Source organism: Podarcis tiliguerta, assembly GCF_965153285.1.
Source record: "Podarcis tiliguerta genome assembly, chromosome: 1".
In the NCBI taxonomy this organism is placed as follows: Eukaryota; Metazoa; Chordata; class Lepidosauria; order Squamata; family Lacertidae; genus Podarcis; species Podarcis tiliguerta.
In genome coordinates this window covers 35,270,535-35,340,730 of record NC_139534.1, presented here as the reverse complement: position 1 = coordinate 35,340,730, position 70,196 = coordinate 35,270,535, and the positions used below count along the sequence as shown (strand labels likewise).

Here is a 70,196-nt window from a genome sequence, read left to right as displayed (position 1 = left end):
AGTCTTCTCCGATAAAGAAAACAATGCCCGACCTGAAGAATTTGGAGGAAATGATTCAGCAGAGGAAACACAGCCCAGAATAACTAAGGAGATAGTACAAGAATATTTGGCTAGTTTAGATGTATTCAAGTCTCCAGGGCCAGATGAACTGCATCCAAGAGTATTAAAAGAACTGGCAGATGTGATCTCAGAACCACTGGCAGTCATCTTTGAGAATTCCTGGAGAACAGGCGAAGTCCCGGCAGACTGGAGGAGGGCAAATGTTGTCCCTATTTTCAAAAAGGGGAAAAGAGAGGACCCAAATAATTACCGCCCAGTCAGTCTAACATCAATACCAGGGAAGATTCTGGAGCAGATCATTAAGCAAACAATCTGTGAGCACCTCGAAAGGAATGCTGTGATCACCAATAGTCAGCATGGATTTCTGAAAAATAAGTCATGTCAGACTAACCTGATCTCATTTTTTGACAGAATTACAAGCCTGGTAGATGAAGGGAACGCAGTGGATGTAGTCTACCTTGATTTCAGCAAGGCATTTGACAAGGTGCCCCATGATATTCTTGTAAAGAAGCTGGTAAAATGCGGTCTTGACTATGCTACCACTCAGTGGATTTGTAACTGGCTGACTGACCGGACCCAAAGGGTGCTCATCAATGGTTCCTCTTCATCCTGGAGAAGAGTGACTAGTGGGGTGCCACAGGGTTCTGTCTTGGGCCCGGTCTTATTCAACATCTTTATCAACGACTTGGATGATGGACTCAAGGGCATCCTGATCAAATTTGCAGATGACACCAAACTGGGAGGGGTGGCTAACACCCCAGAAGACAGGATCACACTTCAAAACGACCTTGACAGATTAGAGAACTGGGCCAAAACAAACAAGATGAATTTTAACAGGGAGAAATGTAAAGTATTGCACTTGGGCAAAAAAAATGAGAGGCACAAATACAAGATGGGTGACACCTGGCTTGAGAGCAGTACATGTGAAAAGGATCTAGGAGTCTTGGTTGACCACAAACTTAACATGAGCCAACAGTGTGACGCGGCAGCTAAAAAAGCCAATGCAATTCTGGGCTGCATCAATAGGAGTATAGCATCTAGATCAAGGGAAGTTATAGTGCCACTGTATTCTGCTCTGGTCAGACCTCACCTGGAGTACTGTGTCCAGTTCTGGGCACCACAGTTCAAGAAGGACACTGACAAACTAGAACGTGTACAGAGGAGGGCAACCAAAATGGTCAAAGGCCTGGAAACAATGCCTTATGAGGATCGGCTAAGGGAGCTGGGCATGTTTAGCCTGGAGAAGAGGAGGTTAAGGGGAGATATGATAGCCATGTTCAAATATATAAAAGGATGTCACATAGAGGAGGGAGAAAGGTTGTTTTCTGCTGCTCCAGAGAAGCGGACACGGAGCAATGGATCCAAACTACAAGAAAGAAGATTCCACCTAAACATTAGGAAGAACTTCCTGACAGTAAGAGCTGTTCGACAGTGGAATTTGCTGCCAAGGAGTGTGGTGGAGTCTCCTTCTTTGGAGGTCTTTAAGCAGAGGCTTGACAACCATATGTCAGGAGTGCTCTGATGGTGTTTCCTGCTTGGCAGGGGGTTGGACTCGATGACCCTTGTGGTCTCTTCCAACTCTATGATTCTATGATTCTATGATTCTAACCGATCAGGCTGCTCAGAGACATTATTTCCAGTTTTCACAAATTCCAGAAGTACAATTCATGCAACTTGGTTGAAAAGTATGGAAGGCATTTGGGAGCAGAGATTGCTGATTTCAGTTGTTGTTGTTTAGTTGTTTAGTCGTAACCGACTCTTCGTGACCCCATGGACCAGAGCATGCCAGGCATTAGACATGCCCAATTCGTGGGAAAAAACTTTTCAGTTCTATTGTGGTTACTGGATTTGGGTGAAAAAGAAAAGAAAAAGAAAGCAAGCTCTAATGTGTGCTATGTAAATCAGTAACTAAAAAAAGCGAAACACGCACCCATGTTTTTGAGATGCTAAGATAAATTTTAATTATGCTAATACCGCCCTTCATAGATTGCAATCACTTTGCACGGGGGGGGGGGGGAATCACACACTCTGTAACGTTTAAAAAGCACAGGAACATAAGCATCTGCCTTGCATTGAGTCAAACCACCAGTCCCATCTTCCACAGTATGGTCTACATTGACTGGCACTGGTTTTCCAGGGTCTCAGTTGTACCTGGTGGTGCCCAGAATTGGGACCATCTGCACACAGAACAGATGCTGTTCCACCAAACTACATGAATGTACCAGCTGCATAATGAATATGCCCAGCTGATGTTAGTGCTGGTTTTGACTTATAAAGCCTTAAATGGTTCAGGAAGGACCGCTTTTACCCATATGAACCTGTGCTCATCACCTGTGGCTTTTCTTCATGTGCTTCCTCCATGAGAAGTCTGGAGGGTGGCAACACGAGAACAGGCCGTTTCACAATTTCCATTTGTGGAATGCTCTCGTCAGGAAGGCTTGCCTGGTGTCATCATTAGATATCTTTAGGCACCAGGCAAAACTTTCTTCTATAACAAGGCCTTTGGTCTTTAAGTATCTGTGGGCTTTTAGAAGTGGGGTGTTTTAAATGTATTTCTCTTTCCTCTTGGCTTTGACGTATCCACATGCGGTTTATTGTCTTTTCTTTTCCCCTCCCCCCTTTTTTTCTTTTAAGCCACTTTGGGTTGGGTTTATCTGGGCAAGATAAAGCAAATGACAAATTTAATTTTAAAACAAGACAAAACAATGGAATCTCTCCCTCCTTACCTCCTTCATGATGCCCCTCACATCCTTACCTCACATGAGGCCCCTACTCTACATTGAGGGACCAGAATCTGGGGTGGGAAGAGAGAAAGCAGAAATCCCATTACACAAGTGAGTTTCCTCTGCACAAGCAGACAGAAATCACTGGATGTTGCCCTTACATTCCAGCTTTCAGCAGATTTTCTCATTGCGACGTGAAATAGTATTTAAACAGTCAGCCAAAAAATGCACTGTGAAGTAGACTTCAGCAATCCCCAGCCCCTCTGTTACAGTTGAGCTCTATGGTTTGGAGTTACTGCCTTCATGAGTCACATAACACTGAGGAAATTTCATTCTGTTAATCCTGTTAGCCGCTCTCCCTAAGCATTCACAGTGATTAAACCCTTACGTGCATGAAACTAGATGGTAGAATTTTAAATCATTCTCAAACTATTTTTAAAAAAGGGTAAACTCTGAGAGAGAGAGAGATAAATGTTTGCACAGAAAGCAATCACATTATTTAAGTTAACATAGGAGACATGATTTGAAATAAAGGCTAGAAAACATTAAAATCCTTGAGTATTCCATAGAAAACTAAGCATAACCAGGACTACACAGGACACATGTAACACAGCAGCCCCTTTTTTAAATGACAGAAATACTCCAAAAAGAAGGTTTTTTTCTGGTGACATTAAAGAGTTTTTTGGTCAGTCATAGTTTTGGGAATATGCGAGGAATGATCTCTTCAGGCCAACTCCCTTCTGATTCACTAGTGTTCAAGCATAGTTTAGATGTATTGTAAAACTTGTTATAAACTTCTCTCTCTCTCTTATCTAACTCAATCCATAAAACAGGAAGGAAGTTAGGGAAATTGTATGCTTATTTCTGGCTGCTCTTTAAAATCCAAAAAAAGCAGAGGATTTTTTTAAAAAAAACATATGCAGCAAAGGATTTTCAGGGTGTTGGGCACATGTCCTCACCAATGTTCCCTTATCTTTGCTTGGGTAGAATTTCCTCTGGAGCCATATGTCTGTTTCCTTTGGTTAGACAGGAAACATTGGGGTTACAAATGTGCTAGCTAGCCAAAGTATATTGACCATTCACATATCAGGCCGAGATCTAGACTAGAATGTAATCTCTATTGTCACCCTGAAAGAAAGGATGATGGCCATGGGAAAGGGAGTGCTGAATTCCAAGGCTGATGTCCAGCTTGAAAGGGATGGAAGTCATTAGTTGATTAATTAGGAACATAGGCAGCCAGTGTGGTGTAGTGGTTAAGAGCGGTAGACTCGTAATCTGGGGAACCGGGTTCGATTCCCCGCTCCTCCACATGCAGCTGCTGGGTGACCTTGGGCCAGTCACACTTCTCTGAAGTCTCTCAGTCCCACTCACCTCACAGTGTTTGTTGTGGGGGAGGAAGGGAATGTTAGCCGCTTTGAGACTCCTTCGGGTAGTGATAAAGCAGGATATCAAATCCAAACTACTCCTCCTCCTCCTCTTCTTCTTCTTCTACTGAGTCAGACCATTGGCTTATCTGGTTCAGTATTGTCTATACTAGCAATGTGAGGAATTAAACCAGGGACTTTCTGCATGTAAAACAGATGCTCTGCTACTAAATGACAGCTTCACCACTAGATTTGACACAGAATCATATAACTGTAGAGTCGGAAGGGGCCTTGAGGATCATCTAGCTCAACCCCCCTGCGAAGCAGGAATATGCAGCTGTCCCATAGGGGGATCAAACCTGCAACCTTGGTGTTATCAGCACCACGCTCTAACCACTGAGCTAGGTCTTTCTCTGGGAAACAGCAGTGGCAGCTTGAAAGGTGATGAACTTGGAAGAAATATCAATGTTAAATTTATCTTTCAGTCCTCAGATTGGATCTTATGCAACCCTTGTAAAGGGACCCTAATAACTTGGGTAGCAATCTGATGAAGCAGCCAAGGTAGACTAATCTCAAAATGATTATATCAGTTGAACACAGGGCTTGTTATTCTTCGCCTCGTCGTTTCTGGCAGCTAGTCGGTGTGAGCTTTCCTCCCCGCCCTCCTCCTTTTTACAGAGTAGTCTTGAATTTCCACCAGGATCAGCCTGCTATAATTGTGGTTTTGTTTGCTACAAAAATTGCAAATGCAACAAGAGCCTTGTGGCAAGGCTGGAAAAGTCACCCAGGTATAAATATGCTTTGAGCCTTAATCTCATTCCACCACAGGTGTAGCGCATACTTTAACAAGATTAACTTAAAGCGCCATCGCCATGTGGATCTGTAAAGATGAAAACCTTTGCCCTGATGGGCAAATGCAGATATATTTTTAATCAAACTCCTGGGAGGCTGCAAATCACTAGCAGCATATAAAATGAGAATTCAACAAAGGGAAAGGCTCGCTTCAGTGAAATGACTCCATCCTTATTACTTATGTAATGTAATCAACTCATGTTACCGGGCTGTTACAAGCATTCCAATCTATTTTAGGGTACTATAACTCAAAACTCATAAAACAACTATTCAGAATGAGTGTAAGCTTGCTTGCTGACTAAATACTCCCTATTCATTCTGCTCCAATAATGAGCTCACTTGTGATAGATTAGGCCATTTAGGAGATGTTGACTCGGCTATGCTACAGATGCTGCACTGAAATGGGCTTATGCAGGAAGTCTCAAACCTTGTCATAGCAAGCCTCTCGCAATCAAGGCACAAGCTGGTTGAGCTCTCTCCCGTACAGCTAAGGGAAAACAAGCTTGACTTGGGTAGTAGTGCTTATTGTTATCCTAGGCACAATGCCAAGCATCTCAGTGGAAAAGAAACAGAGCATGGCACGGTTTAAGGACTCTACGGGAAGCACTCCAGGGAACCAAAACAAATATCCTGCAAATAATAGGGGGTCAATTCACTGGGTTTTCAGAGCTAGCAATTAGTGCAAGGGAGAATGCATGGTGTTGCTTGGGCTATTGACTGGGGCACTTGAAAGGTGTGTGCATGGGTTGTAAGCAAGTGTCAAGATGTACCCAAAATTTGCATTGCTAGTCGAGGAAATTTGCACCATGACTAGCAGCTGTTCCTATTTGCATAAGATGGTACACCTTGCACCTTCAGAATCCTGTCTTAAAATGGATCAACCATTTTACTTACAGCCTGTTTGAGAACAGAGGCAAACACATAAGGAGTATTTAAACTTCTTCTTCTTCGGCGATCACACAGGAAGGTAGATTATACGATCTGTTAAAACATTTCCCCATTCTTCAAACTTTACTATGATAATCCATTGCTCCTTTGCAGCTGAATCGCTAACAACATAATTATGGCAATTGTGGCTGCTCAGAACAAATGACATTTAATTCTTAATGTACTTTAGGGGAAGCCAATGTGATGATGCCCTCCAGATGTCATTGGACTCTAACTTCCATCAGCCTCAGCCAGACTAGCCAGTGATCAGGGATGATGGGAGATGTTATCGAGCAAACATCTGGAGAGCACCGCATTGGCTGCTCCTGGTGTAGTTGAACTTGCCACCATTGCAGCACTGCTGACCTCTTGCACTCTTATAAACCCAGAGTGCAAGCACTGCATTTCTGCTCCCAGGTAACTTGGCCAGATCATTCTCTCCACCTCACAGACCTTTTGATACACTGGATGTGAATTCAATCTACATTCTGTATTACCATCTACATTACATCAGTTGAAAATAAAACAGAAGATTGCAGAAAGCACATTTGAAAAGAGACATATCAGCATTCCCAAAGTCACAACAAAGAGAAAAACTGCTGATGTGTGGATCTTCCCAGGCCAATTAAGGTTATTCTCCCCTTGTAAAAGTGCCTTCATCTCCCACCATGCAGAGAGGAACCTCAGCCAGGTAAGCAAGGAACCACTCTGAAAATTGTTATTTGAAAAACTCATGAATCTTTAGAGAAAAGTGTTAGTGATTTGGCATTATGGGGCCTGGTGTTAAAAGGGGCCTTGAGACATCAATGGACACCCAAATACAAAAAAAATAATTTGAATTTTGCTACTTGGTAAGAGAAGCATTTACATTCTTTTCAGTCTGGTCAGTTTATGGTTGAGCTTATTATTATGCTGTGCAGACATCCACTGTGCTTTGGTTTACTAAAATTCAGCTGCTAGAGCAGGGAAACTTATTTCAGACCAAGGGCCATTCCCCCTTCTGGGCAACCTTTTGAGGGCCACATGCCAGTGGTGGGGCAGCAAATGTAAATTTTGTCTTTCTAAAGGAGGCTAGTTTCTACACAAGCTCGCATGCCCTTCCTAGCCTGATGTGCTATGTCAAGAATAAGCATTATTAGATGTGTTATAGGAACACATGAAAACCCACCACTATCTATAGCGTTACTGATCTGTAGAGATATTACGCTTGGACTTTACTGAAGCTAATAAACATCCTCCACCCTATTTGCCATCACATTAGCTCTGCTGTGTGTTTAAGAGCTAAACGCACATACTTCTTCAGCAGCTCTGCTGTCAGCCAGCCTCAGGCCATACCAACTTCTTGTGGAATCTTTGACAGATATCATAACACTACCAAACAAAGCTTGGCCAAGTCAGTGCAAACGGTAAGACATTTTCTTGAGTAGGGGATGAATGGGAGGGGAGAAAGAAAATAAACACTGATGAAGTACGATGTATATGCAGCATATAAATTATTAGATTTTCTTGGAGATTGCTGACATACTTGAAAGGTACCTGTAAACATTATGCATGAGAATTGCTTCTCTCTCTCTCTCTCTCTCTCTCTCTCTCTCTCTCTGTGTGTGTGTGTGTTGTCGTCACACACAGCAGCAATACTACCAGAGGCATGGAATGCCTTTCACTCAATGAAAATCAGGACATTTTCAACCTAGCAGGGCTATGAATTTTTAATCCCATTTTCAGAATTTATAGCAACGAAACTCTGGAGCCCTACAGGGAAGCAAGTCCAAATGCATGTTGCTGTCTCCGAGCCACAGGTAATCTGGAGAAGTCGAACTGATTTCAAAGAAGATTGTTTGAAATAATTTGCAAACTGGGTTGGTGCAGTATGAAAAGGAATGCCAGCTTGAACTGCCGTGATAGGGGATGAATGGGAAACATGCTAATGGCTGTTGCAATTACTTGCTTGGAAGAGTTGCCCACAACAGCACTTTTTCTTTAGTACTGTGTAAAATATACTAGGCATGTCAAATGTACCCTGCTCATGGAACAATTGGGAGGCACAGTTTTTCCGCTCCTAGCAAATAATCAACAACACCTAAAAAATGGAGGTACTTCAGCTGGGAGACACCACAGGACCAGGGCTAAAATGCAGTCCCCCATGTTTCTGATCCTCCATAGGTCACATAGCCCCTCATGAGACTACACCCCACTTCACTCTTCTTGAGTACCTTTGCCTGGCTAGGACATGTCACTGAACCTCTTTCGGATTGGATGGCGGAGGTGTGTGTGTGTGAGAGTGTGTGTGTGTGTGTGTGTGTGTGTGTGTGTAAACCTCACCCTAACATGGCAGGAATGTAACCTAATCTACATTGCTCCAGCCATTTTTGGCTCTTGCCCTGTCCATCACTAGCAGGACAGAACCCAGCACAGGAGGAAACAAAATAGCTAACCTTTCCTCTTCTGCTTTGCTGGCAATTGGAACAAAAGCACAAACAGCCAGGCTTATTATTGTTTGCTGGTTGACCCAGCTATTCTAAAACCACAGGATGTGATTTGCATAGCAAAACATGCCAAAGTCTATTTTGTTCTACAGCATCTTATCAGTGAGAACCTGCTACCACCACCAGAATGAACTGTGTTGGGGGAAAGGGTTAGAAGGAAGTTTCTACCTTCTTTCAAGGATCTTCTGAAAACTGCACTGTTTCAACAGGACTTTACAATATGATTTCCTCCCTTTAAACCAACCAGTATCTACTAATGTTTGACTGGTGCTTTTATGAGAGAGAAAGAGATTTTGTATGCTGTAAGGGGCTTTGTTCTATTTTAGGTTAAAATTTTCAAACCACAACAAAAAACCCTGCCTGTGTGGGCACATGCACCCTACAGATTCACAAAGACAAAGCGTTTTCACATATGTCTTCCAATATGTGCATCTTTACCAGAGTTGTAGCTTTGTGTTACCATATAGCATAGTGCACTAAAATATCTCCCCTCCCCTCACTTGTTAAGCAGAGATTGGATGGCTATCTGTCATGGATGCTTTAGCTGAGATTCCTGCATTGGAGGGGGTTGGACTAGATGACCCATGGGGTCCCTTCCAATTCTACGATTGTATGATTCTACCTCAGAACTACTCTTAAGCTGAACCTCCAGCCTGGAAGATCTTCTGGCCTTTTCTGTGAAGGCAGACCACAACAGCTACCACCTCTCTGCTGCCCTCTGCCCCAGAGGTGCTTCCATTTCTCTGGTATTGTAGACACTAACTGATAGAGCCATATTTCTTTTCATTGCCTACTGCGGGCAGTCAGCAGGGAACCTCCTTTGGACTGTAGAAACTTCTTTTCAAATAGACATATGCTTTATGTCCCTCTTCGACAGTGTTTAGAATGATGTCAACATCCCCAATGTTAACATTTCGTTGTAAGTTTGGAAAGGGAGGAGGTAGCAAAAGAGAGTCCAGTGACATTTTTTATTCCCAACAGTTAGAAACTGAACTCCACAAGTAATACGATCGTGCTTATAGAACATTGTCCACCAGTAAATCTGTGGAGTTTGTTAAAAAATTTTTTTCCCAAATGTCAATGTCTGGCTTTAGCCATCTCCCGACACTCCTAGATCTTGTCTGAAACCATAGACTATGCCTGACAGGAGAAAAGACTATTAATTAGATGGTTGAGTAACACACAAAAAGCTTGTATATCATGTTTCTCCTGCTCAAGGAAAAACATGAACAAAACGCCTTACCACTGATGACTACTAATTTTTGAATATCAAGTTAGGTTGTTTGATAAGCTTCACACAGGGGTGGTCCTGCCTTTAGGGAAAGTGAAATAACCTGCCTCAGTCAGCAGATATTGAAGGACAGCAGTGATAGTGCCCTGACTGTCCCTTCCTAAGTCTCCCATCTATTCCCCTCTGTTGGAGGGCAGGTCTGTGTATGCTACACCCCATTTCTAAACTAGTTCGCTACCTCAGGCAGAGAAGAGGACACTGCCCCAGCACTACAAATGGCTCTTGTTAGACCCATAGCATTATTTTCCATCACAAAAGGAAATAATAATAATAATAATTTATTATTTATACCGAGCCCATCTTTGGGCGGCCTTCAACAAAATACTAAAATACAATAGTCCATCAAACATTCCCTAAACAGGGCTGCCTTCAGTCTGGTAGTTGTTTTTCTCTTTCACATCTGGTGGGAGGGCATTCCACAGGGCGGGTGCCACTACCGAGAAGGCCCTCTGCCTGGTTCCCTATAACTTGGCTTCTTGCGGTGAGGGAACTGCCAGAAGGCCCTCGGAGCTAGACCTCAGTATCAGGGCAGAATGATGGGAGTGGAGACGCTCCTTCAGGTATACTGGACAAAGGCCGTTTAGGACTTTAAAAGGGGCACATTGGTGTGTTTTAATTCTGTATTGCCACCAGGAGGCTTTTCTCATATTTATAGTAGGCTGAGGTTTTTTCTTTTTTGCTGCCCATCCCCATTTCTTTTCAGTGATAAATCTGTGTTTAGTGTGGCCTGTGTGTAGCATTTAATGAACAGCTAACAAAAGCCTAATAATATTAATGACCAACTTTCATTAGCTGTTGTTCAGCAAGTATTCTGGCTGAATGTTACACAAGAATGAGTGATCAGCTAAGTGCACTTGAAATAAATATGAAACAAGGTGTGCAGAAAGCTCAAATTCCCCCCGAGTCAAAAACTGTATTAGCTGTTCGCCGAGGTAGAAAAACAACACACCATGATTATTTGTTGCCTCTTTACAAGCGAAGCTCGCTGAAGAGAGACAGCGGCCACAGAGAATACCAATGCAGTATGTGTCTGACATATTAAAAGTAGACATCCATTCCTTTTTAGATGGGTCAGTTTTAGAACACTATTCTTCATAATAAAGTGGTACGAACGAGGCACTGAAAGAATTGCTTGTTCCTACACTGTTTACATGGTCAAAATACAACAGCAATTTGTTCAGGAGCACCTAGATTTATAGCACTGGTGAAACGAAGATTTGGTCGGTGCCTTGAGGGGTGACCCATATAAGCTTCTATGAGCTTTCTAAAGGAAGACGAGGATAGAACTATATTCAAAGTGGCACTAAGGAGAACATTCTGTTAGTGGACTTCTGCTTGCAAGATGGAACATTCTCACACTCTCCTCCCCTTGTGTGCTGCCTAGTCCCTCTGGAGCAATGAAGAAGGGAGCGGGAATCTTATTGATTCCACAAGGCTGATCCTGATAAGAAACTGGACCATGAAGCCAAAAAGATTCCTCAGCCTTGTGCTGGCACTGATCATTGAGCTAGTGCAACTGTTCCAAGTTGAATACTTTGTACTTTTTCAACTTGGCCATTTGAGCCTCCTCTTATTTTTAGAACTGGAAATCTCAGAGAAAGCTGAATATAGTATAGGCGACACGGCCTAGTCTACAGGGCTAAGAATGGCATTTATAGATGGGAGTTTGTCTTTTGACACATGTCAAGAGGCCCCTTTAACCATGCACAGTCCCACAGCAGAGTTCGAGCAAGAGAGAGGAAAACCACTCTCAGACCTTCTATCACCCGGCGGTGAGATTTCAATCTGGTTCTCTAGTTATCCAGGCAATGCACTTTCTTTAGAGAAGCTGAATTGGAGAGAAATCCAGGCATGCCATTTGTATGCAGGGTTGCTCACACAGAACTATGGCAACTGAGAATGCCCACGTAACGAGTGACTTCTTTTGGGCTGAATTATACTGACAAATTCTTCATATGAACAGTTACAATTGGGTACCTGTAGGAATCTGTTTCCTAGTGTTAACTAGGTCCTTGAGTTAATTGTTGAAGTGGGTCAATTCATGTTATCTAATTGCATCAACCCCGAAGAAACACCACCTGCATTATTTCTTGATGTCTCCCTCCCCCCATGAAACATGCTAGAAACTATTTCCAACTTTGAAAATACGACTACTTAATTTTTCTATTCTACAGCTTTCTACCTTATAAAGGATTTTGTGTGTTTTGCAATGCACGGCTTATTTCTGAGTTTTAAAGAAATCTTCCTTTTTTTGCTCATCATGGCTCTGCATAAACTGCAGAAATGAGTGTATGATAAAGTTTCAATCTTAACAATACAAATGAAATCTGGAAGTATTTCGCTCTTACCACTTTAAGACTTAAATCATACTGATTTTTTTCTGCTTCAAAATTGTCCATGGAGTTGTGTTGAGAATTACAGGGCAGTTATGGGAATACTGGTTGGTCCTAATGAAGCTATTATTTGACTGACCCCAGGAACACCTAGCATGCTTTCTTACACAATATCAAGGTATTGCTTAAAATTAATACAGTTCATTTAACAACTACTTATACGATTCCGAATTGCAGCAATTAGTTTTGGCTGACTCTGCAGAAGACTCTGAAGAATTGCAGAGTAATTAGAATCTACAATGACTGCTTTTGAGGACTTACCTGTCTTGGGCCGGCTGCTCAGCACTGTCTAAAATTACCAGTCTGCTCACTCAAAGTTTATTAACTACAATTTCTCCTCAATTACTTCCAGAGGGCAAAAGGCCTGAAATGAAGATGGCAGGGAAAGACTAGAGACTCTCCCCTTGAATGTGCATCTTTGACCTTTTAGGTGTTTTGAGGGCTGCTTTCCTCGTGACAATAGCGAACAGTCAACAGAATCCTTCATCTTAACACTTATGAGGCCATACCGACTGCATAGATCTTTTTTCATGCTCCCTTGAACTACACAGATGGAAAACACTAGACTACCTGACAACCGTCAGCATGCGATGTAAAACAATAATATGCAAAGGTAGCTTTAAAAAAATGATTTTACACGCAAGAATACGGGTAGATGATATACTACATTAAAAAAACTGTACATCCGTGTTTTTCCTTTTTTTATTTCTATACCACCCTATACCCGAAGGTTCCAATGCTTTCAAATAACCATTTTCAAACTGTTTCCCCCCCCCCCCCAATGATGAGCGAATACGGAAAACAATCACTTTCAGATTTTTTAAAAATGTATTTCTTCCATACCAGTAAGAAAGTGCACTAAGGTGATTCACTTAAGACTGAACATTTAAATTTCTATTATCCCACTAAGATCACTCTATAACATGATAGTGCAGGAGGAAGTGATTTCAAAGCTGCTCTTCCTCCACGATTTGCCTCACAACTATAGTTAAGCTTGGTTAATCCACTATTAGGCCTAAATTTTTAGAGGGGGTTTGAACTAGTTCATGATGGGCCTTGGTATCCCAAACCTGAGCTAGTTTCAGAATACCCCAGTTTCGACCGTCACTATCATCATTATCCCTGGAGATTTATATACTATTTTTCATATTATTTATATATTTTTAGAACAGTCATTTCAATTGTGAATGTTTTAATATGCATTTTAATTGTGTGCAATTGGTTTTATACTTGTAAATGGCTTAGAAGCCATTTTGGCAATTAAGTCGTGTACTAATTAATAAATAATAGCTACTACTCTTCATTTCCAGCCTCTAATTAAAACCTTACAACTCTTCATGTTCACCATCTAATTAAACTTTGCACCAATACTATATTATTAGCAGAAAAGGACCCAAGGTTTAGAGATAAGCCTAAGGCCTGCCAGGAACTTCACAGCTGCGGTGAGATGTGAATCATGGAACTTCCTGGCTGAGCAGCAAAATTATTCTAGGAAAGAGAACACACAAGGATCCTAGTCCACAGCGGAATGAAGAGGAAGTACACAGGTTTAACCACATTTACTCATAATAAGCCAACAAGACCAAAATTGACTTAACTATTTTGTTAATAAACTGCTGATGCAAAGAAAGTATTTAGAATTCCTAAAACATGGTGTCAAATAATGAGATCTTTGGAACTAACCCATAAAACATAGTAGACAAAGTACAAAACCACATGCAGAATTTTCTCAGACGAGATGTTTGTATCTCATTTTGTATTTTTTTAAAAAAGATACATTGTGATGCAGATTTGTGAAATATGAATTCTGCACCTGTGAGGTTTTCCACATTTTCTCCCCCACCCTCTTTTGGAAAACCAGTGAAATTAACTTATTTCCAGTCACTTGAATTCAGCACAAAGATCTTGGCAGCAGGGTGTGTTTATCACCTTAACACAGAGAGCACACTGCTCAGCTGTAGCTCATATTAGGGCGGTCTTGAAGCCATAATGTTTTCCTCTAAGAGACAAGGAGACTGTGCTCATATAGAAGATTTCTAGCATATTTTCTTCCAGTATCATCGCTGCATAAATTATAAATAAAGTGTCAGCACTAATAACGAGCACTTTCACACATTGCTCCTTGGAGCATTTATTTCAGTGCAAAAAATAAATAAATGTGTGTACATATTTCCAATTGTGCCTAAATTCACAGTTGCTAAAACTTCCAATACCCCAGCCTGAAAAAATCCATTCTGAAGTGGCGAGCAGAGAAATAAATGCAAGTTAACATTTTACTTGAGCATTTTCTCCTTAACAAATTGCTTGTGCCCCAAATCGCACTGGGGCACAGTCTCTGCTGCCTCTCACACCAACTTGTTATGTTCCAGCTACTGCTGCCACTGGTGCTGAGTCTTTAAAATTCTGGGAAATCCCTCGTGTCACAGATTTTTTGGGGAAGAGAGGAATCGGCCCTCAACTGAGCTGGTTATGCTGCTTCTCATGCCAGTGTTGTTTCAGAATTGGTGGGCTTCTGCTAGTGATGTCCTGCTGCTTTTCTCAATACGGCGCCACAAAGTAAGGTGGTAGCTTAAGAGACCAGGCTGCCTTTATTCTTACTGAACTCATTCTTCACACAACAGCCGCCCAACAAAATGGGAAGTTTGGACTGATCACTAAGAAAGCTGAGGCCTGGCTTATACCTGCAGCAGGATGAGGCGACAGAAGAATGTATAACATCCGGTACAATTTCTTAATTCACGCCCGTGAAATAAAATTGCTCACAAGTAAGAAGCATATCAGGGAGGCAGGCTTAGTCCACCCCACTACTGTTTTCTATTTGCTGCAAAGTTGTTTTGTTTTTACACAGGAAAGCATTCAAGTGGCAATTTCTTCACCTGTACTCTTAATGTGGTACAATTCATTAAAACATTTTAACACCACCCTTCAATTTAAAATGTCCAGGGGTGAGCCGCTGAACTGGATCCAGGGCTGCCTCTATTAACTCTCTTCCAGGGGTCAAATAAATCTGTAAGTCACTAAGAATCCCCCTCCTCAAGGTTGTGTGAATGGAGGTGAGTGTTTCTCTGTAAAACTGAAACAACCTTCCTTTGGAAGCCTACCTTCCAAAGGTGGTATGACCAGGCGGGTTAGGAAACTTAAAACAAACTTACCTAGTGATGCAACTAGCCAGAAGTGAAATAAAAGGTTCTTAGATTCATTACAAATCAGAAGAACCCAGGCCACCCCTCTCTATCATCCTTTTGGCAAAATGTGATTTTGTAGGCAGGGCAGTGCTATTTCGTATTATGTCCCACAGTGTGCACACCACCCCTTCTAAACTGTTGACACAAAAATGAAATTAAGAAATATTCCAGGCTGATAAGAAAAAACTCATTCTGCTATATCATTCTACTACTTGCGCAAACCAGACTTTACACAATGGGAGCACAGGGCCACATATAGCACCTTTAGCCACTGTAAACAGAGGGGGGGGGGGGGGACAAAAATTACAGCCGGCATTCAACTAACCTCAAATGTGCAGAAGGGGTTCCACTTGCAGTGTGACTTTCCTCTCCTCTGGCTCCCCTGCATGCACCTCTAATGCCTTCTCCAAGTTGGCTCTGGAGGGTTGAGGGAACTTCTAGAACACAGGGGAGACTTCCTGCTGCTCATCAGGCAATGGCTTTTCCCACCTGTCTTGCCCCACCCTCCAGCCCTAGAAGTCTTTCCCAGACCATGATTTTGAGAACAGCAGCAGCTGGGAAGAGTTCAGGAACAGACAGATTCTAAGTTGTGTGCCCTTGTTTCTCAATTTGATCCTTTAATTTGGTTTGTGGTATTTTATGCATTGTGATTTGCCATTGTTTTTCTTGATTATAGTTTAGTGATTCTTTATTATAATGGTAAGTGTAAACCATTTAATTATCATTTGCTGGTATTTAACTTGACTGTTTACTATTAAATTCTGGTGGATTCTTGAATATTGCTGTCTGATGGAAGTTGTTTATTTTAAAGTTACAGGGACTTCTTTGTATTGTATCAGATTGTTATTACATGCGTTATCTTTGCTGTCTGTTTTGTTGTTTCTTCAGCTTGTAAACCCCCTCGTGTATAGTAATATAGAAAGAGGCAGTGTAACAAATTAAAAATGAAGTAAAATATTTAGTGGGTGAGCAGATGGGAGGAAAGCCAGGCTGGGCAAGTAGAAGTCATTGTGCAAGTGGAAGTCATTCTGCACATGCAAGCAGTTAGCTGAGGACTGTCCTACAATAGAACCACTGTAACTGTGGATTTTGATGAAAGCCACCTGGAAAACAATTTCTTTAATCAGCAGCGTTGGCACAACAGTAGGTATCCAGAGAAAGAATACTAACCAGAGAAACTTATGATGATAGGCGATGTTTTAACAGGATCTGATGACTTGGCCTATAGTTCATTCACATTTTTGTATTGCATGTATTCAAGGAAATAAAACAGCCTACTGCAATGTCTCAGCCAATATTCACAGAAACAAAATTGACAAGAATTCAACCCATACTTGCATTCAAACCAGATCCATGAAAATATGACACTGATTTCTTTTCTTGATCTTTTGGCAGTAATGAGATCTAGAAAGGGTCTTCAGTGCAGAAACAGTTTTGATTTACACTGATTTAATTCCTTTGACTACCATTCTTTAATTCATATTGTTGTGGCTAGCTTAGAGAGGAGGCCTGTTAGAAAGTCAGGCACACTTAGGCGTACTAGCTTCAAGCAAATCCAATCACAACTTTTAAAAACCGAGTTGGGATATATTTTGGAATATTGGGTTGCATCCAGACCTGGCATTCCATGAATGGAAGAGATCTTTCTGTTCATGGAACTGAGTGAGATCCAGGAGGATCCACAAACAGGATGAGATGTGAGCAGAGGCTTTCTTTCTATGATTTCTCCTTCCCTCTGCTCTCCCAAATGGGCACTTTGCATGCTGTTCTGGAAGGTCCCCAAACCTCCTGCAGCAAATTTTCAAAGCATGGCGGATTCAGACAAGGCAGGGAAATTGGAAAAAAATCACCTCTTCCCTCAGAGGAATATCCAGGTTGCATGAGGTACAAGCCATTATGCTTTCTGAAAATCATGAAGTAGGCCACAAAATCTCCTGCTTGAAGTATATTCCAAATAAAACATGAAAAACAGAAATAAGACAATACTGGTTCTTGCATAAAAGAATGACTGATATTATTTTCCTTTAATGGGATCTAACCGAACAAGTGGACTATCCCTGCCTCAAAAATGTTTCTTTTCAAAAATATAAAAAATGAAGATGTGAAATGAACATTGTTCATTTTCCAATCAATTTGCAACCTATGTCAAACAGACATTTATAAAATATATTGCAAGTAAATTAAAACTGACTTCACCAGAATGAAAATGGGAAATGTTACAAAAGTGCTGAGGATTTGTGTTCCAGTGTAAGATTACTGTGGATGTTTCACTTTATTGAAAGTTTGGAAAAGTAATACTTTAGAATATCATACGCTATATATACACACATCTCTCAAGTAAAATGTTGGATTACCTTATAAATCGTGTATAGAGACTACATATCCGATGAAGACTAAAATAAATAACAGATCTTTTACTCTCTAGAAATTAGTGTAATTTATCGCTTGATATGTCCCAACAGTGTTTATTGGCCAATTCTTAAGCCTAAAGATGCGGTTAATTGCCACTCAGTTTCTTCATGATAGGGCTGTCAGGTGAAGCATTAGTGAAAATACTTCCGACTACCACGTGTGTTCCCCAGAGATTATGACGAATAACTTTACAGCAGCCAAGGTCCTCCACATAAAATCCTAAATGGCGGTAGCGTTCATCAGTTTCAAAAAGGGTGTTGTTTGTATACGGGCCAAAAAACTGCAAAGAAAGCACAACAAAACACGGTGTACGTTTATAGTAAGATTCCTGAATATATTTCAACATAATAGATCAAAGTAGTTTTAAGTCTAACCTTAAATGCATTTAAATGTCATGGCAGAAAATGTACAACTGCTGGTTTTGCATTGACATTTCTATAGAGGGATAACTATACTGATTATTATATCCCATGGCAACTAGAAATTCTGGAGCCCACAGATCCAGCCCTCAAAGTGACACTGTTACCAGGAAAGTGCACTTCTAATTCCTTGGATTTTATGAATCAATAGCCTGGTCCCTGTGGCGCAATGGTTTAGTGTTGTCTAGCTGCTAACCGGAAGGTTGATGGTTCAAGCCCACACAGGAACAGCTGTGAGCAGGATTCCCTTCCAATATTTATATGATTCTATATACTGCAATAGCAGATTCTAGCAGTGCCCATGCAAAGACAGTAAAGATTCACCAACGAAAGTTGGGTAAAAAACTATGTACACATTTAGTAGGAGAATATAACAGTCTTAAAGGTAGAGGTAAAGGGACCCCTGACAGTTAAGTCCAGTTGCGAATGACTCTGGGGTTGCGGCGCTCATCTTGCTTTACAGGCCAGGGAGCTGGTGTTTGTCCACTCTGCAGACAGTTTTTCTGGGTCATGTGGCCAGCATGACTAAGACGCTTCTGGCACAATGGAACACCGAAACCAGAGCAGCGCATGGAAACACTGTTTACCTTCCCACCGGAGCGGTACCTATTTATCTACTTGCACTTTTTGTCTTGCTTTTGAACTGCTAGGTTGGCAGGAGCTGGGAGCGAGCAATGGGAGCTCAACCCATCATGGGGATTCGAACTGCTGACCTTTTGATCAGCAAGCCCAAGGCTCAGTGGTTTAGACCGCAGCGCCACCTGCATCCCTATAACAGGTCTTGGTGCTTTGCTATTCCATACCGACTAGCTTTTCAAATAATTTGGATCTGGGACATTTCTAAGGGCCCTGATGTGGGACAAATTTTTTTTAACAATCAGAAATAATACTGATATGTTTGTGCATGAAAGAATTGTCAAAGGAATGTCTCAAATACCTACAATCCATGACACACCACTATCCTGGTCTGAAAGAACTAGGTTCTTTTTTAATAGTGTAAAAGGGGGGGGGGGGGAGGTGAGAGACAGAGTGGTGTAGTGATTCCAGTGCTAAACTAGGACTAGTGTGACCCGGGTTCAAATTGCCACTCAGCCGTGAAGCTCACTGGGTGACCATGAGCCTATAATTCTCTCAGCCTATCCTAAGATTGTTGTAAGAATAAACTCGGGGCTGGGGAGAACTATGTGAACTGCTTTGAGCTCCTTGGAGGAGAAAATAGATGTAATAACTAAAACAAATAAAAACAGTCTTGCGTTCTTTTGTTTAACTGCCACTTAAGGTGCCAGCTATGACAACGGTTTCTATGATATAGCCGAGAATTGAGAAAGACTGTCACGGACATTCTAGGAACGATTTTAGATAGCCTTTAAAATGGTTTCAAGTGGAACGAGCAGAAACTCAAGTAGGAATCGTCATATTCCCTTTTCCCCCCTTGTCTGAGACACACGGTGCTCAGCCTCCCTCTTCTTGCTGTGCTTTGGTAGAAATACTTACTGCCAATCCTGAAGTTGGATCAATGAAATCTGCCCAATAGCCTTCGGCACACAAAGCATAGCAAATTTCCTTGGCACCACTGATAAACTAAGAAGAGAGGAAATAAAAGACGCTAAGCACACTTTTAAGGCTAATGTATATTCCATTTCCCCAGCAAACAAATGTGAAATTGAACACAGTACTGTTATTCAACTCTGTCAACCGAGACTAAGAGGATTAAAATTAATAACCTATATTGAGATACGATGGTCACATGGAACCTAGAAGAAATTCTTTGTGATGGTCAGTGAAGCATTAATAGTTCTGCACAGGCAGGAAAATATAACTGATTGCTCGGGTTGGTTGCAGTGTTGCCATACCTGCAAATACAAAAAAATCCAACAAATCCATACCTCACCTATTGCCCACTTTTATGCATGCTCCTTTTGCCTTAGGTTTGTTTCCTTGTCTCAACTTCCTGTATCTTGATCAGTAAAGCACTTTTTGCAGTTCTCTAATCCACAATGGCAACTCTGCCCAAAACCTATGCCAAGAAAATTATCGTCCAAACACAAAGCACAGATGCTCAAAACTCCTGCTAACCTCTAAATACATGGTGCTAATTTAGAAAGAAACAGAATCTAAAAAGGAGCTACACGAGAGTGTGGGATGAAACTGTGCACACAGATGGAACGCTCTTTTATTTTTGCCAGAATAGACTCTATTGTCAAAGAAAGTGACACTTCTTAATTTAAAAATTCAGGAGAAGCGTGCCCCTTCAACAAAAGGAATTGCGGAGGTTCTCACCAAAAGCACTCAAATATCCTTTGCACTATGGCAAAAGATACTACATTTAACATATCCAATGGAAAAGCTAACTGTGGTTTGGTAGGCTGCCCCTGTATGGGAAACATCACTTGAAACTGATTTTGCTAGTTTGCATTCCATTTGTTCAACACTTTGACACCTAAAACTATATAGTGAAGAAGCCAGGCGAACCTCCCCGGGGAGAGCATTCCACAAATGGGGAGCCACTACAGAAAAGGCCTGTTCTCAGGTTGCCACCCTCCGGACCTCTCGAGGCACACAATGTTGTACAGCTGCATCCCCTCATTTATTTGAAATTGATAAATACACACATTTCTTTCTCAAAGCATTTAAGCCAGATATCTGGACCCTTTATCATAACGGCTTACTCAGATTCTGAATAATCTTTAAACAGAACAAATTTACATTCAGTGTGGACCTATTTTTCCAATTTGTCAAAGGTCTACGTATCTGTTCATTTCAATTTCAGATTAAGCCAACGGAACCCCAGTAAACAGTCTAAGCATGTTTATGCACTGGACTCTTTTGATCCTGGTGAATGACAATCTCACAGTAGCCACTCACCAAACAGATGTTAATTAAGACAACTTGAGTCTTCAATACAATAACACCTTCATTTGCCTGCCACTAACTCTCATTACTTTACTCCAAGTCTCTCATGTTAAGTTAAGTTCTCCTGAGATTGTCTACAATGCAAACAAACAGTCCATTCTATTGTGAATTTGCTGTTAGTAACCTTTAGGCCAGAAGGTTACGTCTACCATCCCAGCACCCTTGTGTTCAATATATTGGAATTGACAGGAAGGTGGACAAGGAAGGAGGAGGACAATTAAAATATAATTAGACCAGATTACAATGCCAAGGCCCAACAGACCATGACTAACACAGAGACACTGACACGCTAAAATGAGAGCTTTATTCTGTGTGCAGCTTTCATGGTGATGACTGAACACTGCACTCTCCTTCCTAACCCCTTGAAAACCTTTAGAACCCATATAAACGCTTATTTGCCATTGTGAAACTTTCTCAAATGGAGTTAAAGGAACTGCAGTGTGGCTGGTGTTAACTAGAAACTGGTCTCAGATATATTAGCCAAAAAATCAAGCTGAAATAAAAGAAGCTGGCATTTTTAGGTTATTTTTTAAAGCACTATTAAAGTACAGAACATTTTCAGAGAATAACATATGGGAAAAAATTCAGCAGCAGCAAAACACTGACATTTGTAGGGATACAACTATTGATTCCAAAGCCAAGCAAAAACGTACATTTAAGAAAGGATGACCCCTAGTGGCAATTCTGCATATAATCACTTGGGCAAACAAAAGTGTCTGATTTATTTACTGCAATTATTAACAGATGTGGTATAAAAGGTTCAACTTAGTAAACTAAATGTAAAACATTACAGCATGTAGCTAGTGAGTATGCATAAAATATATTTAAAGTTACTATTTTTTAAAGTCAGGTAGACCGTGTTGGTCTGACGCAGTCGAAATAAATTAAAAAATTAAAAAATTGTTCAGTAGCACCTTAGAGACCAAATAAGTTTGTTCTGGGTAGAAGATTCCGTGTGCATGCACACTTCTTCAGATACACAGATACACTTCAGATATGTATATCTGAAGAAGTGTGAGTGCACATGAAAGCTTATACCCAGAACAAACTTAGTTGGTCTCCTTGCGACAGGGTGAGCTCCTGTTGCTCGGTCCCTGCTCCTGCCAACTTAGCAGTTCGAAAGCACGTCAAGTGCAAGTAGATATGTAAATAGGTACCACTCCAGCGGGAAGGTAAACGGCGTTTCCGTGTGCTGCTCTGGTTTGCCAGAAGCAGCTTAGTCATGCTGGTCATATGATCCGGAAAAACTGTCTGCGAACAAATGCTGGCTCCCTTGGCCTATAGAGCGAGATGAGCACGCAACCCCAGAGTCGTCCACGACTGGACCTAACGGTCAGGGGTACCTTTACCTTTACTAAGGTGCTACTGGACAATTTTTTTATTTATTTTTTAAAGGAAAAATCAAGATGGGCATTAAATGTTAAGGACCAAGCATTAGTCGTGTATATCCAAATTCTTTCTAAGGGAGCTTCATTAACACTGGGTCACAAAATATTGGGTCACAACCGATAATGGTCACCCACTCTTAGGGCAGACTCCACATTCCTAAAGCATGATATCAAGCATTGAATCCAATACAACACACAAACGCACATGGTCTTGCCTCCAATGAGAACAGTATCATAATTTACTGCCGAAAGCTTATGAGACTTACATTTTCTATCAGATTTTCTCGCTCATTTTCCACCTCTTCACTCCATGCAGTCATATCATTTATTGTCTTCTGTGTTACTGTTAGGACTGTGAGGTTATTGGAAGTTCCTTCTGGAAACATTGACTCAAAATCTACGAAGGAAGGAAGAAGTCAATGAAACTTAACTGCACAATCTTAGCCAGGCCTACCCGAGAGCAAGTGAATTCAGGTAAACAGGATTAGGACTGCAGCCTTAGGTGATTGTTACAGTTCTTTTGCTCCACCAGCAGTGGTGCCATGGAGGAATCGAGCTGCTCACCTGAGCTCCACCTGGCTGATTCACTGCAGCAAACCAGGACAGAAAGAGGGAGGGACAATGTAGCATGGTGTCAATGTGCCAGGAAAGAGTGCCAGATCGCACCGTGCCAATCTCACCCTTCCCTCTTTCCATTCTGGTATGCTGCAGTGACTCAGTCAAGAAGATGAGAAGCACAGCCCCACCTCTCCGTCACCGGCTACCCTCCATCAACCCCATTTGTAAGTATGGGGAATTGCCACAGTGCTCTTCAACAGCTTGCACACACAATGGAGACGCATTTACTACAGAAAGGATGACTGTCAGGTTCCCAGGCTAAAGGTTTTGCTCATCTGGAAAAGCCCACTGTTGCTTGCTTTTTTTTTTTTTTAGAATAAAGACAAAAAGAGGGTTAATTTATGCAACCGAAAAGAAAACACTGTGACGCTCCAGAAAAAAAAAGAAGGGGAAAAAAGGGTCAAGGTATAAAGTCTACTGAGATAATGAAAATTTTGAAAAGGAGGATGAGGGCAGCAGCACCCCTACCTTTGCGCAACAGCTCTGGACAGGCTTGTATTGCACATTCTACCTTAGTGGTTTCAAAGTAGGCCTTGGCATTACTAACTTCTTGTTTATGAGGAGGATTACTGTTCTGAAAACAAAAACAACAACAGGTAATTGTTCAGAGCTACGTACAACAGTAACGGCAGCAGTGTTATTTGATATTTAACTTTGCCCCAGCTCTTATTCTTAAAATTAGCAAAAAGTTGTACCCTCTACGACTGGGCGATACCTGGTTTTCAACACTGTGCTATATCACCAGCTAAACACAGACAGATATACCGATACATCACAATGTCTGAAATAAGGATGAAGCTATGCAGAAGAGGCATTGGCTGGCTTCACGGTTTCCCCCACATTGTGCTTTTTAGCATAGCACACGATCACACACCATGATTCGCAATATAATGCCAAGTCAAAAATTATGAAGCCAATATCACGATACAGATTTCAAGCCAGTTTTGGGCCAAATATCACCCAGTTCTAGTATCCTCAAGCTTCTGCACAGCTGAAGTACAATTCTATTCCAGACAATTCTATTCCAGGGCACCACTCAAAAAATACTATGATAGCCCACCTGTAACACAGGGGTGGGTGCTCATTTCAAAATCAGGAGAGAAAGACCATGTGCCTGCTTCTTTGCTAGGCAGGCCAGTTACTTTGGAGCTATGTTTTCCACCTGAGTTCTTACCTGGAACTCGTTGACGTACTGAGCCATCACAAATTCATGCCTTTCGCTTGCCAGGGGCTCCACTAAGATGTCAGGCAGTTTTTTGTGCGCTTGTGTTGCCTTCTGAATCCCTGCACCGTTCAGGTGACAGTCAAAGCCTATGTTCCCCGGGAGCTGAAATCGTTGGTCTTGCGGACCAAAGGGTCCCATCGCCTCATCGGGCCACACAGTTCTTGGACCTGCCAAAAGTTAAGAGTTAAGTCGTTTAAACACACACATACAATTGCACTGTGTTATAAAACACAAACGTTTTTTGCACGCCGCTCAGTAAGCTAGTAACTTAAGTTCAAGCAGAAAACGGGAAAACTAAGTTCCATTGAACTTCATGATACTTAATTCCAAGTATGTTATGGCCAGAGGAACCATAAGATACAGATGATTTGAAAGACATATTGTGTGTGGTATCCAACTAACACACCCTCTGAAAGGCAAGAATTTCCACTTGTGCAACAGAACTCCCCACAGCTCCCCCCCAAACCTGTTCTAGAGCTCTGGAGCAGATGTGGGGAGGGTGTGGAGTGCACACAGGGGAGGAGGGGAGAAAGTCCACTGGACAAGCAAAAAGCCTTGTGCTGATGAGACGCGTTAGATGGATACAGCTATATGATTTCCCCCACAATACAGCTAATTTTAGATGTAAACACAGGTGAAACAAATTCTTGGAATGTTTCTTACATATGTCTGGGGGTGCAGCAGCAACAGAAGGCTCGTCTGAGCCAGAAGACCCTGCTGTGGAAAAGGCCTTGGGAGTTACAACCCTTCTAACCAAAGAATAAAATCCCGGAAGGTACGTCACCAGTCTAGCTCTGTTACAAAGTACCTAAAGGGGACACAAAGAGAACTGAATGTAGCATATATTGCACATCAAAACAACAAGTCAGTATGCAGAGACGCATTCCGTAGGGGTGGAGGAATCTTATTAGCTGAATTTTGCATCCCGACCTTCTATATTACCAATGTACTACGCTTTCTTTGGGTGTGGCTAAAAAATTTAAAGTTTAGTATGAAAAATTCCGCGTGCTGGAATTTTTGCACACCGTTTGCCATAGGGATAAAATGCTGCATTAAGTAAATGGCACTTTTTATCTAGCAAAAGAAAAAAGAAAAGCGCCACAATACATACATGGAATGTGTTCAAACATCTGATAAGCAAAGCGTATTAAAAGAAAAAACACACGTGAGTAGGTTCTTTCTTCCAGCAAGGGTAGTTAAGAAGAGCAGACAAGTTAGTTCTTCTGGTTTATCAGGAGATGGTACATTTCCCACTGCAAAGCTGGCAAGCCACTTAGGGTAAGGCAACCATACTACTTGGCCATTCTGTATGCATTTAGTCCCAGACCCATGCAACTGTAGTGAGCTCACACCTAAGCTCAAAACTCTCATGACAACAAAACCAGGGGAAATCTTACAACACACGAACCGCAGGGAAAATGGCTTCAATTTCTCTTCCTGAATCTGAAAACAGCCCGAATCAACAGGGCTCAGATGTGCGATATCATCTTGGTGTAGTTTTATTCTGAAGCTTAGCGACAACAAATGCCAACATTATTAACTACTGCACCACTGATTAATTTGGCTGACACCGTGCTCAAGTGCTTGTCTTGCAATCCCAACCTCCCAGGTCTAACCTTTTGAAAAGTATTGCAAGATTATTAAGAGCTCACATTCCTCTTCAGCGGAATATATATATATATATATATATTTACAGTTCCACCATTCCGTTTAGAAATGCATCTGCAGCCAATGTGGGTTGGCATTTGTTTTGTTTTTTTAAATAAAAAGCCTGGCTAGATATTGCATCAAAATCCAGAACGCTTTAGAAAGGAATCTAAAAGGTAAGGTGCTAAACAGGGAATGAAAACTCAATGATTTCTAAATTTGAAAGGTTGTTTTTTACAGGTTAGCTTCAAAAATGGTTATTTTTTTAATTTGAAGGTACACAATCTTTACACTAAGTTTTACAATTCTTATGATACATGCATCCTTTCCTAAAATAATGTAATAAATATAGCAGTTTTATGTTACCTATGGCGTACTGCCCACAGCAACGTATGTTTCTGTGACCCACTGGCCCCAGTGACCCAGTACTAGACTGCTACAATACCTAATCCCACATCCTAGCAAAAAGCAACCCTCTTCTTTGCACCGGATGCAACGCGCACAGTGCTAATGTAAGGACAATAGTTGCAGCTATGGTTGCGTAGACACAACATGAAGTAATGCAATCTGAAATCACACTATGCATATGTTTTTTCAACACTGAGCCTTTCTCGGTTTTCGGCTCATTCGCAGCTCTTTGCACTGCATTAGTGGCCACTGTCAAGAATCCCATGTTCTGAAAGCAGTTGGTCCAGTGGCAGCACAGAAAAAGGGGCAAGTAAGAAAAGGATCATATCTAGACAAACCAAATCAAAAGAAGGAAGGCAATGGGAAGGCAGTAACAGAAAAGGGCAAAACAATCTCAAGGATGCACAAATATGATGATTTGTATTGGCCCAATGTGTTTCAAAGGATATTTCTTCTGCAGGGACGCTGCATATCACTAGTATACTGCCAAAGCTTCATGTGGCTGTTATGGGAGTTGTTTCGTTCTGGTATACTTACGTTTCTCTTTTAAATGTGTTGTAAGTTTTCTGAACACCTTTGGGTAACAGGCAACAACAACAACAAGCACACCATTCTGTTCTCTAGTGTTATGGAGCACACTAAAGAACACAGAGGTGTGCATTTTAAGTGTCCTTAAGAAGTATATTTGGAAAGATGTTTAGCCAATAAAACATTTCAGTTTTGTGCATGGTAGAGATTCTATCTCACCCTATTTCCACAAATCTGAAGCCCTTAAGGAAGGTCCATTCATGGTTTTTATAGGCATGTCAGTTTATATGATGAAAAACAGTAATTCCAATTCAAACTTGAATGGTGCAACATTTCATACAGTTGTAAATGTTCAGGCTTAAATGTGTTATTGCACCAAGCCTAAGTTTTGAACCCAGAATATGAGCTTTCAAAAATGCATTAATGCTGTTATTATTATTATTATTCAAAATGCATATGCTCTGCCTGTCTCATTATATCGGTAAGCTATCTGAGCCAACAGAAGTGTACAATAAGGAAATCTGTATAACTGATTTAAGATCACACTGGCTACACTCCTGCATATGTTCCTTTTCCTTTTTGTTCCATGTATTTTAGACTGTAGGCCTGCAGGAACCGTCTTATCTTTTAATCCCTGAACAACCTGTAGAAAACTGTAGGCGTTTCATACGTGATAAATAAATTGTTGTTAAATCTAACAGAAATAAATCAAATGTAACCAACTTAATTCTTAGTCCACAAGCCTACATACACTTTGGGAATGAATCTTGTTGAACTCGGTAGGACTGACTTCCGAGTACACCCACAAAGGATTGGGTTGCACTAGTTTCTACAATTAAAGCCTTTATAATTTATAGGTTGATGCCTAAGAACTGTGGGGAGTGTTCCTCAAGAGGAACAGGATTTGCCTCCCCAGGCACCTTCCAAAGCAGCAGCAGATGCTGGGCTGAAGGGAGAAACTGGTGAAAATACCTTCCATCCACACAAGAAGCCCATAGGATCCAATCCCACATCTTTACAGGCCCACACCCTCCAAATTCTTGTGTGTACCAAATCCAATGTTTTAGGTATTTATAGGACAGTGGAATTCAGTTTGCCAGTGAATAATCCAGTGTTCTAGGTATTTCAGTAGTGATGCAAATTACTTCCTAAAGCATTCCATATTATGAAGCTGCACATCTTTTTTTTTAAACCTATCTAGTTCAGCTCAGTAGTGCATCATGATTTACATCATACTAAGTGTTTCCATTTTTGACTTCACAAGTTTATACATCAAGAAACTTCATAAAGCACTATTCATATGTCATGTCACATAAGCTAAGGAACAAGAATAGAAACAGGAACACATTTAGAGACATTTGTATGGCATTCTTAACAAACACTGAAAACAGCAATATTACTTACAGTGGCCATTTGCATGGGTATCTTCGTCTAAAGATTTTTCCTAAAACAGAGACATACACACCAGAGTGGCTGGTTATACAACACGTTGGGCCTGAGCTGCAACTTGTTAAGGATCCATGCCCAAACACTTCCGAGAACTGCCTGAACCAGCTGTTAGAACCTGTGCAAAACAAACCAGAACTATGTTTTTTTTCCACTTTGCCACAAAACTACAAAGGGATGCAGATATTATTTTGCTTCAGCAGGAGGGGAAAGTGTATGTCAATAGCTTATAAATAGTTGCATGACTACAGTTTACATTCAGTTAAACATCTCAATCTCTAGCCTTTCCATTGTGCAGAGAATTTTTTTAATGCTAATGCAAACCTTAAAAAAAGCAGGCTCAGAAAGTAAAGAAACCTGTTTGTAAAATTTACACCCTGTTCAGTTGGAGATCTGTCTTTGTCACCTCCAGAGCACTAGTTAAAGGACTGTCCATGTGAATTTTAAATTCTTTTAAAATTTCAACACTAAAGTTGAAACACAAAAAGGAACTTGTGATTCTGAGATGCTAACGCATACTACTTTTGAATAATTTCCTTGAAACTCTTGACAGATGGGAACTTATTTCTCTTTCACGCTTCCTTTTTAACACTGGCACACATTGCAGGCAATTCACAAGCCGCAGATGCCTGAAAAACTCTTTTAGGTTGTTAAGAGATCTGACCATTCTGGTGCCCATGAAAACAATTTTGAAGAGGACTAGGACAGCTTCATGATGACAAATGGGAAGAGACAAGAAACCAGAAACCTCCTTGCCCAATAACCCATTTTCTCCCCACCTCACTGCCAGGTAAAATTACCATTGCTGGCTTCACTCCCTTTAACCACCCCAGAATCAGGTTTCTTTCCAATCTCCTATACAGTACATACACAGAAAAATGCTGTTTTCTGCCTCATGCTTAGCCAGTGCACACCTTGGGCTGAAGTGATGCGTTAGGGGCTTTCTTTTTTATTTTATTTAGATGATGATCGCCCCAGACCCTCCAAGTGACCCTATTTTCCAGGGACAGTCCTGAATTTACAGAAGCTGTCCCAGTTTCTGACTTGATCCCGGAATGTCCTGCTTTTCCTTAGGATGTCCCTATTTTCATCAGAGAAACGTTGGAGGGTATGGAGTTAAGTGACACCCCCCCAGCCAAAGAGATAAGTACCTATACAACATTTAGAAGACATCTGAAGGCACCCTGTATAGGGAAGTGGTGGCTTTTTGTTTTTTTTTAATGTTTAACGTTAACCAGGCCTTTGGTTGATCCGATTTACATCCTATGCCCTTTAAAAATGTGTTGGGGTTTTATTTTGTGGAGGGGGGGTGTTACTGGGTTGTTTTAATTTTTATTAGGTATTTTGTGGTTTTATAGCTTGACTTTATTCTGTGAACTGCCCTGAGACCCCAGGGTATAGAGCAGTATATAAATTCAATAAATAATAATAATTTTGTTGTTATGTATGTTGGAAGCCGCCCTGGGTGGCTGGGGCAATCCAGTCTGAAGGGTGGAGTATATAAATAAGTTTTTAAAATTATTAGTTGAATTTATATACCACCCTATACCTGGAGGTCTCAGGACAGTTCACAGAATAATAATGATAGAAATTATGATGATGATGATGATGATGATGATGGAGAAGGACAACCCTATTTTTATCGGAGAAACACTGGAAGAGACGCAACTCTTTCTAACAACAAAAGCAACAAGGGACCTTGGACTTGCAGTAGCTGCTGCGCAAATACGGGAGGCTCCCCGGTCCTGCCACTGGGCGGCTGTTCACTGCTGGCCAGCGAGGATCCCACCTGCATCAGTGCTGGGTTTACGTACTGTATAAGCTAAACAAGCTATAGCTTAGGGCCCCACTCTCTTTGGGGCCCAAATTTTTTTTAAAGGAAAAAAACCTGGATGTACATTTCCAAAACATAAGAGCTCCCGTTGCTCAGTCCCTGCTCCTGTGAACCTAGCAGTTCGAAAGCACCTCAAAGTGCAAGTAGATAAATAGGTAACGCTCCGGCGGGAAGGTAAACGGTGTTTCCAGGCGCTGCTCTGGCTCGCCAGAAGCAGCTTAGTCATGCTGGCCACATGATCCGGAAGCTTTCTGTGGACAAACGCCAGCTCCCTTGGCCAGTAAAGTGAGACGAGCGCCGCAACCCCAGAGTCATCCGCGACTGGACCTAACGGTCAGGGGTCCCTTTACCTTTTTTTAAGATAAAAAACAAATACAGTGGTACCTCTGATTATATACTTAATTCGTTCCAGAGGTCTGTTGTTAACCTGAAACTGTTCTTAACCTGAAGCACCCTTTAGCTAATGAGGCCTCCCACTGCCACCGTGCCACCGGAGCATGATTTCTGTTCTCATCCTGAAGCAAAGTTCTTAACCCAAGGTACTATTTCTGGGTTAGCGGAGTCTTCTAACCTGAAGCGTATGCAACCCGAGATAAAGGTAAAGGTACCCCTGCCTGTACGGGCCACTCTTGACAGACTCTAGGGTTGTGCGCTCATCTCACTCTATAGGCCAGGAGCCAGCGCTGTCCGCAGACACTTCTGGGTCACGTGGCCAGCGTGACAAGCTGCATCTGGCGAGCCAGTGCAGCACACGGAACGCCGTTTACCTTCCTGCTGGTAAGCGATCCCTATTTATTTACTTGCACCCGGGGGTGCTTTCGAACTGCTAGGTTGACAGGCGCTGGGACCGAACGACGGGAGGGCACCCCGCCGCTGGGATTCGAACCGCCGACCATGCGATCGGCAAGTCCTAGGCGCTGATGTTTTACCCACAGCGCCACCCGCGTCCCGCAACCCGTGGTACCACTGTAAAATAAAACCTACATACAGCAAGTCTTTTGTTTTGTGTATGGACCATAAATTACCATATAGCATATATTCAACACAAAAAACAGCGACAAATTGTTGTTGACAAATTATAGCCGGACATATCAAGGGCCCCATTACCTTCAGTAGCTTAGGGCCCCATCAAACCTAAATCCGGCCCTACCCCTGCTCCCCAACCCCCGTCTGGGGTCCAAGGGCGACGGGATGGTTTTAGACTGGGAACTGAAGCGGCTAGTCCGCATTGAGGAGCTGTGTGCGTAGGGACAGCGCTGATCTGAAGGTGGGGGCGGTGGCGGGAAGCGAAGGTGGGAGCGGGGCCTGAGGACGCCTCTGGCCCAAAGTTTAAGCGGGGGGGGGTGTCGGGAAGTTCCATTTGGCGGGGGGGGGGAGCTGGAGGGAGGGAGACGCCGCTGACCGGGCTCGTTACCTCTTTTTCTTTTCACGTTCTGTTTGTTCCTGTAAAATGGCAACCCCCGGGCCAAAGCAATCGATCCTCGCCTCCGTCGCTTCCAAAGGGTGGTGGGAGGAGGCGGGGTAAAAAAGAGGGAAAATGTGTCGGCGGGGAGAGAAAACGAGACGCTCGACGCGCGACTCCTCCCCCTTTTTTCTCCTGCTTAGCCGGCTTGCGGGCAGGCCGAAGCAATCGAGCCGACGTCTCTAATGACGGAGCAGCCGGCTGACGGGGGGGGGGGGGAGGGAGAGAGAGAGAGAGAGATTGTCGAATCCTCGAAAGGGCTTGCCTAGTCGAGTGCTTACGCGTCGATGCGGAGAGTGGGCGGAGTCAGCAGAGAGGCTTTGCCCGCGCGGGTTGGTCGGTGCAGTTTTGTTTAAGGCGCGCGGGGTGCAAAGGAGGCGCAACCCGAGTGGAGTAGCTGGGTAGCCTCGCGAGCACCTTCTCAGCACAGGGTTTTGCTTTCCGTATCAGAAATGATTTTCTTTTCTTTCTTCTTTACCCTCCCAGAGGGGCTGACAGTGTTAGGGTGCTTCCACTTAGTTTGCAAATGGGTAGCTGAGATATTATTGCAAACGGGACATGGACAATTTTTGTTTAACTTATCTCATCTCCTTGCAAAAAGAGGGATAGATCCGCGTTAAATGGTTAAAAAAAAACATGGGGTGGCGTTTTAATGGCAAGGACGTCCTGTGAACACTGCAACACACAAACACAGGTGTACACACATCTTGTATGCGTGGGAACCTAGGCTACAGTAAATGCCTGCTTGGAAGCGCCTTCAGGTTGTGTCGCAGCAAAAGCTGTTTAAGCAGGACCTAGGATACTATTTATTATTATTTATTAAACTTGTTGCTTTATCTTGCCAAAATGCCTTACAAACAAAAACAACCCCCAACCCCAATAGATACATTAAAACCAACCAGAAACAAACAAACAAACAAACAAACAAACGACTAAAAATATCCCACTATGGCAGAAACTATGGCATCTTCCGCAAGTGTGTTTTCAGCTGCTGCAGCCCATTCTTGCCAGTGGGTGGTAGTGCAAGGCTGTTCGGTCCTTGTTTTCTACAACCATAGACCATTCCTTTCCCGAAGGTTTCTCACCTGCTACTTACTGGTATTTCACCTTGCAGAGCATGTGCCAACTCACAAAGAGTGGCAGGATTTTAAAACTTGTGGTTTTTTTTAAATGGTCAGCCTGCAGGAAGTGCTGCTCGTTGTGGAATCGTCCTGAATTTCTTTGTGCAGTTTGTTCAGACACCAGCCATCTCTGGCCACCCATTGCTGGCCTGTAATTCTGCATCCCTTTGCACTTGAGGAGACTCATTTGGTGTATTATATGCATGCAATGTAGGTGTGTGTATGTGCGCGCGCACACACACACACACACGAATTGGCATTAGCAATTGTCTTATTTAACTTTAACATGCACAAACTTCACTTGTCAAACAAACTGTGGTGCAACCTGGTCTTCTACCTGCAGATCTTTTACAGTACACTTATCAACATGCCCATGGCAGCACACCTCACCTATGTTCAAGTTGGTTAGGCTTTTTTTTATATATTAAAAAAAACAGAACAAACCGTGTGCGAAGTTGAGCTTTGAGCTATGGTGCACCCTTGTAACAACTTGTAAAATAAAAACCTATTCTGTTTTTTTAGGTACAGCAGTACCAACTCCGGAGGTGCGTGCATCTGGAGAAGATTATACTAAAGCTGAACTGGGGCCAACAGAAGAACATGGTCCCTGTAAGTATCACCCAAAGATGCAGGCTGTGTTTATACAAAACAGAGTTCCCATGTGCACTGGGGACACCTCAGTGGAGAATCTATTTGCCTATGTGGTGCCACAGGAGAAACGCCAACATCTTATGCTACATACTGTTTGAGATAACTGCAAGAGAGTAAGTATATCTCTTCTCCGGGCATAAGATGTTGGCATACCTGTGCCGTACTGCTTATACAGTTTCTCTCCAACAAAGAAGACCTGTATGAATTCAGATATAACCATGCAATTCTCTTGTCCTCCTTGCGGTACCCAGCCGCCTTCACTGTAACATACCTTTCAGTGTTGTAGTACTTTAAAAATTGTGCTGTACTATTCAATGGATGACACTCTGATGTGCTTAACTACCAATTCAATATGGATATTAATGAAATACAACATTAACTAAGTAACACTGATAGTATTGTTGCAATTCTATATTTAGGATTGAAATGCCATAGTAGATAGAAGAAGATTCCACCTAAACATTAGGAAGAACTTCCTGACAGTAAGAGCTGTTCGACAGTGGAATTTGCTGCCAAGGAGTGTGGTGGAGTCTCCTTCTTTGGAGGTCTTTAAGCAGAGGCTTGACAGCCATATGTCAGGAGTGCTCTGATGGTGTTTCCTGCTTGGCAGGGGGTTGGACTCGATGGTCCTTGTGGTCTCTTCCAACTCTATGATTCTATATTACTGCAATATTACATTCATAGTAACCTGACTCTCTCTTTTGTTAAACAGTCTATGACATCCATCTTCATTTACATTATCTTGAGGAACATCTGAACCTACTTTGGAAAATGCCTAGAATTTTTTTTAAAAAAGTTTAAAGTGCAGCAGTGTGGTCTAAACCACTGAGCCTCTTGGGCTTGCCGATCAGAATGTCGGCGGTTCGAATCCCTGGCCACATGACCAGGAAAAACTGTCTGCGGACAAACGCCAGCTCCCTCAGTCTGTAAAGTGAGATGAGTGCTGCAACCCCAGAGTCGTCTGCGACTGGACTTAACTGTCAGGGGTCCTTTACTTTTACCTTTTAGCTAACTTTGAAAAATCTTTTTTAAATGTACATTTGTGTTCCAAAAACGAACGCCAGTAGCTAATTATTTAGTGAAAAATAAAACAATAATTTTAAGGGAACATGAATTTAAAGGTTGTGAATGATTACACATTGCAAGGACCTGTAAGCAGAGCTTTTTTCCAGCCAGAACTTACCAGAATTCAGTTCTCAAGTGGGCACCATTGCCATTATAAGAGAACAAGAACAATGAACAAGGGTTCATGGTGAGCTCTGGCACCTCTTTTATCCCACTCTGTAAACTGTTTATCTTCAGATATATAGTTATTGGGGTTCACTTCACATGTGTTTGTGTGTGTGTGTGGTAGTTAAGCACTTAGCGGTTGGCAGGGGAGCCAAGGTGTGTGTGGGATGGCATCCAGGCCATTTGCTTACTTGAACTGCAGCTTTAGTAAACTTTCACCCCAACTCTAAACCTGTTTATTCAGAAGCAAGCCTCCCTGATTTCAGTGGGCTTTGCACCATTGGAGTGAGGACTGTGCAGCGGCTTTTTGCTACTAAAATGTGATGCTCTGCTGCTGATTGCCGCCAGATGGCAGCAATGATTTGTTTAAAATATTTCCTTTTCCTTTTTTTTAAAAAAGAAACTTGTATACTTTATATCTTTCCCTAGAAATCACACCTGAACTATAGCTGGGCATAGCTGAAGGAAAAAGCAAATGAGAGAAACAAAGCAGGCAATGTAAAATCTGATGAAAGTAGGGGTTGGTTGGTTTGTTTTTGAGGAGGAGAGGCATTTCTAGAACTCTACTGTCAACCTAAGAGTAAAAATATAGCCAACTCATACTTCCATGGAGCCAGGATATGTTAATTCAATTTACAGCTGAATCTAGATGTTGCCAGAGATGTGGAGTTCCCCTCCCTCTTGCAGATCTTTCATTTCCTCATAATGTTTAGTTCAAATATTGCTGGACTACAACTCCTATTGTCCCTGACTGTTAGGCATGCTGGCTGGGCCCGATGGGGGCTGTAGTACAGAACATCTATAAGGCTACAGGTTCCCATCCCTGATTTAAGTAAAGGCAGCATGCGGCATGGGTCAGTGGTGTCACAGACCCTCCAAGGGCCTCTATTTTCCAGGGACCGTTCCGGATTTACAGAAGCCGTCCCGGTTTCTGATTTGATCCCGGAACGTCCCACTTTCCCTTAGGATGTCCTTATTTTCACTGGAGAAATGTTGGAGGCTATGGAGTTATGCGACCCCCGAGCCAAGAAAATTAGACATCTTTAGAAGACATCTGAAGGCAGCATCCCTGAGGAACGGGAGTGTGGAGGGAGCGGACTGCCCCCGACACCACTATTCCAGTAGGATGCTGTCATGGCGCCCCCCCCCCCCCCCCGTATATGCACTGCGCGCCATACCCCCACAGGTGGCACACCATGCCCCCAGAACACACGCTGCGTCCCTGCGGGTGGCATGCCACGCCCTCGCGGGTGGTGTACCACACCCCCGGGATATGCGCCACACAACCACGGGTGGTGTGCCACACCCTTGGGAGGCACATCACGCCTCCGCAGGTGGCGTCCCACACCCCTGGGATGCGCGTCATGCTCCCAGGGGCGCCAGCCATGCCCCCGCCTGCTCTCCGCTCCGGTAGCAGAGCATGCAGCTTCGCCACTGCCTGTATAGGGATGTTTTTAAATGTTTAACGGCTGGCATATAAATTATTATTATTATTATTATTGAAGAGGATGTGTTCCTATTTTCATTGGAGAAATGTTGGAGGGTATGGTGTCATGTGTCTGGTTGTGTTTCGGAGCCATGAGGAGGCGGCAGTGCTGTGAATATACAAGGCAGCAGAGGCAGACCTTGGGGTCTCAAATTGCAGCAGTACCCTGTGCAATGCCAAAATTCAGCACTCTTACACTCCATTGTAAATCATAGTTGTTGTGTCCCTGTGGTGCCCCTCCGGTGCGACCGAACTAGTTGTGCTCTCCCTAAATTGGCCTCTGGGGGCAGTGCTGGTCAAGTTTTTGTACATGCTTAAAAGTAGAAAGATCAGTGTGAACCATCATGGAACCAGCAACTCGTCTTGCTAAAACAAAAGTGGAAAGCACACCCTTGGCTTCCAATTCCCACGACACAGGTAAGGTGTGCCTAAGCATAAGTTTAGATCCAGATGACTAAATTCCCACAGATTGCAACGAGACTAGTCTAAGCATCACTAACATCTGGATCTAACCCGCTATGGCAGGGGTGGAGATCCTGTGGCCCTCCAGATGTTGTTGGACTCCAGATGTTGTTGGACTGGCCATGCTGTCTGGGGCTGATGGGAGTTGGAATCCATAGGTTCTCCATATCTGAATTATGCAGAGAGAGAAAGGACCATTAGCGAAACCTTTTAAATATATAAAACAGCCACTGTTCCTATGGCATCAACTATGACAGCGTGATGTATGACATTAGCAGGGAGTCCTGTGTTATTTTGTGCTGTAAAGAAACACACCTTGTTGATTTTTGCAGAAGTCTCAGAACCACAAGGAAAGGGCAGGCTGTTCCCCTGATAATCTTTATGGGACAACCTTTATGGGAACACAGCAGGCCTGGACCTGCCGTGTTGAGAATTGCTGAAAATATAAGGATATAGATTTTATTTTATTTATTTCATAGAATTAATCACACCCTTGGATTTTTTTTAAAAAAACTTTAAGTTGTTTACAAAAAGGTAAAACAAAATCAAGAAAAAAACAACCTACAACTATACTTAAAAACATAAAAGTTAAAGTACTAAAACAGAGTATTTTACCTCAAATTTCGAAGCATCTCTGTTGGAAAATGTCATTACAAATGAGTTTTATATGTTATTTGATATAATATTATATGTTATATCTCATCCACTTTTTCAGTGCAACCAATCTTAAGGGTCTGTTTCTGTCTGGTTAAATGAATGGAATGCATGCTGCATGCGGTTTGTAAAAAAATACCATTTTTTATTTTAATTGGATTGGATTGTGCATGTAACCTTGCAGAGGATTATGATTATTTGTTGCATTTCTTACCTGTCCTTCACCCAAAGCTCCCAGTATGTTATAACACACAAACCCCCAATTAAAACAGAAGAAACCACCCTCATGACACCCTCCCCGCCTCTTTAACATTCATTGCAGTGCAATACAATACAATACAATACAATACAATACAATACAGAGAGTCCACCAAAACCAGTTCTTCTCTTCCAAGTCCAGGATAAAGAGTTGTGTTTTCAGCAACTGATGGAAGCTGTAAGGAGACGATCCCAGGCACATCTGTCTGGGGAGGAAATTGAACATTCTTGGGGCCATCAATGAGAAGATCCTCTCAGAAGCTGCTGCCTCCAAACCACTAGGAGGACTTTTTCCACTGGTCTTCATTCCTGAACTGATCCAACAATCTGGCTGCTGCGTTCTGTGCCATTTGCAGCTTCTAACCTGTTTTCAAAGGCAGCCCTGTTGCAAAAGTCTAATCTGAAGGTTACAATAGCAGCGGAAGACAGTGGTCGAGTCGGCCTCTGTCCAAAAGGGGCTACATCTGATGAATCTGCCACAGCTGGAAACAGGCACACCTGACCACTGAGGCTACCTGAGCCTCCAGTAACAAGCTATGCACCAGCTCCTTCCAGGTGACTGTGACCCTGTCCAAGATAAAGACACAATGTTACACAATAGATAAAGACTCAATAGCTGCCCAGAGTGACTGGGGCAGCACCCAGATGGGTGGGGCACAAGTATACTAAAAGTTAGATGGTATCAGGCCTATTGCTTCTCATTTCCTCCCTAAAAATCTGTTTTGTGAATTCCTAAAATTACTTTCAAATGTGCTGCAATCCAACCCAATGGCGAAGTTATCAAATATAAATCATGTATATCTTTGACTCAGGTGCCCTTCTTCAGGGACTGGGGAAGCCATTAGCAGCTATCTTTTCCTTGTAGAGCAATGCTCTTTGGACATGAGAATGAGCTTTGGCTCCAAAAGTCCTTATAAAGGCAATCTGTATCCAAACATTATGCTTAAACTTGTTTGTAATGTAGGGGCTGCAGTTCAATTGTAAGGTGACTGCTTTGTATAATCTCTCTCTCTCTCTCCTTGCCCCCCACTGCACAATCCCCATTTTTGATCTCTGGCATTTCCAGTTGAGGTAAATAGAACCAGGCATCAATAGCACAGTGGCATCTAGCTCACACTTCGGCAAATGCTCGGATTTACTCCAGTGCTCCACAGGCACTCTGACATGCGAAAATAAGAGAAATAATTTTTTCGCTCCATAAGATGCACCTGACCATAAGACACACCTAGTTTTTAGAGGAGGAAAACAAGAAAAAAAAATTCTGAATGAAACAGTGGATGTATGATTTTTGTGGTTCATGCTGTGGCCACAGACATGATATGTGATTTGACGGTGAGTTTGGGGTAGCTCAATGCAAAAATCCTGAGGATCCATGTGGATCCGTGCTTTGTAACCACATTTTTGCGCCACTGCGGCCCCACGAAACAGTGGAAGTGTGATTTTTTTGGTGCAGGCTATAGCCATGGATATGCTATGCGATATGATCTTGAATTTGGGGTGACCCAGTGCAAAAATCCTGAGCATCCATGTGCTTTTACCTCCCCCCTCCCAGGCAGCCTCCTTTATCCCCTCCTGATTGCTTAGTGTTCAGCTGCTCAGTGGCTTTTTTTCAACACTTCCTTCCCTCTTTCTAAAAAAAAGAGAGCACAGTCTGCTTTTTGCCCTGGACAATTCGGCTCCATGAGATGCACAGACATTTCCCCTGACTTTTTAGGAGGAAAAAAGTGTGTCTTATGGAGTGAAAAATACGGTAATTCCTGGAAAGCAAAAAGTTCCCCTTGAACTGCAGTGCTGGGGGCAGCTGTGTGTGTGCACTGTGAGTTCTCAGTCTATACCCGCTTGCCCCTTTCATGAGATCTCCGCACAGCAGCAAGTAAAAAGACATCAGAAAGCCTCTGAAACATGAAGCATGCTGGATGTTTTGGTCGAATAGCATGACAAGTTGAGGTCTTTTCAATAAATATATGTATATGCAGAGTTCAAGTGTATATATTGATGAGAAACATGGAAGCGGTGAGGTAGATAGACCATTGTGAATAAGCCTGCAGCTATTTTACAGAGGTGAGCCACAGATTGAAAACCATACACTTACTTACTGTCTTCCTTTTATGAAGTGGAACGGTGAGGGCAAGCATTCATGGATGATTTTAGTTTGGAAGCAGTTAGCTCACTGCTCATAAACTCCAGGCATCCAGGAAATTTGCTAGGAGCATCTATGTTTATTATATTAGCTGCCTGGGCCCACTTAAACCAACCAAGCGGTCTCTCTTTGATTGCAGCGGGAAGTGAATGGGTGTCTTTCAAAAGGTTTCCTGCCAAAATGCAAAGTCGAGCACATGGCACATGTTTCTAGCTGTAACAAAGTTGGTATCAAGTTAGCGTATCACAATTATCTGTTTCCTTGTCGTCCAGGTCATTAGCTGCCTAGATCACAGGCTGTAACAGAAGCCGAGGCCAACTTCACCTGAAGTGTTTCCTGCCTGCTTGGGGCATTTGCTTCTGTTCTGAAGACTAGCAAACGCCATGGAGCCACTGGGCAAGATCAGGATGATGTGCTATAAATACAGCAAGGCAGGGAATTGAAGGCACCATTGAAGAGGAAAGAAGAAGCAGAGTGGTAGGTGGATGACAAAACAGGGGTACCATGAAGAATCAGAAGTATAGGAAAGTATCACTCTGCCAGTGGCTGAGAACATTCCACTAACTTACAGGGAAGCTGCAAGCCAGGGTTGTGGAATCTCAGGCCTGGGGCCAAATGCAACCTTCTCATACCCTCCAACACACTGACAGCCAAATCAGGGACCCAAACCTACCCAGATGCCATCTTCCCATTTTTTATGTCATGACCTTGCACAATTTCATGCTGCGATTCCCCCTGAAAAACACTTCTTTTCTTGGGCTCGGTGCCTCAAAACATGTGTTTTGGGGTGCTGTGTGAGATTGTGGTCCTGAAAAAGTTCTTGGGGGTGGGTGGGAAATTGCAGCGGAAATTACGTGAGAACACGGCATCCAAAAGAGCCACCATTCTCTCACAAGAAAAAATGGGATGTCCCAGTTTTTCAAGGACACTTGTGGGGTGTACCCTCCAGTCTTCTTTATATGGCCCTTGAACTCTCCACACATACCTACTGGTCTTTGTCTGCACCCCAAGTGTTTTTGCCAAACTGGATTATGTTCTTGAACGCTACGGATGCCCCTTGCTTTTTCTGGATGGAGGAAAGAGGGGTGTGTGAGTATAGAAATGAGCCTACTGTGCAAATGTAAAATTTCCATTTGTTGCTCTTCCCACTTTGCCTCTGGCCCCATGCATCACTAGCAGGTGGCCCTTGGAAGGTTGTGCGGGAGGTTCCTTGCCACTGCTGTGTAGGCTGTGAGAGGACAAACATACTGCTTGTGGTGCCTTTATGCTTGGCTATCATGACTTAGTGGTCATAGCTACACCACAAACTGAAACTGAAACCCTGGGAATTGTAGGTTTGTGCAGAGAAGCAATAGGGGTGCCACTGAATTCCTTGGATTATTTGGGGAAAGATACACAATTAAAACTCTACATGTTTGCTGTGGAAATTTATTTGTGACATTTCCCTTCTGAGTCTCCCAGCATGAAAAATTGATAATTAAGAGCCCTTTGGTTATGGGGGAGGGGAGGCATTGGGGATATAAAGGGATAATAAAACCACATTTTAGTGAATTGAGTAAAATATATGATGAGATGTGTACTTTTGCATGCCTGGCCTCTCAATTGATACCTCTGCAAATTCCTTCTCCTCCTGTTGATGCTTAAAATGGGGAAAGCGGAAGTTCTTTGATGTGGAAAGACAAATAGAAAATGATTAAGTTTAATTTGAAAATGTAAACATTTATCTAATTATTTTTATTTAATAGGAGCTGGCTGAAGTAATCAGGTCTACAAATGCAAGTATTTCCCCCGCCTCTTTTCCGTTTCAGTTGGCTGCAAAGATCAATAGAGCAAATGGGAAAGAAAGGCTTGAAATGAATTTAGCAGCTAGAGACTGAAGCAGCCGGTTATCTCCGTTTGCTTGCATTTTCTTCCTCTCTAAGATTGTAATCCCTTTTGAGCTGAGAATGCCTATCTGTGTATTGCACGATGCTCATGATATCAATGCTGGTTTACAAGAAGCAGCATTTTTCTTTGTCCCCGGCCTTCCTTGCAAGACAGCCTTGAGTTATTGAGGGCCAGACTAGATACTGAGCTAACCGTGTGGCTAGCTATTGCTGAAAAGGACAACTGGAGGGTTAGCTTTCCCCTCACACTCCAAAATGTCTGATAGAATTTGCCATGTCCTCATATGATGACGTCCCACATTTCCCCGCCTCTCTCTGGGGCATCATATTTAGGACACCGGTACGGTGGCCAGATCAGGGACATCCCAGACTCTGAAATTTCAGGGCCCACCTAGGGGCAGTGATGTCATAAGGGTGATGCCCAGTGATGTGCAATGATCTGATTGTATAATTTACTCCATGGTGGCACATTAAACATGAACTACACTTGCTGAGAGCATGTCATTCAAAGAAGAGAGTCCCACAGATGAGCAAACACGTCATTGGCTGGAAATTAAGATAGATGTTCCTACGGCCCTCAAAGAGGGCTCATCCAGACTTCCTTTTGTGCTGCGTTTCTAGGCACAGGCCCACACTTTAAAGCTCTGTGTCTGAGTGCTTCCCCACCTGCCACTTACTCTGCAAAAACCCACTCATTACTGCTGAATCAGAGCAAACAGCAATCTATGAAAAACCCAAATTGCTGTTTATTCCAGAGTTTAATTCTGGTACCACCATAGCTGCTAGCGGGAAGGTAAACGGCGTTTCCGTGCGCTGCTCTGGTCCGCCAGAAGAGGCTTAGCCATGCATGACCCAGAAACTGTACGCCGGCTCCCTCGGCCAATAAAGCGAGATGAGCGCCGCAACCCCAGAGTCGTCCGCGACTGGACCTAATGGTCAGGGGTCACTTTACCTTTACCCATATACTATCTGAAATCAAAGGAGCACATTGGTTGCCAGATGCAATTCCACCCCCCAGCTCTCCTACACCACTACAAAGATTTATACACTTGCACAATATGGGTGAAATGCTTTTTTCTCAAACAAGGCCAAATAGGTTTGGGTGTGATATGTGGACACCCAGAAACCAAAGGACTACAGTACAAAATGCTTATTATATTCCAAGTGTGGAATTATTTTCTAGGCATAGCTGTGTCTCAGAGGACAAGGTGTCTGTCACCATTTCTTAATAATATCCGGAAGTACCTTTGTCACCTTGGAGCGTATGTAGCTAAACATGCAGGCAAATCTGCTTAAAATTCTTTGCTGTCCTTAACAAATTCAGCAATAGGCTTTTGTAAAAGCACTAGCAATGAGCCCCCTTGTCTGCACTAGGAAGTTCCTGTTAGGAAATCCCTTAGTGCAGCTGATCCCAGCGGGGCTGATCAGTGAGTCCCACTGACAAAGAAACAACTGGGAGCCTACTCTATGCTCCTGCTTGTTCCTTTTAAGCTACGCCCTTAGCTGCTCCATACCTGATAACACATATGACACCAGGTATGGGGCAGGTAGGCATGGTTTCAGGGGAAATGGCCTCATGGGCCAAATGGCCTGTGGGCTGGAGGTTCCCTATCCCTGCTCAGCAACATCAGCGGGGTACCATGTTCGCTGTTTCTGCCATGGAGAGTCACAGCTGATCAGGATAGGCAATATCTGTTATGTACTGATGTTCTCACCCTGGGCCAGCAGGGGGATACTGTAGATAGTTATGCAAATGAAGGATCAAAAGTGACGTTCTGTGATTGGATAGTTTTAGAAAGTTGCAACAGTTACAATTGTTCTGGAGCTCTATATAAGCAGGCTGACTGAGCTCCTCAGTTAGTTCTGTTCTGGCATCTGAATAAAGAAGAGCTGTTTGAAGAATCGCTGTGTCGTCTGATATGTTCACCCACAACTTAACAATATCAGGCTAGGTAGACCTATAGTTTGATAAAGTTTAAGGCAGCTATAGATATTCAAGCCATAAGTGGTGCTAGGAGAACACATTTTAAAAAGTGGGTCCCTTGCACAAAGTTGTCAGACCAAAATAGAATCCATCGGCAGCATGTGTCTGCACAGATTCCCTTATTTAAAATTTGATGGCTTGACAGTAGATGGAAAGGTCACGCAGACTGGGACATCAGTACTGCATGCATGTTTGCTTTGTGTGTCATCCTGTCCTAAGGGAAAAGAAAACCACCTTCTCCTTCCGATCTTATGCATCCCCTGCGGTCTTCTTTTTGAGGCTCAGAGAAGGCTCTGGAATATACTCTGCAAAGGACTGGGCTGGCTGCCTGTAACTGTCATTGCTTTTAGAGTTAAGCAGTTCTGTAGTTCCCTGTTTATTTAAGTCAGGGATGGGGAAGGTGTGGGCTCCCAGATGTTGCTGGACTCCATCACCACCCAGCTAGCATGGCCAGTTGGTCAGGGATGAAGAAGTAGAAGAAGAGCTTGGATTTGATATCCCGCTTTATCACTACCCGAAGGAGTCTCAAAGCGGCTAACATTCTCCTTTCCCTTCCTCCCTCACAACAAACACTCTGTGAGGTGAGGGGGGCTGAGAGACTTCAGAGAAGTGTGACTAGCCCAAGGTCACCCAGCAGCTGCATGTGGAGGAGCGGAGACGCGAACCTGGTTCCCCAGATTACGAGTCCACTGCTCTTAACCACTACACCACACTGGCTCTTAATCACTACACAAGTGATGGGAGTTGTGGTGCAACAACATCTGGAAGGCCACAGGTTTCACACCCCTGGTTTACCCCTAGACAAGAGGTATCCAATGTTGTGCTGTCCCAACTCCCACCATTCCTGACCATTGACCATGGTGACTGGGGCTGATGTAAGTTTAAGTCCAACAGCATTTTAATTCTATCTGACCTAATACTCTCAGCACTGTCTAAGTTTGCCTTAGAGGAAGCTTCCTTGTACCAGGTCAGACCCCATGGTCCACCTACACTGACTGGCAGCTGCTCTCCACATTTTCAGGTGGTAGTTTTCCCCCAGCATGATCTGGAGATGCTGGGGATTGAACATGGGACGTTCTGCATGCAAGACAGATGCTCTACCACCAAGCTTCCCTAAGATTCACTAGCACTTACCCAGTGCTAGTAAATGCTGCCTGGTTGCTGTATGCTGTCAAGCAACATAATGCCTTCCTTTCTCCAAAAAGGTAGGGAAGGACTCATAGGAAACCACAAGCCTCTTTATCATCTTACATGTTAGAGTTATTCTAGTTCTGTTTTTTCCAATTTTCTGGAAAATACTTTTTACATTACTGACCCAACCGTACTCCTGTGAGGCAGCCAGATTTTACATTAAACAGCTACATTCTCCTGAACTTAGTGGTGCTAAGATAATTTCCTCCTGAGTTAAGGAACTTGATCTTAGTTATCATAATCATCATGGCATATTGAATATCAGCTATGATACAAAAAACGTAAATTCTAAGAAATATTCCAATAAGTATATACACTCCCAAACTTTATGAGACAGAGTACAGGTGTCAGAGGAAACAACAACCCTGAACATTAGTTTTTAGACTTTTATGTTCCATCAGTGAATTTTTTTTTATTTCATAATGAGAAGGTCTCAGGATAATGTGAATCAACACCTATTCAAAACATGCAGAAAAATGCATAAAATATTTTCATTTCCAACCTTCTGCATTAGACCTACAGCTCTTCTGAGAGTTAATAAAGCTGAACAGCAAAAAGATCTTTTTGGAAGCACTTGCCAAAATGTTTCCAATATTAATTACAACACACCCTTGATATCCCCAGAAATATTCAGTGGTAAAGAGATTCAGTGCTCATATCATCACCATCATCTCAATCTGTTGTTGTTGTTGTTGTTGTTGTTAGTCTGCCATTCAACCCAAAGATTCCCAGGGTGGCACACAAACATAAAGCTGTCCCATAAAAGCCACAAAACCAAAAAACACCATGGAATGGCAATCCAGCAGAAGAATCGTGACATTGAAAAGTAAGTTACATGGGAAACAAGTAGATAGAAATCCTGTAAAGAATTGGTACCCAAGTTTGCTTTCCCCCTCATTCTTCTCTGTTACTTTACCCTTGCATGTTGTGTTTTTTGGATTATAAGCCTGCAGGCAGGGACTGTCTCGCTATAGTTGATCATATGCAAGCTGCCCTGGGAACCTTTTTGGCTGAAAATTGGGGATACAAATAAAGTAAGTTCCTGCTGGCAGTAGCTCACCCCCAAAAAACCATTCTAGCCGCTATGTTGTGCTCTGGCTGCTGCCTCTCAGCCAACGTCAAGGGTTGTTCCATGTAGCACAGTGCAGTAAGCTAACTTTGAGGTTACCAAGTCCTTAGACCTGTCTGTTTGTGAAAAAGCAAACAAGACTGGTTCAACACACCCAAGAATCAAGATTGTGGTGGCAACCAGGATAATTCAAGAACATTTCTGGCTTGTGTAAGGATGGGAGAGTTATCATGTTAGGAGAGTCCTTTTTCTTTCTTCTGCTGCTTATGGGTTTCCATTCCATTCAAGGGTTCAGCATTCTGATGGAGGAGTGTGAAGTGCTACCATAACATGATTGCAATTATATAATCAAGCAGATGGCTTACTTGTGTGACGTCCATGCATGAATATTTTGAGACCTGACAGGAGGAGAAAGCTCTCCTATAAATGTTATACATTGGCAGTAAATTTTGTTTTGGTTGCTAAGTGTGTGATATGCTAGACCATTCATTCACAGTGATGGATGGTGGCCATCCAAGAATCTGTGGAATATCAGTTTGGCCTTGCCTTAAGATTAACTGTTGCAGGTTCAGATGGATGGACGGTGAGGGCCAAATGGGGCTGTCATTTTCATCCGAGCATGTCTAGTGAGGCAATCTGGCTCAAAGCCTGCAATCATTTACTGTGCATAATGAGATCCTCAGTTTTTAAATGCATGCACTTTCCATCTGGATATTCTGATCATCTCAACAGTTGCTGAAGATCGCAGCATCCTCCCTTCAAGTTACACACTGGAGAAAAGTCCTAGACTTTTGTCAATAAAAGGTAAAAATAACTAAAGGCCAAGGACCCCTGGACTGGAGTTAAGTCCAGTCAAAGGCGATTATGGGGTGCATATGCAAGCCCTAACCAAAAATAATGCAGTATGTGGGTGCCCCAGGAAGATGATCTGAAAAATAGGAGCAATAGATTGTTTTTCATACATTGACTTTCTGTGAACAGAACTCATATTCCCTGGTGGTGTGGTGCCTATGTTCTCTGCACTAGAGGAAGAATTCTGAAACACTGTGTGTGTATGTGTGTGGTCCAGTGGCATAGCAGGAGGCTGGAGGGGCATAGACCCAGGCACATTTTTTTTGAGGGGCATGACCAGGTGCCCTCATTGGAGCCTGAATCGGTCAAATACCACCAGCCGCTGATACACTCCCGGGTCAAGCTGGACCTAGGAGCAGAGATAGGAGAGCTGTGGCAATGCTGCCACCCACCCTCCTCGGCTGTAGTGCTGTAAAACATATAAATAAATGGGTACTGCCATTTCCCAATGTGCCTTTAAGGTGGTAGGGAATCAGACCTGGCCAGTAGGTCAGATCACCATGTCCCCTATCACCATGATATCTGGTGACCTGTTCTCCTTTGCCTGTGGCACTTGAAATAAAATTGTGCAGGCTAAGGCTTTGCAAGAGCCAATGACCAGTTGATGGCTGGTGCTCATCAAGCCCATGCAGAGTGCTTTGCAAGTGCTGATGACAGGGGCTGGTGGCACTTGCAAAAGCCCATGCACAGCAGGCTTGAGGATCTGCTCAGATAGATTGTCTAAATTTGGGGCAAAGGATAGTCAAATTGGCCTGAAATGCTCATTGTCCCCTGTCAGTGACCATATTAAAGACAATGACATATCAAAGACTAAATTAGAGGCCTGTCTCTTCATAGCAGGGTATTATGGGTCACAGGAGTAATATAATAGCCCTGAAGAACTCAGCTGGAAGGCAAATGCCCTTCAACACCCTTCCTGAAGGCCAGATTCTTTATAGCCCTCGTCCTAAAACATTATGAACATTGCCTAGATAATGCAGTGCAATAAACAGAGATTAAACAGAGGACCAGCCAAATACATTATGCTAGAGACAAATAGCACTTCAGGGAAGGGCAGAGCTCTCCAGGCTAATCTGATCCTAGGGAAAAAAGTTCTCTTGAACCACAAATGTGATGGTCAATTAGACTTGGAGTATGTAAGCAAAACCTTCTCTCAGGGATACTCAAGAGAAATGTTTCTTAGCTTTCAGTAAGCTGTACAACAACCCAACTCCAGCTGTGGACTTTAGAACAATATATTCTATTTGCTGATCTCATCCATTTCTGCGCTTTACTGACCTTCTGGATTAAATCCAACTTGTGTATCCCCTATCTTCTTTGCAGCTGAAATATTTCTACCCCCCCCCCATCTGTGTATTCTGGCTCCACCAGCTAATGCTGGTGAACTAAAGCTAACTTTTCAATAGCGCTTGTGCATTTGGGGCGTGCCCTTTTCAATTACAATTCCACCACCTAAACTCAGTTTAGAATTGATCTGCCCCTTGCTCCATAATGCTTATAAAGTACCAAAAGTACAAATAGCTAGAAACAAACAGAGTCCATTTTGAATCTGAATCTGATAGGACTGAGACATTCTGTGGACCAGAGGCAGCCAACTTGGCCAGCTCTGGATGTAGTTGAAATACAACTAACACATACCCTCCAAGTGTCCCAATTTTCCAGGGACAGTCCTGGAATTATGAAAGCCATCCCAACTTCTTATTTGATCTTGGAAGGTCCCTATTTTCCCCGCCAGTGCTGCCACTGCCAAACTGCAGGAGAAGGATGAGCCGGTGCTTGTTGTGAGCAACTGTTACTTCTCCATGGCCCCCGCTGCCAGCCTCCTCCCTTGAGCAGCTCGTCGAAGCTGCCGGAGAGTGGGTGAGGAGGGGTAGAGGCCACCACCACCAAGGCCCACCCCAAACTCCTATTCATTATATATGTGAATATGTAAAAAAGGATCCCGGTTCACAATTGGCACACATAAGGCTGCTCTACACAGCCAACAGACTAAGGAGCTAGTATGGTGAAATGATAGAGCAGCCGGCATCATTTCAGATTGTAGGTGGAGAGTCACGTTTTTCATGCCCCCCATAAAAAGTCTGCTGTGAATAGAAAACCAGCACAACAAGCAAAGGCTGGACTAGATCCATGTTCCTTGATGTGGTAGGTTTCTATTTGGAGGGAACACCCAAGAGTAGAATCCAAAGGTGTTCAGCTCATTTCACCAACTCAGCATTCTTTCACCTTATTCTGCTGCATATGTGAGCTCCTCTGATGAAGACTGGAGTGTAAGTGTAAATAAATAAAGGCACCTGGATATTTTCTTACTGTCAATCCTGTGACACCTCACCCCACAACCCATTCCTTCACTCTTGATTTCTCTTGGATATGAAGCTGGCCTTGTGATATTTTAGATGAGTCCTAAGGCTGGTTCACACCTGCTAGACCTTGGCAGAAGCAGTAAGCTGGACAGCTACTTCTCATGGTGATTAATTTCCAGCACATCAGGATTATTGTAACAACTAGAAAGGATCAGCTTTAATCTAGTGTATGGTTCATGACTAGAAGAAATGAAGAGTAAGTATATAAATCTCTTTAATACTCATAGTAGTCTCATAGTTGGGGCTGACGTAAAACATATTCTGATGATAAACTACCAAGATCTGATAGAAATCTATTGATGCACTTATTATTTGCAAAAGAAACCTTGGTTTTTTAAAACACACACACACACACACACAAGATGGATTTATAAGCTATACAAAAGAGATCTAATGCTGTCTTCTTGCATTTGAGTACTAATTTTGTCACAGCGTGCGTCATGATTCAGCTGATGGAGACAAACGATTGAACACTTAGGATATGAGAGGGAGACAGGGCTGCAGCTCCCAGCCTTTGAAGAGCAAAGCCATCTCTAAGTATAATGGGGAAAGGCTACAGTATGAAATTCCACAGTCAGCAGCGAATGACGCAAGCCATTGCACAGGAAGGCTAGATGATGTTAAAGGTCTTTCCTGTCATTTAATTTCTGTGTCTCTATGGAAACAGTCACTGAACACGACTGGTCCTTTCACCCTGTCTTTCTGAAGCTGGTTTGATTGATGTGTAAGAAGTGATGCTTGAAAATGTTGGCCTCCATGGTGCGTAAGCTCAGGCCTATTGTAAACTCTTCAGCAAAGCTGCATTATGCCAAATACTCTGTTTTGGATTTCCTGTATGCTTATTATTTGTTGCGGATCTGGTAGTCAGCGTCACACCATCACAGACTTCATCTGTGCAAGTATACCAGCTTTCCAGATAGAACAATTCCTACCTCACATGATTTTCTGGGGTTGCTCCTGACCGACCCACCCCCCAAACCAATTTTGGGAGGCATGAGGTAAGGGGAGGTGGAAGTGCCATTGTGCAGAGCTCTCACTGATGGGGTTTGGTGGGTGAATCTCAGCCAGAATATTCATTGTAAAAATGGGATGAAGTCTTCTTGGAGATTTGCAGTGAAATCCTGTACATGTCTATTGTGAAGTCAGCCTCATAGAGTTCAGCAGGGCTAATTCTCAGGCAAGCAGGTATACGATTCCAGTCTTTGGATGCAATCCTATGGTCTCTGGGAGGGTGTCTTGAGAAGTGGTGGGCTCTCCTTTATTAGATGTGTTTAAGCAGAGCCTGGATGGCCAATGGTCAGGGATGCTATAGTTGTATCCTGCATTGTACAACCTACACTGAGCAAGGGGTTGGTCCAAATAACCTCCAAGCTCCCTTCCAGCTCTGATTTTGCTCACCTATAAGGACAACATACTACTGACAACTGCAGCTGTATGCACATAATCAACTTTTGTATTCTAGTGATTAATAGACAGTCATTCTCCTTCTCAAATTCCGCCCACTCCCCATTACTGACATACATGCTGTTTGAAAGATTTGATGATGCTCAGGGCAAAATGTTTTTAAAGGTGTGGTATTTCTGAATAACTTTATCCTAAACTCATGCCTGTTGGCACTGCACACCCAGCAATCCAAACCAAATTGATTGCCCAAGCAAAAATAAATAAATAAATTTGATTTTTCATAGCAGCAATATTAACTTTGTGGCCTTAAAAGCTTTGGAAGTATTTATTAACAGAGCTATGGGCTAAGTCTTGCCACAACAGGGTGCCAAGTTCTGTGATGATCTGTTGATTTCTTTCTTTATTCTGAACTGTGTTAAATTAATGGATAAAACATTCATACACACTAAAGCTGGAGTCAGTATAATAGTGATTTGAAAGTGCTAAGATAGAGTTATTGCTGCCTGTGATATACACACTCATTTATTTTGTGCTGCTTGGTCTACAGCTTCACCTATTGCCCTCCATTATTCTGTCCTTCGGTTAAGACTACCTAGTGAATTAAGGGCATATTGACAGGGTCTCTCAGTTCTTAGCCCAGCCATGCTGGGTACCCATTACACTAGGCTAGCTCTTTGTGGAAAATACAAGGTCACATGAGGCTAAGAGAGCCTATCAGAAGATAGCTTGTTGGATGCCATGTAAGAAATTATACATTGTAAATAACGACGCATGATACGATGATGTCTCAAACGTGAGTACAGAAATACACAAGTAAATTTGACAAAAATCTGCAGGGGTTCCAAACCATTGAAAATGAAGGGAAGAACATTTTTTTTAATAAAAGATAAATGAGCTTGAAAATGCAGTTTTGTCTAAGCTCTTCCTATCCAGAGGTTGCCGAACACTAGAACCACATGTACCAGGACTTTACTGGGAAAACACGGTCTCCTCTTTCTGCTGCATTTGCAAATGTTTTTCCCCCAATTAGGGCTGGCCATTTCCCAATGGTGCTGGAGGAGACTCTTGAGAGTCCCATGGACTGCAAGAAGATCAAACCTATCCATTCTGAAGGAAATCAGCCCTGAGTGCTCACTGGAAGGACAGATCCTGAAGCTGAGGCTCCAATATCTTGGCCACCTCATGAGAAGAGAAGACTCCTTGGAAAAGACCCTGATGCTGGGAAAAATGGAGGGCACAAGGAGAAGGGGATGACAGAGGACGAGATGGTTGGACAGTGTTCTTGAAGCCACAAACATGAGTCTGACCAAACTGCGGGAGGCAGTGGAAGACAGGAGTGCCTGGTGTGCTCTGGTCCATGGGGTCACGAAGAGTCAGACACGACTAAATGACTAAACAACAAGGGCTGGTCAGAGGTGGAGGTAGGTGCTCCAGTACCCGGAGCAGCACACATGCTTTGCACCCGGGGGCAGGGCCATGGGGGCAGGGCAGGCATCCCAGGGATGGGGCGAGTGTCCCAGGGGGCGAGATGCCCATGGGGGGCAGAGCGAGCCACCCATGGTGGGCTGCTTCCTGGGTGAGGGGAGGGAGGGAACCACACTACTTTGTCAGCAGCCTTCCTCACTTCCCTCTTCCTTTTGACAGCTTGGAAGAGACTCCCCCCCCCCCCAGGAAGCAGCCCGGGCATGGGGGGCAACAGTGTGCCACCTGCTTGCGACTCCCAAGCCTCCCCTGAGCTGTCAAAGTGAAAGGGGAAGGGGGAAAGGCCGCCGGCAAGGCAGCGCAGCTCCACCCCTTCCCCTGACGGCTTGGGATAGGTTTGGGAATTGCGGGTGGGTGGTGTGTGAAATGTCACCCCCTCAGTGATGACACCTAGCCACCGCCCCCCTTCCTCCGCCCCTGGGGCTGGTTCTACCATTAGGCAGAGTGAGGTGCAGGTGGGATTTTCTGCCTCCAATAACTTGACTCGTTTTGGGGAATATGCACCTTGACATGTCATGTCATGATATGATATGATGATGTGATAATGCACACTGCCTTAGAATAAAACTGGCTTCCAAAATGTAAAAAATAAATAAACAAATTGTGGAATGATCATAAAGTGAAGGCTGCTATTTCCTTATCATTTGTTTCTTTCTAGCCACAATCTGCAGAAATGGCTTGCTCCTTCCCTGATGTGTATTGAAGATTTTTATGGATTTGAATGCTGCTATCTAATCTGAATTGTCATTTGTATTTTTCTGCTCATTTGGGAATCCAGCCTTTGGATTACTTCTACTTTAGTCTTATTTATTTTTAGTGAAGAAAATCAGATCCCATGTTTTGAATATAAGCAAATATCCAAAAAAGAAAAGAAAAGAAGGGGAGGCAGGGAGGCAGTGCTTAACATAGGGGAGGAAAAAATATATTTAAAAATCACAATGGATGTTTTAATAGGGTAAACTAGCGTTGGCTACATGGAATACCAAACACTACCGTAAGTGGACATTTTTTTAAAAGGGCCCATAGAATAATACGTTGTAGCAGTCAGCACAGTATAACCAGAAAGCTTTTTGATAATAAACAGTGTTATCTCTCTGGGAGGTAGACAGTCTGAAGTGCCAATAAAAACTGTAATTACACTCACAACAGGAAGCTGCATTGCACGTGTGACAGCGAGACTCTCTCTCAAGCCCTGTTTGGGTACATTAAGATTGCAGAGGTCTTCATTATATGTTCTGGGCCTCTGTGTTCTCACATTTTCCACCAAATGCAAAAGCAGGAGGGGGAAAGTTAATTATAACCTGGACCAGCATAAATAGAAACGTAATAGGTAGACAGGAACCTCTTGGGAAGCTTCCCTCTCTGTACCTTTTGCAGCTTCATAAGGTAAAGGCATAACAACCCCAAATACGCGTTTCCTCATTTCTTAAAGTGATTCAGCTCTTAGGTTCATGGTGTATAATAAAATTGGGTAGAAACGACTCCCCGACCACGTATTGAGCTGCTGTAATGAAACCACGAAACAGCTTTTCTCTCGTGCCCATGAGTCTGTTATTTCATGCCAATTTCAAAACAAACGGCAGCACAATTAGAGCCGGCATAAACTTTCCTCTGTTCCCATTTTGCTATGCAAGAGAGTCTCCGCTGGCTCACAAAGGCAATCTTCACCACAGAAAGAGGTCTGCTGCACCAGCTCTGTTTATGCTTTTGAGAGTGGAGGAACCCTTCAACTATTTCCCTAGTCTTCTTTCAGTGGCATTTATGCAGGTAAAAGGTAAAGGGACCCCTGACCATTAGGTCCAGTCGTGGACGACTCTGGGGTTGCAACGCTCATCTTGCTTTACTGGCCTAAGGAGCTGGCATAGAGCTTCCGGGTCATGTGGCCAGCATGACTAAGCGGCTTCTGGCGAAGCAGAGCAGCGCATGGAAACACTGTTTACCTTCCTGCCAGAATGGTACCTATTTATCTACTTGCACTTTGGCGTGCTTTTGAACTGCTAGGTTGGCAGGAGCAGGGACCAAGCAACGTGAGCTCACCCCGTTGCAGGGATTCAAACCACTGGCCTTCTGATCGGCAAGTCCTAGGCTCTGTGGTTTAACCCACAGCGCCACCTGCGTCCCATTTATGCAGGTACTCGAAGCTAAATAGTTCAGTGAGTAGAGCATGAGACTCCTAATCTCAGGGTCATAGGTTTGAGCCCCACATTTGGCAAAATGATTCCTGCAATGTAGGGGATTGGACTTGAGTACCCTTGTGGTCCCTTCTATGCTGCTATGCAGCCTATGCCAGGGTGGCTCAGTATGGGCTAAGCAACTGGGGTAGAGGGGCCAGAGAAGAGTCCAGAGACACCAAGGTCAGAAGTAGCCACCCATACCTTCACTCTTAGGTGAAGTCAATTCCAGTTTCTCATAGATTCCCATTTTTCCAGTCTTAAGTTCACTTCTGCATATTTCTACACCAGTTTTTTCTTTATTTTTTTAAAAGCTCTCATGAAAGTTCACTAGTGATCATTTCTCCTATTGTGCACGTTTGTTTGCAATTTTGCCGAACAGACACATTTGGGAGGAGCAGTTCCTCATAATATAAAGCATCTTTATATGCTGTTTTTGCCGATGTATGCTCTTTGATGCACACTTCAACCCAGTATATGCATTGTTGTATGCATTACTTGACTGGAGAACTGCCTTTCAAAATTCGGAGAAGTCCACATTTTGAAGGATGGCAACCTGTCACCTCCTGTACTGTTTTGGAAAGTGCAAATGAGGTAGGTTTGCTTTTAAATGTGAACTGAACTGAATTTATCCTCCATCCCTACTATGAGGAGAACTGTAATTAATCCAGGGGTGGGGAACATTTTACAGCCTGAGGGCTACATTCCCTTCCAGGCAATGTTTCAGGAAGCACATTCAGGGCCATCAGCAAAAGTGGGCAAAGCAGCAAATGCCAATTTAACCTTTATATTAACCAGGCAGAGGGCCTTCTCGGTAGTGGCGCCCACCCTGTGGAATGCCCTCCCATCAGATGTCAAAGAAATTAACAACTACCTGATGTTTAGAAGACATCTGAAGGCAGCCCTGTTTAGGGAAGTTTTTAATGACTGATGTTTTAATGTATTTTTAATCTTCTGTTGGAAGCCGCCCAGAGTGGCTGGGGAAACCTAGCCAGATGGGCGGGGTATAAATAAAAAAAATATTATTATTATTATTATTATTATTATTATTATTATTATTATTATTATACAGTACACTAGTTTCTGTATGCACTCAGACACTCCTCTCTACCCTCCATCCAGGCAAGTGGGAAGCATTATCAGTTTGCACACTCAAGGAAGGTGAAAATCGGGGCTGGCGAGGGGTGTGACTTGAGAAGTGTGCATAGCCTCCAAGTGTCCCTATTTTTCAGGGAAAGCCCTGGAATTACAAAATCCATCCTGGCTTCTGATTTGATCCTGGAATGTGAGGGAGCATCCTGTTACCTCTCTGTGGCCTCTCCTCCCTTGGGCAGCTCATAGCAGCTTCAAGAGAGCAGATGAGGAGGAGAGGCTATCACTGCCTCCGAGGCCCAGGCTCACGTGGCAGGCTGGCTCTGAGGTTCAGTCAGAATATAGGGCTGCCCTGGGTGGGAAGAAATGGGGAGCAGAGCAGAACACAAGGACTTTGGGTGTTGTTTTGTTTTTTTAAAAAAGTGCTGTGTAACTGAATCAAATCTTGCCCCTTTCTAAAAATAATTTGTTGGCAGGGTTGCCATATCTTGTAGAGCGTGGACTGCTGCCATGACAGCATGCCTCTTTCCCTGGCTTGAACTGGCAGGGGCCGTGGCATGCAGAGCTGCCTGGGCCCATGCCGCCCGAGACCGAGCTGCCTGAGACTGAGCCACTAAAAAAACACCCCCAGACCCCGCCAGACTCCAGACATTTCCTTTAAAATGTAAAAATCCAGCCGGATGGGCATGTTGGGTTTTCCCAGATGTATGGTAATCCTATTTACTGGTGTGTTTTTCTTTCTTTCTTTCTTTCTTTCTTTCTTTCTTTCTTTCTTTCTTTCTTTCTTTCTCTCTCTCTCTCTCTCTCTCTCTCTTGTTTTTCTTAAGTTTTTCTTGCATTACGAAAGTGCATACATTGCTGTTTTCAGATCACGAAAGTGCATACATCTGTTTTCAGATCATAAAGTCCTTTCTACAGATTACTTATAATTGGTGTGAGACGTTCATGCTATAGTAAGTAAGGTAAAGCTAAAGGTAAAGGACCTCTGGATGGTTAAGTCCAGTCAAAGATGACTACGGGGTTGCGGCACTCATCTCGCTTTCAGGCTGAGGGAGCCGGCTTTTGTCCATAGACAGCTTTCCAGGTCATGTGGCCAGCAGGACTAAACCGCTTCTGGTGCAACGGGATACTGTGACAGAACCCAGAGCACACAGAAATGCTTTTTACCTTCCCGCCAGAGCAGTACCTATTTATCTACTTGCACTTTGACATGCTTTCGAACTGCTAGGTTGGCAGAAGCTGGGACAAAGCAACGGGAGCTCACCCCGTTGTGTGGATTCGAACTGCTGACCTTCCGATTGGCAAACCCAAGAGGCTCAGTCGTGTAGTAAGTATAAGGTTGGAAGAGAAGAGAGGGGGAGAGGGGGAGTGTGGGGGAGAGAGGGGGGTAGTAAACTTTCATTACCCATCCCTGATGTTTTTGTGCAGTCCTCTTATGAATTGAGTGAACAAAAAGCCGTGATTTCAGAATATACGCCTTGGATGGAAGCACACAGTTCTTTAGTTGTTTCAGCCATATTTAACTGCATAATACAAGTTTTTAGTGCAGTTTCAACAAGTTATGTACAGTACCTAGGTTATCTTTGGCTATTTGTGCAAAACAAGATAGAAAAGTAGGCAGGAGAGAATTGGTCATTCCTTGCCCTATCCACCATTTCTTCCTTGCAAATGTCCCCCCACCCTCAGGCTTTGGTAACTGTCATTTTCTCCTGTTGGGTTCAAAACCAGAAATAAGTCCAGTGGTGGAAAAATAATAGCTGGTGGATATTAGCAGGGGAGAATCAGTGGACTTGGGGTGGGTTAAATAGCTCTTTCTTCACCTGCCAGTCCTTTCCCATGAGTGTCCTCCCCAGGCCTGGCGAATTCCCATAGTTTCAGCAAAGGCAGGCGTAGAAATTTGTGTTTCCTGACAATGTTGCCCACTAATAAACATGAAAAAGCTTGCTATTCAATGCTACAGTTTTAGCACTACATGTTTCACTAAATTTATACGCCGTCCTTCATCCAAGGATCACAGGGCGGTTTGCAGTCTAAAGCTATAAAACTTCCAGCTTGAGCTAAAGAAGAAAGGTTATTCCCCATGCACTGATATCAGTCGTGACTGTAAAAACTGAAAGTGTTACCCGGTTTTAAACTTGTATCCTATGGGCCTATTTAAAACTATCTGGGAAAGGCTGCTTTGTGCTTTGAGAGAAGTCACTGCATTGCTAATTAAGCCAACATTAATTATTTTTAATGAGATGCAGAAGGGTGTGCGAAAGCAGAATTTAGCCAACAAATACAAAGAACACTGAAATGTGGGAGTTCAAATATTGTAAGGAGAGTGTTTAACATAAAGATGCAGCGAGGAAGTAATTTCTCCTATAACATTCCAATGGCAGGATGTCATCGTAATGCACTGTAATGACTGGAGAGGAGTATGTAATTTCAGATAGTGGGTTTAAAATGCTTTTCTGGAATGCATCTGGATCCTCTCGGGATCAAGTAAGAAAACCCTCAAAACCCACCAGGGACCACTTCAAAACCCATTTCCGCATGGCTAAATTATCATGTATGAGCTTTCTGTTGCATGTATGGCGTTCCATTAGGTTTGACTTCTGACTGCTCCTAATGTGAACAAACTTCATAATGTTCTATTAGTAATTTGCAATTTAGACAAAGCCATTGCACTTTTATTTGGAGCCATATGTTCAAAGATATTTCCTCTGCGCTGCCTGAACTAGAAATTCTTAAACTGTTATTCTTGGATTAAACAGATATGAAGCACAGACCCTCTAAGTGTCTCTATTTTCCAAGGACAGTCCTGAATTTACAGAAGCCATCCCGTTTTCTGATTAGATCCCTGAATGTCCTGCTTTTCCTTAAGACGTCCTTATTTTCATTGGAGAAATGTTGGAGGGTATGGTAGGACGTCCCTATTTTCATAGGAGAAATATTGGAGGGCATGGAGTTATGTAACCCCATGAGCCAAGGAGACAAGTAACCTTTAGAAGATATCTGAATGCAGCCTTGTATAGGAAAGTTTTTTAATGTTTAATGTTTTATTACGTTTTTATATGTGTTGGAAGCTGCCTAGAGTGGCTGGAGCAATCCAGTCAGATGGGTAGGGTATAAATAATGAAATAAAAATACATATTATTATTATGCAATAGGACGTCCCTATTTCCAATGGAAAAATGTTGGAGGGTATGGTTGCCTCTAGATTCTCTTTGATTTTACAAATCATCTCACTAGCGGTCTGCATTCTTCAGTCTTACAGGGGCAGATTTACGGTAGCACGAACAGTCCCTCTACTCTGGATTGGGTGCCACAAGGCACTGCAATTATGACATAGTGCACTTGCAGAATGGAAGACAAGAGGTGAGAGGGGCAGCAAATTTTGGGTTCGCACAGGGCGCCACTGAAATTTGAAAGACCAAAGCCAGCTCCTGACCCTTGACAGGTTCAATTCAACCTGTCAAGGTAACATCAGGAGGTAACTCCCTGCTCATGTCATAAAAGGGAGATTGTTGATCGTTGGAGGAGGCTGCTGAGGGCCGGAGAAAAGTACAGTGGTACTTCGAGTTACAGATGCTTCAGGTTACAGACTCCGCTAACCCAGAAATAGTACCTCAGGTTAAGAACTTTGCTTCAGGATGAGAACAGAAATTGTGCAGCGGCAGTGGGAGGCCCCATTAGCTAAAGTGGTACCTCAGGTTAAGAACAGTTTCAGGTTACGAACGGATCTCCGGAACGAATTAAGTTCTTAACCCGAGGTACCACTGTATACTGAAAAGAAAAATATAAAACCACCCTTGGCAACCTCAAAATAATAAGGTAATCTCTAAGTCCTACACCCACTGGAATTCTAAAGTGCTCTGGCAAGGAATGAGAAAAATGAAAATCTCTCTCACAAGGGAAGTAAACTTTTGAAAAATTGGATAATAGATTTCAGCAGAACACGACTTCATATATGGTACAAGCTGTTACGGATTTTGTCCGACAGAAGGGATAATTTAAGCATTAGCTTTGGTCACTGCAGATGGCTACAATCTGTTTGGCGTAAATGTTTGCCTAGAATAAGATTGTCATATATACAGAATATATGGTGTGCAAGACTAAACAGAGGGAGGTTCCAGGCTATCACTGTTTTTGGGTGGTAGTCAATCACATACCGGTAAATTCAACTTGCACAATTCAAGTTGATTAGTGTTCTTGTGCAAGAAACTCACTTGTTTCTCAAGATTTGAGTTTTTGTGATAAGGAAAGTGATGGGTGAATGGAAAGTGTGGGATAATAACTGCTGATGTCACACTGTATGACCTCACTGCAAACAAATCAGAATGAATGCTCAACAAACAGCTACTGTTGTCTAGCCTCCTCACAAATGTTGTGAAAACAAATCTGCATGGAGGTTCAATAAGCAGGTCATTTGGTTGCAACCAAAATGACAGGACTGGAACTGAGAGGAAACTGGTGGCAGGTTAAATTTTGGCTCCTATTTCTTGCTTTCTATTCTGCTTCATCCCATTGTCTTCATTCCTTCATGGTGTTCATACTCCAGACCACTGAGCAGTACCTTTGACCATCAAATTCATAGTTTCCAATGTTAACTGGAGTCTATTAAGGAGATATTGACAGCGACATAAATGTTCATTGTCCTACCAGGTTAACAATGGCCAAGACAAATTCTCTAATCAATTACCTCAGTGATTTAGCTCCAGGGACAATAAATCTTAATAGCCACAGAAACAAGGAAAAGTTAACTGAGTCACATAAGCAATTAGAAACATCCATTGAAACAGCTTTTGGAAGAGTAATGGCAGGTGAGAAAACGATTTGGGATGTGATTGCATGCACACTTACCAGGGAGTAAGTCCTATTGAACTCCAGAGACTTACTTCTTAGTGGACATGCATAGGATTGCACTGTTAGAAAATTAAGAAAGCAATGTTGCCTGTCCTGGTTGCCACCATACCACTCACATCACAAAAGCACAACCCTACTTTCTATGCCCTCAGAGAAGACTCCCTGGAAAAGACCCCGATGTTGGGAAAGATTGAGGGCACAAGAAGAAGGGGATGACAGAGGACGAGATGGTTGGACAGTGTCTCGAAGCTACAAACATGAGTCTGACCAAACTGCAGGAGGCAGTGGAAGACAGGAGTGCCTGGCGTGCTCTGGTCCATGGGGTCACGAAGAGTCGGACACAACTAAATGACTAAACAACACCAACTTTCTATGCTTTGGAAATTGCAGAAGTGTGGAGGCTCTGTGTGTGCCCTTGTGGGCTCACAACATGATCTGGGAAGCCCATGTTTTCTTGATGCGGTTTCCCTATTCTCCCCCCTATTCCTGAATTTTGTCACCTATCATGAAAGGTCAAGAATATGCTGGCAACTGGGCCAAAACATCACTCTGTTGGTTTAATTCTATGAGATGCAAGAGTACAGGTCTGTCACGAACTGACTTTAAGCGGCTCATTAAGCTTTCCCCGCATAATTCGAGCAAAGCAGAATGATTGCACGAGGCAGAACTAGCAGACAATTTTCCACACCCAAGTCAGCTACTCTGTTATTTCAACACTGAAAGCAATTAAAAATGAACTAAATGATTGAGGAGCTGCTTTAAACGTGGTAGTAGAAATCTGACACTTCGCGTGGATTGTAAAACTCTTGATGAGCATGTTCGGTGACTCTCAGCTGGTATTTTAAATGTCAAATTAATGAAATACATCTGATTCGCATTTGGTGAAGCAAAGGTCTAGCAATATTTTCTAGATGGGAAAAAACTGAAGGCATAGCATGGGAGGTGAGACTGTGTGCTTGATCTGCCAGTTGAAGTATTACGTGGGTTCTTTCAGAAGTGGTGGGAAGAATGAATTTTTAAAATTGCTTGTCATTGAGAAGCAATCTGCACAGCATGAAGAAAACATAATTGAGGACACCAGTATTTAAACATTAGACTACTGGGTTGCACTTGATGAATGCCTGAAGTTGCAGAGTATGGCCCATTGAACTTAATGATAGTATTGTCCCATCATTTTTACAAAAAAAGTAATCCATTTGCTACAGGGTACCAAACACATGGGACATCTCAGCAAATTTCCTTGTACTTAAAGAGAATTCTGTTCAGTCTGTAGTTTCCTTATGGATATCTGTAGAACTATTCCTTACTTAATCATACATAATGGAGATAAGCCTGGATTTATGTTGGTCAAATCTATCACCATCAGCTCCTTCTCACACAATCAATTACTTACGTACATAATTGCATGGATACTCTTTAGTGTGAACAAGTTTTTAAATGCATTGCTCTGGCTCAGATTCACCAGGGACCATGCTTTCCCACAAAATATATGGCAGTTCTCAGACTCATGTGCTTCCCTTCCTTGATTCTTTAGTACACTGCAGGAGGAGATTGATACTCAAGATTTTAAAGTTCCTCATTTGGAATTATGGCTAAAGTATGGTTCATCTAAAACAGGGTTGGACCAAGACATACCGTATTTTTTGCTCTATAAGACTCACTTTTTCCCTCCTAAAAAGTAAGGGGAAATGTATGTGTGTCTTATGGAGCGAATGCAGGCTGCACAGCTATCACAGAAGCCAGAACAGCAAGAGGGATTGCTGCTTTCGCTGCACAGCGATCCCTCTTGCTGTTCTGGCTTCTGAGATTCAGAATATTTTTTTTCTTGTTTTCCTCCTCCAAAAACTAGGTGCGTCTTGTGGTCTGGTGCGTCTTATAGAGCGAAAAATACGGTATAGTGGTCTGCAGCAAAGGAAAAGATGGTGCCCTCTTACACCACTTTAAGAGTCACGGCTTCCCTCAAAGAATCCTGGGAAATGTAGTTTGTTGAAGGTGCTGAGAGTTGTTAGGAGACTATAAACTACAGTACTTGGGCGAAGCCATGACTCTTAAAGTGGTATAAGAGTGCTTTTAATCTATGCTGTGGATGTACTGATTTCATTGGGTCTACTTTGATTATGACAGTCAGATACAGTGATTTGATGCAAATGACTGGTTTTATGCCATTATGAACAACTTCAATCTTGGACTAAAAAAATCCCCAAATATCTTTTTGTCATCTATTCCCCCTGATCAAACCAGAAAAACGGATCGGATGATCTACTCACTCAGTAAACATTCAGTGGAAATCAGTCTATATTAATGCTTTGCAGAACTACTGAGGTTAGAAGATAAAGCTGCAGAGTTAACAATATTGATTAACTGAGGTAACAAAGGCCAAGCTAATTTGTCACGATCTCAAAAGACTTCAGTCATGCACAGCAGTGTTACTAGAAATTGTTCCTGGGTTTAAAAAGGGAAATAATTAGAAAGCAGAATGCAAAGAAACCCAAGTGTAACCTATTCAAACCATCACTCAGGAAAAGGTTAATGGAAGCTTGATTTCATACAAATACTGCGTTTGTATGTTTGTGGGAGAAAGCAATTATTAAGGGCAAAATTGCACAGAATGTACAAATGATGAGCACTTTCATCAAAATATCACCTCCGAAAAGGTTAATTGCAGCTTGAGACTGATATTTACAGAGTCTATCTTTCTTTTATATTGTGTTTATCTTTCCTCCACATTGTGTTTTCTGTATAGATCTGTTCTTTCCAAGGACGATATAAATTTATTAAATGCTTCAATTTTTTAAAAAAATGCTAAACACTTTATGCTGTGAATGGAAGATGCATTGGTGTAACTTCCATTTTAAAAATTAACAAAAAACTATGAAGGGAAGGAAATAGCTTAATTTGCAGAATCACTAACAAAGAGTCTAGTGAATTTATCTCTTCCAGGCCTTTAATCATAAGCCCTAGTCCGGCATTCTGCTCAAGTGTAAACCCTACATGCGAGCAAAGCAAGCAGGGATGAGTGTGTTAGGATATTTCCGTTCCACCTTAAAAGGGAGCAGGATGTTTGTGTCACAGCCTGCATATTTCCTGTTCACAGGATGTTTCTGTTGTGTCTTTGCTTTTGTTTCTCTCTCTGTGCCTGAGACACCGAAGCAGGCAGTCATGTTTTCTTTGTTCTGACCAACACTGAATAAACTTGTAAATAATGCTCTCCTGCGTGCATCTTTCGCTGTGTGAATTCTGCTGATAGAGCGTGCATCAGCTCTGGAATGTGGCAAGCTATTTCTGGAGCTTGTGTCGCTAATTGCTGATACTGTATCTACGGGAGATTGATGGATTGCAACGGAGACGACGTGGAGTCATGATGGACTTTGTCTCCCTGACAGTATCCCAACAGAGTGCACTAAACTCTGCCTCCTGTATTGCTGCCGACTTCCAATTCATGGAGGGGACTGTGTGAAGCAAAGACCCTCCTGCACACATGTAGGGTCCCCAAGTGATTTAGAATCCTGAATATGCCATATACTAGTTGTTCAGAGCCACCCATGTGTAGAGGAAGCAGCCTTTGCAAATCGAATGCCCTCCAGTTGTTTAGGACCACCATTCCCATCAGCAGTGGTGGCTGATGGGAGCTGCAGTCTGAAACAGCTGGAGGACACTACATTGACAAAGCCACTTCCACCCTGCAGAGGAAGTGGGAGTGCGGGCGTCACGGCCCCACCACGCGCGCGGAAGCTGGAGCCCAGCTCCCTCGTGATTGGGGGAATCCTCTGCTGTGTCACCCCCTGGCCAGCCATTCGGCTGGCTCTGGGGGTGTGGCCTGCCCTATTTAACGCAGGCACGGCTGGGGATCTCCCTCTTTTCCCACCTATCAGCTGTTCCTGTTTTCCACCCTCCCGCCCTTTAAGGTTTTCATTCCTTGACTTTGCTATGGACCTTGGTTGGTCGCCGTTGAGGGGCCTGGTAGAAATTTTTCCACTTGGCAAATTGGCACCAGCCACTTGGTTTTCGCCTACCTCATAGCAAATCGTCACAACTTTCTTGGTTTTGGCGGTTAAGCATTGGTATTGGTATTCTTTTGTAGATGGATGAGGGGAGGAAGTGCCATCACCTGCCCCGCATATTGAAGGGTAGTCCAATAAAGGATTCCAGGGGGCGTGGCCCTATCCGAAGCCTATGGAGGTGAGGGCCTAAGGCACGCCCCCGAGTGGTGACCCCGGGGGGGGGGGGGTTCCTGAGTAGATGTACAGCAGCAGGACTCCCCTACTGGTGGTTAACCCTTCCCGGACTTCAAGCGGACGGGCTGAAGCCGGATATGGTCGGTTAGGACCAATGCCTAAGCCAATACCGCTCATCACCTGTAACCAATAAAGTTGTGGCCTTATTTAGCTCATTAGCCTTAATAATTGTGTCATGTGTGTTTATTTCCACTGGGGGGGGGGACAGGAACTCGCCACGCAAAGGCTGAAGGTCTATGAAGAGTAGAAATTTTCAAGGCAATAGACAGAATGATTGTTACTTTATATCATCATCATCATCGTCAATGTATATAGCATTTTTCAGAGAGAAATAGTTAAAAGAAAGAAGGCTTCCATGAGAATGTACATGTTGACAGCAAGGGGAAGGAAGGGGGAATCAAGGTTAATGAACAGCAGATTATGAAGGAATGGAAATGACCAAGATGATAGGGGGAAAGTTGAATTACCCCCCCTTCCGCCAATCAGTTCTAATGGCATCAGAAGGTAGATGAGGTGCACGTTTGAGTTTCCATTGAAAGTAATGCTCTGATCAATGAACAACAGCTACATCTGGATCAAACAGAAAATTAATGGTGCAGAAACTTTGCATGGTTTAGGGAAGTTTTTAATGTTTGATGTTTTATTGTGTTTTCAGTATTCTGTTGGGAGCCACCCAGAGTGGCTGGGAAAACCCAGCCAGATAGGTGGGGTATAAATAAATTATTATTATTATTATTATTATTATTATTATTATTATTATTACTACTACTACAGTTCTCCTAGTCTTTACCGGGGCTTCCTGCTTTTCACCTCTGCCCATTAACCCCAATATGTGCAGACACTGAAGCAAAAACTGTATGATTTTTTAAAAAAATATATTAAATGAAAAGCTATTAATAGTTTAATTATACAATAGTAGTCAATCTGGTCTAAGACTGATCGTGAAGACAAGAGTTTAATTTGCAGCACTGCAAATTAGTTTGGAAATTGTAATCAGTGTCAAGATAAAAGGTCTCCACGATGAGGTCATTCTGCAGATTAGTTGTTGCCTTTAAAGATGGAAGACTGAACAAAGAAGGTCAAATGAAATTCTGGATGACTAAAAGTGTTCTCTACTTCTTCATTAGATTCTGCTACTCCTCTGAGTCATCTATCTCAATTTGATGTATACATTCTAACCTAGGGCATCTTGAGGTATCCATAATCCAAAGTCAATGCCAAATACTAGGACAGTATTTCAAAATATACCTAAACAAGGAAGCAACAGAATCATATTCTCCCAGAAGTCAACTTTTCCTGGGGGAATAAAAGATTATGTTTGAAACTGGAGGCTTCTTTGGGGGGGGGGGGAGTGTCAGCTAGAAAGCCCTAATAAATTGTTCTAGTTACAGGTAGGTAGCCATGTTGGTCTGCTGTAGTTAAAACAAAATTAAAAAAAATTCCTTCCAGTAGCAGCTTAGAGACCAACTAAGTTTGTTATTGGTATGAGCTTTTGTGTGCATGCACACTTCAGGAATTTTTAAATTTTGTTTCTAATAAATTGTCTTCAACTGCTGTCATAAAATGTATACTTTCAGTGGCGCCCTGTGTGAGGCCAAAACAGCTGCGAGCAGAGGATTCCGGCACCGTCTGTACAGTACTGGAGTGGCGGCGGTGGCAAACTGCTATGTACAGCTAATGTGCGGCGTCGCTACGTACGGCGCATATGTTGTACGTAGTGACGCCACGCATGTGCCCTACATAGCGATGCCAGCCCTGGGTGTCACGAAGCCTTCCTTCGCCCCTGCCATAGCTGTCAACTTACAGATTTGAAAATAAGGGACCAGCAGCCTCGAAAATAAGGGATCAGCAGCCAAAATAAGGGATTTTTCAAACACAGGTATGTTCGACTTCTGAGCCCCTCCGAGCCAAAGGCAGAAAGCTCAGCCAGCAGCCAAACGAAGCCTCAAGCGGTGGTTCCCACAGCGCAGCAACCCGGCAAAGGGGATGCAGCAAGGAAAACCACTGTCACCTCTCCGCTGGGAGAGACAATGCTGAGGCAGTGCTGAGCAAAGGCAACGCAGCCGATTTGATCGGCACAAGACATGCAAGCTCCACCCCACAGTCTTTCTTAGACTCCTTATTGGGTGAGCAACGCAGCCAAGCAACACAGTTGGAGCCTCCCTCCTCCCTGGCCGGCAGGGAGGGAGGGAGGGAGAGGAGCTGCTTCCTTTGAAACCCAGGAAATTTAAGGGACATCATCAATAAGGGACAGCAGCGGGACACGGCGCTTGGGATAAGGGACTGTCCCGCCAAATAAGGGATGGTTGACAGCTATGGTCCCTGCCTTCACCCAGTCCATTACTGACACCAGGCACTGGGTTAGCACTGAAACAGCTTCCTCAGATGCAGATGGAAATGAGACACAGAGTTGGGTGTCATCAGCCTATAAACTGTGTTGGAATATTCACGGTGTTATTGGGCTCCAAACCCATCAGTTCCAGCTAGCATGGCCAATGCTCAGGGATGATGGAAGCTGTAGTATAATGTGTGAAGCTCTAACACCTCACCCCTGTCCTAGAGGAACAGTGTACTGTCTAATCTCATCAGGTCACTAATGGCATATCAAATGAAAATGCATCATGTAACATGCCTATCCCTCAGGAAAAGAATAAATAAACCTGCGCTTTTAAAACAAAAGGGAAGATAGTGATTTATGCGTCTTCCATTTGGAAGAGGATTGCAGTTGGTATTCAGAAAGCAAGGACAGACCTTCATGTTTGGCAGAAGTGCACTTGCTATATGTTTTTGTTATGATTTGCTGAATGGGGAAATAGGTCTTATCGCTCTGTCTTTCAAAAGACCTCTATGTGTAACTGCGGTAGCAAGTCAGAAATCTAACTGACAATCTGCCTCAGGAAGCCAATCCAGTCACCAGTCTAAAGAGACAGAGTGACATTTTGCAGGCTGAAGCATGAGGGCTTCCCTGCATCGTCTTCATTTGGCACCAATTTCTGCTTCTTTGAGGCCTCGTTTTTAGACAGGAGAGGGCCTGGGGTAACAAAAGCAAGGACCCAAGAGGTAATTGAGACTGACAGAGTGTTTAAATATTCTAGAGACTCGTATGTGACAAGAAGCCAAATTTATTGTGTCCTGTGGGAGTCTGGACACACCAAAGTAATTTTTATATTTTCCACATTGTGATTTGAAAACAGACTTTGGCACAAGTTTCCATTCCGCCTTGTCACTGGAGACACACTGTGAAGCATTCAAATAAGGTTTTCCTCTGTATCATGCATAATGATGATTCATCATCGAGAGGCACTCTCATTGTGTTTGTAAACCACTGTGAAATGGAATATTTTAAAAAAGCAATTAAGGTGTTGCACCTAAGGATAAGTGCTGGGGGAAAAAATGTGTTCTGTGCGTAAAATGATACTGGATATTTAATTATTTCCAGACATTCTGTAGGACTAACACATTGTGGCTAACCTATGACCTAGATACCACCCTGGCCCTCAAGACCTCATCAAATTTGCATTTAAAAACAAAAACAAAAAATGCATTAAAATACTCCCCCCCCAAAAAAACTGGCTTTGTGTCCCACAAGGTCCCTTCAAATTTGCCCTCATAAAGGAGAGTACATATTAAATAAATAAATAAATAAATAAATAAATTCAACTACTCTTACAATTGGATTGTGGACCAAAGTTATGGGCAAGTGCTTGAAGAAGTATAATTGACCACCTGTTCTATTGACCCCTGCACATCTTGGCTTCTTAGAGCAAGCGGTCAGGGATTGACTGGGGAAGCCCATTGAGGAACAAATGGTGAGAGAGGTACCACCCACCTCGAAGAGGACCTTCACAGACCCAGAAGCATCAAGCAACTACAGTATTGGGAAGTAAGTTGTAGCCCAGCTTCAGGAAGCGTAGTGGTGGACCTTTACCTATCCACTCTTTTCCTACTGTTGCAACTGCTGATGCTCTGGATGGTAACAATGCAGAGAGCGTTTGGATGCACGAAAGTCATATTTGCACACCTGAGCTGGAATGAGGGAGCACACAAACATGCCCTCCAACGAAAGCTACATTATTAAGCAGGCTGTGAAATTCTCCCTGTGGTTCTATCCACGGACTTCTAACATTGTAATTAATTTCGGAAGGTAAATAATTTCCTGGAGCTACATAGTAATGAATGTGTTTACTAACAGATGAAGGCCAGTTTTGCCTTTTCATAAGAATGTACTGATATAATTTATACCTTCTGAAATAAGAAGAGACAATGGGAGCAGGAATAATCCCAGGGAATTGCCCTTATCTTGGTTCCAAAACGCACCACCTGTTTTTCTATGCATCCCCAGACTTTTCCTTTTCTGTCAGTTTTACGGTAACATTCTCCACAAGGGATGCTGAGGCCGAGATTTGGTAGCAGAGGGATTTACAGAGAATGTGAGAGGCACAGAAAGAGAGGACAGTGTTTGGTAAGGACATTAGCTGGTATAAATGCAGTACTTGCCAAGTACTACGAAACTGAAGTAAACACATATCCTTCATATATTTTCTTCAGTCTCTGGCACCCTGTGTTTTCTCAATTCTCCCCTGATTCCTTCACAGGACAGGAAGTTGTTGGCACTAATCTAAAGTTACTTTATAGATATTGTACCTTTGCATACTATGCTAAGATTTTGAACTTCTAGATCTTCTGCTGTGGGTTTTTTATGTAGTAGTAGTAATAATGGTAACAATAATCATAATCACCTACAGTTTGGTTTCAATTGTTTCTATAATGCTATTCTTATATACCAGGCTTCCTCAACTTTGGCCCTCCAGATGTTTTGAGGCTACAATTCCCATCATCCCTGACCACTGGTCCTGCTAGCTAGGGATCATGGGAGTTGTAGGCCAAAAACATCTGGAGGGCTGAGGTTGAGGAAGCCTGTTATATATGCACACACTCAGAATAAAATAGTTTTTGTCAGATGTGTTGTATAGACAAATTTGCTGGTATCTTTAGATATTCTTGAGCTATACACCCACAAGACACCATGTTTTTGAGTTGTCATTGAGGAAAATACTGTATCTTTCATTTTTCTTGTTTTTTAAAGTGTTGCCGCAATTTTTTATCTTCATCTGCAGGTTCAGAGGCAATGTTTTTCTTTCTTGTGTTCGTTTGTTGAGAATGTCTTGCTCCAATTTTTATGTTGACATTTGACATTTACAGTACCACTTCTAATTTCATTCTAATTTATTCTGCAAGTATGACCTTTTACCAATTTATATTTTAAATGTTACTTTTCATCTGTTCCTTGAAAGGGGGTATATTGTGTTGAAGAGTGAAACAGCAAGCCAATCAGGAGACCTAATACTAAACTTGTCGTAGAATGTTTCACAGTGCAGACCTATGCAGTGGCTTTACATCGGCATTTTAAGCCTCTGAAGAAAATACCCATTTCCAGTAATGGGTTAGGATGAAATCTATTTGCACAACAAAACTTACCATCTGAATTGTGTACCTAACATAACGTACCACCCATTACCATTTTCCTTTTCAGTCTTGTCCCCTCCAGTCCTAGCTGACCTCCAGCATGAAGTATAGCAATAGGAAGCACGGATCAAACAGACAGCATTTCTGGGAAGCAAAATGCAGTAAACTCGCTGAGCTTCAGAACCATCTCTGCAACATGAACAAGGATACTTCTTAAAAAGAGCACATGTGACAAGAACATTTAAATGTGAATTTTTAGAACATTGGTTATGGCCAATCCAGAACCAAGCTTTGCCAGTACTTGTTTGAATACAGAGATGAGATACAAACACTGGGATAGGAAAGGCTAAAATTTTATCAACTTGCAACAACAGCAAAAACATTCCTACTTATTTTAATCTTCCTTGTGCTGAAACTCCCCTATACAAGGGGTGTGAATATCTGGGTAAGCTCCATCCTGGTTCTGCATCAGAAATTGTGGGCCATTTGCTGTTACCGCCTCAGTGCTGAACCATGCTCCCCCAAGCTCAGTCAATTGATTTTGCATGGCTGAGTATTGGAAAGCCCAAT

General features: G+C 42.9%; 1 protein-coding gene across 2 annotated transcripts; it reads right to left on the bottom strand.

Moving 5' to 3' along the window:
* Positions 1-14,199: 14,199 nt before the first annotated feature.
* Positions 14,200-31,821, bottom strand: MMADHC (metabolism of cobalamin associated D). 2 transcript variants are annotated; one of them, XM_083413463.1, is made up of 8 exons: positions 31,534-31,821; positions 28,244-28,403; positions 24,920-25,064; positions 24,206-24,423; positions 23,500-23,605; positions 22,680-22,810; positions 19,607-19,693; positions 14,200-17,973 (listed from the first exon to the last, which is right to left on the bottom strand). In XM_083413463.1, exons 2-8 carry the CDS (start codon positions 28,256-28,258, stop codon positions 17,779-17,781), a joined length of 897 nt encoding a protein of 298 aa, XP_083269589.1. In that variant the 5' UTR covers positions 28,259-28,403; positions 31,534-31,821; the 3' UTR covers positions 14,200-17,778. The 2 variants fall into 2 exon arrangements, with proteins under 2 accessions (XP_083269589.1, XP_083269590.1); XM_083413464.1 differs by having other exon boundaries at positions 31,227-31,547.
* Between the last annotated feature and the right edge of the window lie 38,375 nt (positions 31,822-70,196).

Coding starts and splice junctions, on each gene's coding strand:
- MMADHC (XM_083413463.1), bottom strand. Junction 23,606..24,205: donor AGTACGTCAACGAGTTCCAG/GTAAGAACTCAG, acceptor TTTTGTTTTCAG/AACAGTAATCCTCCTCATAA. Junction 19,694..22,679: donor GAGAAAATCTGATAGAAAAT/GTAAGTCTCATA, acceptor CTCTCTTCTTAG/TTTATCAGTGGTGCCAAGGA.